The sequence below is a fragment of the Leptodactylus fuscus genome, chromosome 1, assembly GCF_031893055.1.
Source record: "Leptodactylus fuscus isolate aLepFus1 chromosome 1, aLepFus1.hap2, whole genome shotgun sequence".
Lineage (NCBI taxonomy): Eukaryota > Metazoa > Chordata > Amphibia > Anura > Leptodactylidae > Leptodactylus > Leptodactylus fuscus.
Genome location: NC_134265.1, coordinates 205,627,926 through 205,700,014, shown reverse-complemented (window position 1 = coordinate 205,700,014; position 72,089 = coordinate 205,627,926). Strand labels below are relative to the sequence as shown.

General features: G+C 42.8%; 1 protein-coding gene across 7 annotated transcripts; it reads left to right on the top strand.

Annotated features, from left to right (window-relative positions):
• Positions 1-24,997: 24,997 nt before the first annotated feature.
• DAZAP1 (DAZ associated protein 1) lies at positions 24,998-61,597 on the top strand. Of its 7 annotated transcripts, none has more exons than XM_075283596.1 (13): positions 24,998-25,133; positions 35,863-35,903; positions 40,676-40,842; positions 42,442-42,507; positions 43,145-43,258; positions 43,386-43,434; positions 46,973-47,055; positions 48,903-49,056; positions 50,919-50,948; positions 51,053-51,184; positions 51,277-51,453; positions 51,777-51,838; positions 60,603-60,736. In XM_075283596.1, exons 1-12 carry the CDS (start codon positions 25,105-25,107, stop codon positions 51,812-51,814), a joined length of 1,080 nt encoding a protein of 359 aa, XP_075139697.1. In that variant the 5' UTR covers positions 24,998-25,104; the 3' UTR covers positions 51,815-51,838; positions 60,603-60,736. The 7 variants fall into 7 exon arrangements, with proteins under 7 accessions (XP_075139697.1, XP_075139690.1, XP_075139682.1 ...); XM_075283589.1 differs by having other exon boundaries at positions 51,041-51,184; XM_075283581.1 differs by lacking the exon at positions 51,777-51,838 and having other exon boundaries at positions 60,603-61,597.
• The last annotated feature ends 10,492 nt before the right edge of the window (positions 61,598-72,089 follow it).

Sequence of the window (72,089 nt, the reverse complement as noted above, 5' to 3'; positions counted from 1 at the left end):
GATTAGCACTTGTACAGTCATGGCCAAAAGTTTTGAGAATGATACAAATATTAATTTTTACAAAGTCTACTGCTTCAGTTGTTCTAATGACAATTTGCATATACTCCAGAATGTTATAAAGAGTGATCAGCTTAACAGTAATTACTTGCAAAGTCAATATTTGCCTAAAAAATGAACTTTATCCCCCAAAACACATTTCAACATCATTGCAGCCCTGCCTTAAAAGGACCAGCTAACATAGTTTCAGTGACTGCTCCATTAACACAGGTGTGGGTGTTGATGAGGACAGGGCTGGAGAGCAATCTGTTCAATCTGTCATGATTAAGTAAGAATGACACCACTGGACACTTTAAAAGGAGGCTGGTGCTTGGCATCATTGTTTCTCTTCTGTTAACCATGGTTATCTCTAAAGAAACACGTGCAGTCATCATTGCACTGCACAAAAATGGCCTAACAGGGAAGAGTATCGCAGCTAGAGAGATTGCACCTCAGTCAACAATCTATTGCATCATCAAGAACTTCAAGAAGAGAGGTTCAATTGTTGGCAAAAAGGCTTCAGGGCGCCCAAGAAAGACCAGCAAGCGCCAGGACCGTCTCAGTGTTTCAGCTGCGGGATTGGGCTACCAGCAGTGCAGAGCTTGCTCAGGAATGGCAGCAGGCAGGTGTGAGTGCATCTGCACGCACTGTGAGGAGGAGACTCTTGGAGCAAGGCCTGGTCTCAAGGAGGGCAGCGAATAAGCCACTTCTCTCCAGAAAAAACATCAGGGATAGACTGATATTCTGCAAAAGGTACAGGGAGTGGACGGCTGAGGACTGGGGTAAAGTCATTTTCTCTGATGAATCCCCTTTTCGATTGTTTGGGACATCTGGAAAACAGCTTATTCGGAGAAGACAAGGTGAGCGCTACCACCAGTCTTGTCTCATGACAACTGTAAAGCATCCTGAAACCATTCATGTGTGGGGTTGCTTCTCAGCCAAGGGAATCAGCTCTCTCACAGTCTTGCCTAAAAACACAGCCATGAATAAAGAATGGTACCAGAATATCCTCCAAGATCAACTTCTCCCAACCATCCAAGAGCAGTTTGGCGATCAACAATGCCTTTTCCAGCATGATGGAGCACCTTGCCATAAAGCAAAGGTGATAACTAAATGGCTCAGGGAACAAAACAAACAGATTTTGGGTCAATGGCCTGGAAACTCCCCAGATCTTAATCCCGTTGAGAACTTGTGGTCAATCATCAAGAGACGGGTGGACAAACAAAAACCTACAAATTCTGACAAAATGCAAGCATTGATTGTGCAAGAATGGACTGCTATCAGTCAGGATTTGGTCCAGAAGTTGATTGAGAGCATGCCAGGGAGAATTGCAGAGGTCCTGAAGAAGAAGGGTCAACACTGCAAATACTGACTTGCTGCATTAACTCATTCTGTCAATATAAGCTTTTGTTACTCATAATATGATTGCAATTATATTTCTGTATGTGATAAAAACATCAGACAAACACACATAAAAACCAGAGGGCAGCAGATCATGTGAAAATATAAGATTTGTGTCATTCTCAAAACTTTTGGCCAAGACTGTATGTAAACAAAGGCCTTTGTAGGTGCCTCTCTCGCTTATCACTATTCATGACATGACTCTGCACAAGCTTTTGGTATTGTATGTTTTGTTTTAAACAATTACCTTTGCCTCTATTGCTGTTTCTATTTAAAAACAATAAAATTGGTGGGCCAGTCCGAAATAGACTGAGGCTGTCTCTTCTCCCCACTTCTTTGTATTCTAGTTATGGAACATCTATAGGCATTGATCTGGGCCAACCTGGACATCTAAACCATCTCAGTCTGAGGAATATAGTAAAATTACCCAGTATTTGATAACAATCTCTTAGTGTACTTGATAGACAAATATGCTTCACTGACTTTGCTGATATACTAGATTATCCTTTTGGACTGTGGTTCATCTTTTAAATCAAAGTTACAAAAATGTCACCCTCCCCATACAGTCCCCAGCTTCAAAGATGATTTCACCTTTCTTTGTCCATCAAGCAGCGTCTCTCACCAGGGCATTACCATTATCATCTGGTTTAAAGGGGTTGTCCCATCACAAGGATCCTATCTATACCGCTGGTTAATGTGGATGTAAGACTTTTCCTAAATACATTGCTTCAGCAAAACTGCTTTGTTTGTCCACTATCTTACTTTATTCAATTCATTGTGGCCACAGCCCTGACTTAGCTGCTCCTGAGTCAAATGATGTATCTGCTGCTCTCAGGGGGGAGGGGCTAAGTGCAGGGAGCGAGCCTGTGTATCGAGCTAATCCTGTGTCTACACCATGTGACCTAGGTCCTGCACTCAGATAGAGGAGCTGCTTTCATTTCTTCTGTTCTCCCAGTTATCAGGCTAGCTAATTCAGTTGTGTTCATTATGGCAGAGACAGGCAGTCTCTGTATGTAACACAGAATGGAGTTGCTGCTGCCTGTACTTCATAGTCCAATGTGGGTGGGCGGAGCTACATGCGAATTTGGGGGCGGAGCTAAACGGCAGGTTGCCTGTGAAACCCCGCCCACCAAATGATGCAAGAAACCAGGAGGAAAGAAGATTTTACAAGAGTGAAGACTGCTGAGTATGTGAGGTGGGAATACCCCTTTAATGCAACTTTTTAATGATAACTTCCTCCCTCTTGTTTCCTACTTTGAGACTGACCTATCGATCTGGAAACACAAAGAGTTCTCCTGGTTTGGCAAGATAAATTTTATTATTTTGAAAATGACCTTGCTTCCCCAAACTATTATACTCTCTCCAGACCATTCCCATTAGGATGTCATTCTCCAAGGATCCATCCTTACCTGAACTAAAGATGCAGGTGGATTTGGTCTCCCAGACTGTCGGCTATATTATTATGCTGCAACACATACCCATCATAGACATTTTTCACAACCAAGACTCAAAATCCTGGGCTCGCCTAGCCCAGGTGATCTGTCCTCAGGCCTTGTCCACTCTCTCCTGGACATGGCCAACAAACTGTATAGAACTTCCTCGATGTTGTTTACATCTTTAAAACTTCAACAATTCTTTTCAGGACACTTGACCACGCTTGAGACTCTCATGCTTTTTGAGTAACTGTGCTTGGCCCCCTCATCTACACCTCATGCACGATCATGTATCTATAAGCCACTAGTAGCTGTGTGTTCCACACAAACACCAACATTCTGTAGAGCTTGGGAGATGGATCTGGGGAAAACTTTTGCCGCCGTTCAATGGTCTAAATGTTTTTAATCCGCCAACAGTCACTGCTACCAAATTTGAGGAGACACATTACAAAATTCAAAGTAGGTGGTACCGAGTTCCGATGCAGCTACATCAATGGTTTCCATTAGTGCAAGATAATTGCTGATGGTGTTGATCTAGCCGTCACACATATGGTGGGATTGCTTCTCTATTGTGGGTAATACATGATGTTACATGCATATCAATACCCAATACTCCAGAGGTGGTCCTATTATTTATTTGATATGCCCCATCCCTGTATAAAAACTCTTGGCTCCAACACCTCCTGCAGGCTGCCAAAATTTGAGGAAATTATGGTCTGCTGACTCCCTCCCACTCTGTAGATGGGAGGTTTGAGGAGGTGGTACGTACATAGGGGATGAAGGAAATATCTGACAGTCCGGGTTGGTGATCCATTTATCCCCCACATGCATATCAATTCTGGCCTGATAGCATCTTTCAGGCTTAGTCCTGCTTAAAGGGGGTGTTCCATCTTAAAGATCCTAGCTATACTGGTAGCTTACTGTATGTAAAGAGAAGCCTTTTTCTCAGGGGTGAACCATGGCTTTCTGCCACCTGAAGCAGACATCATAAAGCCGCCCCCCCCCCCCCCGGATGAGGGGGCGGGGCCGAGCGGAGGGGGCAGGGCCGAGCGTCTTTAGCAGGCAGAGAGCAGGTACGGAGAGGACCTGCTCTCTGCCTGAGCGTGAGGGGCGGCCACTGGAGCAGCGCTGCTCCAGTGGCCTCCCCAATCCACCGCTTATTGACAGTGATCCTAAGCCAGTCCAGGACATCTTGTCCTGGACTGGCTTAGGTCAGCAAAAATGCCGCCCTCCCCGCGGCCCTGGCATAGCACCGCCTAAAACGGTTGCTTCAGGTCGCCTCATGGGAGGTGCGGCGCTGCTTTTTCTAAATATATTGCTTTAAAAATTCTAGTTATATTTACCTTGTATTTGACCTTATTCCTCCCATTGTTTACACAGCATTGCTATAACCACGGACCAGAGAGATAGGACAAGTGACGTCACTCACTCAGTGCTGGCAGGACAATCGTTCAGCTAATTGCACTTTGCTGATAAAGCCTGGTCTGTTATCTCTCAGATAACAGGAGTCATTCTGTACAAGAATCTGCAGATTATCTGACCTGCAAAAGTGTTGCTTGTCCCATTCAGCAAGAGGGAGGGAGAGAAATACAGGAAGTGAGAACCAGACACTGCATACAGCCTGGCTGAAAGACTGAGATGGGAGAACCCTTTTAATGTATTCATTGCACATGTTTAGGACCCCCTTGACACTGTCCATCTTGGTTAATGGTCCTCCCCTTCATGAATATCTTTCTCCTCCCCCCAGTTGTCTGCCCTTTACGCCTTTCTCCCTAAGCTGTTTATTCTCTTGTACTTTCCCTCTCCTTTCTTTCTTCCCAATTTCAGTTGTCTGATGTTGCAGCATCCCAATGGACACTGCTTATATGTCTCTTATTCTATTTTATTGTTTTATGTGCCACTGGAGGCATATATTGTTTTTGTATTGTATTTTATGTAATTTTGTATGTTTTGAAGCTCCCCATATGTTCAACCTCATGGTATTTACCCATTGTTTGGCCACACCTCTGTTTTAGAGGGTCTTGTATAGCTCTGGCTAATCACAGGCCAATGAGCAGGGTTCGGAGCCTCCAAGAGAACCTTTAAAGTAGTTAGTCTAAAGTATGATGGCATTGTGACAAGAACTCTAACATGTTCTCAACAGTCCCTGAGGGAGAGGTGAATACGAGAGTCCACTTCATCTGAAGACTTCCCATGAGACAAGGAAGATTCAACTGTGTACTTCACCAGAGTGAAAGAAGATGGAGGCAGAACATCGCAAGGGAAGGGGGATGGGTTACAAAGAAGAAAGAAGAGGAGGGCGTCAACGAAGGATGACGTGGAATAGTGCACACACCGCACACCGTAAGTAACATTTGCATATTAGTTTTTACGGTCAAACTTTATAACAGGGTGGTCTTTTATTAAACCATTAGCGGGGCCTGAATAGCCTTTTTAAAGGCTATTCAGGGATATGTTTATCTCTTATTGGTAAAATCAGGTGATAGAGCCCCTTTAATGATCACACAGATCTTGGTATATAATGCTCATTTTCTTCAATATCTTACCACAAAAAGTAAAATACTGAGGATGAAGAAAAACAAGTAAATGGATCACTGTCAGATATCTGTATTCTCTATAAAAAGTCCAAATTGGGAAATTGGGACTATTCTAAAATATATATATATATATATATATATATATATATATATATGTATATATATATATATATATACACATACACACCAAGAATATATGACACCTCTCTTCTTGAAGTGTTCCTTTATTAGAACACAAAGTGTTTTCCTGTCACATAAGGTAAATTCTACAGTGAGATTTAACCCTTCTTTATATTCTGGCACACTGTATTGTCCCTGGGACACTTATGAGAATGTCCACAAGGTTTGGCTTTTGAGCCCACACCTAGTTTGAATCCCTTATACAATCACTTCAGACACTCCAGGGCCCAGACACACACAACAGTCAGTGATTCTTGTTTCCTTGAGTCACACAGTATCACTATGGTTAGTACAGTTATGGGGGCTGACAACACTCGCTGTCATTGCTGGACGCCCAACAACCGCTAGCTGGGAAAGGCAGGCCCAGGACAGATGTCACCCAGCCAGGCTGGCCATGATGAGGGAATCGTGTGGAAACTGCCCACTTCCACACTAACGCTCACATTAGTAACAACGTATAGTAATTCTTATTCTCTAAAGAAGTGTATGAATGCTGAAGCTGTGGTGAAACTCACAAAATTCATCCTCACCCACAATTACTTCTCTTTTGGTGACTGCATCACACTACAGCAGACTACAGCAGACTGGCACCGCAATGGGGAGCAAAATGGCGCCACAGTACGCTAATCTCTTCATGGCCAAGCTTGAGAGTGACTTCCTATCCACCTGCACCACCAGGCCTCTGACCTACTATCACTTCATTGACGATATCCTAATCATTTGGACTGGGTCTGAACAACAGCTGAAAACCTTCCATGAACAATTCAACCAGTTCCATCCCACCATCAACCTGACGCTCAATCACTCCTTCTCGGAAATAAACTTCCTAGACACAGTCATCAAGATACAGGACAACAAAATTGAGACATCACCGTATCGGAAGCCGATTGACCGCCCTACCTACCTAAGATGGGATAGCTTTTATCCGAAACACATAAAGAATTCCATTGTCTACAGCCAAGCTATCAGATATCATCGCATATGTTCAGACCCGGTGGACAGAGACAAGCACATTGGGGGCCTCAAAAACACATTCTTGAGGCAGGGTTACCATCCAAGAACAGTTGAAAACCAAATTAACAGGGCCACGAGAATACCAAGATCGGAGTTATTAAAATACAATACCAAACAGGAGAACAATCGGGTGCCCCTGGTTGTCACATATAACCCACACCTGGAGATGCTTAGAGGAATTACACGCAAGTTACATCCACTACTGCAAAAAAACAACCATCTAAAATCCATATTTCCAGATCCCCCTCTCCTGTGCTACAGACAGCCACCAAACCTCAGGAATATGATTATTAGCAGCTCACTGTCACCTCCAACCAACAAAGGAACATTTCCATGTGGAAATAAGAGGTGCAAAACCTGCACTCACATACTGACTACGGACAAAATAAAGATCCCGAACTCTGATCGACACTACAAGATCCCAGGTAACTTCACCTGCAGCACACCTAATGTAGTGTATTTGATATTGTGTACTAAGTGTCCTGAGGGCCTGTATGTAGGTGAGACAGGACAGTCACTTAGGATGAGGATGAACTCACACAGACATACGATTAGAGAACAGAGAATGGACCTCCCTGTGCCAAAACACTTCTGCAATGAAAATCATAATATGACCCAGGATATGAAGATCCTGGTACTAAGAGGAAACTTCAAGAGCAGAAAAGATCGCCTCATATGGGAGTTTAAACTTATGGTGAACCTTAACACTCTCCAAAGGGAGTTAAATCAGGCCCAGGGTTTTATGGCCTTTTACAACCACTAGACAACACGTCACTGATCAAAGAAGCTACAAACCCAGAGAACTTTCCTGTGAACTGATATGTTTTTTTACTGTTTATTTACATTATGTTCTGTTCTCCATCTATTTTGCATCTAACACCCCACCCCTCTGTGTATATACAGTATATGCCTACCTTCAGAAATTGTGTTATACCATCCTGATGAAGAGACCTCTATAGTCTCGAAAGCTCGATATGTCATCAAAAAACTTTTTAAGTTAGCCATTAAAAAAGGTATCAACTACTGAGGACTTCTCTCAAAAAATTTCTTTCACTCTAAAGAAGTGTAATATACAAACAATAACATGATTATCTGATGAATTCTAAAAATGAGGTACATCGTGTAAATAAACTACCTTAATTTCTCTAAGATAATTTCTACCTTGTCCAGAATTTAGAAGATCATTAAAAAAAAAAAAAAAAAAAAACAGAACCAAACCATGAATAACTCGTCCTGGTGTCTCTAGATAAAGTGACACTACATATGGTGTTAAAAAAAAAAGCAACCATAAAGTAGAACTTCACACAAGCAAGATGAGGAAGGACAAACAGACGACATGTAATGACAGATCATAGAAATCTTATTCAACAATGCTATCTTTTACATGCTAGCATGGAGCTAAAATTATTTCCTGTAGCCCTTAGTCTAGGGACTCAAGACCCCAGGGATACCGCCCCAGTGTTAACTCTATGGACCCTACAAATAAAATTTTAGTCCCATAAATTACATACAAACTAAAGCATATGTTTTTACCTTGATTCAGATGACCCAGACGTCCAGAATTTCCCAATGACCTGGTCTCCAGTGCACCTTCAGTCCAGTCTAGGATCATTCAGGAGATATTGAATTCCGGCTCAAAGGACTAACAATGTGGGAAAAATTCTAAATCCTTATCAAATCCTGATATCACTGGTCGTCTGTCAACAAATAAAACTAATCTTATTTTGTTTCAAATAGGAACACACACACATAGCATACAAGCTACAGTGTGTCTTCCCACAAACTTCCAACAGACAGATTTTTATACCTTGCTGGTCTCATGATTTTATGGGTTAGTTTTTTTACACTATATGGAAACATATGCTGACATCATATAACATATAACAAAGGAGACAGACAAAATCTTAAAGATGAATAGAGTAAATTATTCATTAGTTATCTTATCTTTTATAAACAATAACTATGTGTTCAGTATATATAAATCATGCAGCTAAGGCCTCGTTCACATCTGCACTGGTAATACCAAACTTATAGGCAAGTGGTGTGCACGGAAAGCATATGGACCCCATAGACTATAATGGGGTCCATGTGCTTTCCGCGCGGTGTCCGCACGAAACATGCGGACAGAAAAGTAGATTGTGATTTACTTTTATGTCCACATGATTCGTGCGGACAGCACATGGACCCAGTTATAGTCTATGGGGTCCATATGCCTTCACTGCACACCACTTGCCAGTGCGTTCAGTAGCCTGTTCGGGGAGTCCCCATGCAGACTCCCCGAACGGATTACCAAGCGCAGATGTGAACTAAGGGTAAGTCTACAGACATGAGGAGAGTTTTCCATCCTCTGATTAATTACTGTCTCTAATATCAATCACTACAACTACTTACCGTATATACTCAAGTATAAGCCGAATTTTTCAGCCCAGTTTTTGTGCTGAAAAAGCCCCCCTCGGCTTATACTCGAGTCAGCAAAAAAAAAAAAAAAAAATTAAGAAAAAATAAAAGTTCTAAATCACTCCTTTCCCTAGAATACATATAAAGTAGAAAATGACTGTGAAACACATACACATTAGGTATCCCTGTGTCTGAAAGTGCCCGGTCTACTGAATATAGGGGATCTGCAGTGCACCTGTTACGTCAGGAGGGGTTAATAGGAGCACTGCAGATACCCTATATTCAGCCAGACTGAATTCCAAGTGGGGGAAGAAAAATCAGTCCTCAAGCTCAGGGAAGGGGCAGACAGACAACCAAAACACCCCCTCCCCTTCCCCAGCATCTACTGCACCCAAAAACTCCGACCATTTTAATTTTTGAAATTTTCCAGTAGCTGCTGCATTTCCCCCCCTCGGCTTATACTCGAGTCAATAAGTTTTCCCAGTTTTTTGTGGTAAATTTAGAGGCCTCGGCTTATATTTGGGTCGGCTTATACTCGAGTGTATACGGTATATTGATATAATGTAAAACAAATCATTCCCAAAATGTAGCCATATAGGGGCTTGATTTTTGGGATGAGATGCACTTTTTAATTGAACCATTTTCAGGTGCCTATTACTTATTGACTAAATTTTATTAACTCTTTCTGTGGGGGATTAAAAAAAAAAAAAACATCAATCCTGCTTTTTAAAATTTTGTTCCATTCACCATACAGCATAAGTAATCTGTTACCTTTATTCTATGTGTCGGTATAGTTACTGTTATACCTAATTTATTTATTTTTCCCTTTTTTTTTTTTAACAACATTCACAATAATGTTTCAGTTTTATTGTAGTGTTTGTTATGCTTGAGGAAATACCAAATATACAGTATATATTTTTACATGAATTCATTTTATTTCGGAAAAAGACATTTTTGGCCTTTATTTATAAATAAAAATGAATAAATAAATATAAATTCCAATACAAATGTATTGCTGTGTATATAGAGTTTCAGCCTATGCAGAAGCAGGATCGCACTGGCAGAGGTAGGAGGCAATCTCTAGGTCACTGATTAAAACCCAAGGCCATTGTTACCACAAAACACCGCCTTCCCGAACATGGTGAAAGGGGGGGGGAGGTGTGATACTTACAACAGCACCCTAGATGCCGCAGTCCACTGACCACAGCATCTAAGGGGTCAACACCTGCAATCAGGTGATATGCAAAGCCAATCAGAATTATACTTTAGTATCCATTGAAGGAATGAGACAAGGTAGTTTAAACCGATACTTTCCTTAAATTTCCTACGATTGCATTTGTATCAAACTCTGTGTTCTCTAATTTCACTTCTAGCACCTTTTCCTGTTTTCTGAGGATTCTCTGGTTTACAGATTTTGGCTTTTTCTCCTGGTTATCCCCTCTTGCTGATTTTAACTTTATATATGACCCTCTGGATTGTACTTTTGGGTGGGCCTTTAGTATTCTGCTGTTGTTTTAGCTATTCCCAAATACTCATGTTTTACTCTCTCTTTCTGCCCATAATAGGGTTTCTGTTTGGTCCTTATCTACAAATGCACCTGTTTTCTGATACCTTGTTCTGGGTTTGCAACAAAGTGTACTTATATATGGCACAGGACCAACCCAATCCCTATCCTTTTAGCAGTGAAACTAAACTGAAATGCCCATATAAATCACTATCTATTTTTCTCCTGCTGAGGACAACTCTCCAAACCCTGGTCCTTATTCTTTGATTAACTTTTCCTCTTCTTGCACATATAGAAGTCCCACTAACCTCATCAATATTCACCCTGTTCCCTATCCTTTTCTTTCTCTTGTCCCTATGAACTGTTCTCTCTGAAACATCCAGTATTTAACAAACTAGAGTATATTATTCCATAATAAATCGCTCAACTTGCTCGCCTTTACTGAATACTGGATCCAACAGTTTGATATAGCCTCCCCATCTCATGGTAGCCTACACTCCTCACATACTTCTAGACCTGAAAACAGGGAGGGTGGAGGGGTATTCATCACTGCAATGCACTTTTCAGGTCATTCTTCCAGTACCCTCACTTACCTTTCCCTCATTTGAGGTCCACGCCATCAGACTTTTTTGCCTGATTCCCTTATGCATAGCCATGATCTACCATCCACCTGGCTCACCTTACCAAATTCTAGATCACTTTACTTCTTGCCTTCCCCTCTTTCTATCCTGTGAAATTCCTACCCTCATCAAGAGTGACTATCATCCCCACTGACACCCCTGTCACCGTTTCTCTCAATAATCACTTGCTTTGATCTTTCACAACTTTCCTTTTCCCTCACACATGAAGATGACAACACTATTGATTTGGTCTTCCTCCGACTCCTTGCAGTTTCTAGATTTACTAACTACTCTCTGCCCCTCTCTGATCATAATCTTCTATCTCTCACAATCAATACTTTCTCTCCTTCACAGGACAAACCTACCCTTCATATATTTAGGAACTTACGTGCTATTAAAAGGGATCCTATCATACAAACTTTTTTTTTTTTTTTTTTTTTTTTATTAGTAACACGTCAGAATAGCTTTAAGAAAATCAACGATAAAAGTGATCCAGCAAGAGCCGTGGTGGTTAGTTGAAAATATGGAGAAAATTCCTTCTTTATTAATTTACATCTTCATAATAAAAAGCGCAATTGGCACAAACATTGCAAGCAGATAGCGTCAGTCTGACGCTATCTGCTTGCAATGTTTGTGCCAATTGCGCTTTTTATTATGAAGATGTAAATTAATAAAGAAGGAATTTTCTCCATATTTTCAACTAACCACCACGGCTCTTGCTTGATCACTTTTATCGTTGATATTCGTGCATATTGCTCCAAGTCGAGGGAGTCCATTCTTCCGGGCATAGCCATATCGAATACACTTTGGTGTGAAGGAATTCAACTGAGATTCAACTTTCGTTTGGGCTGAGTATCAAACTTTTTTCTTGTCTATTTTTTCATCTATTGCATAGCTTTAAAGAAAGGCTATTCTTCTCCTATCTTTTGTTGTCTTCTCCGCGCCGCCGTTCCGTGGCTCTTGTCAGTATACAAATGAGTTCTCTAGCAGCACTGGGGCGTCCCCAATGCTGCAAGAGAACTCTCTCCAGCGCCGCTTCGTTCTTCGTCAGCAGCATCCTCTTTATCCTCTTCTTCCAGCGGTGGATTGTAACTTCTAGGCCTCGGGCCGAGCCGACTACGCATGCCCACAGGCCACGAGAAAATGCCTGCTTGCACAATATTGTAAGCGACCAAGAAGAGAACGCTACTGACAAAAATGGAGGCGGCGCTGGAGTTCTCTCGCAGCATTGGGGACGCCCCCAGTGCTGCAAGAGAACTCATTTGCATACCAACAAGAACTGGAATTCCTACCGAACAGCGGCACGGAGAAGACAACTAAAGGTAGGGGAAGAACAGCCTTTAAGGCTATTCTGACATGTTACTCATAAAAAAAAGGGGTTTGTATGATAGGATCCCTGTAACACTCAGCCCCTCCCAGACACTCTATAGTCCTCTCTGTCCCTCATCTCCTCAATCTCCTGTCCCAATATGAAGCTCTTAAAAGTGCACTGGTTGAGGTAGTTCCCACCTCCACTCAAAAATTTTCAAAGCAGGAGGCAGAAACTCTGGCACACCCCATGAGATGCATTTTCTTCAGTGGTGCTCTGAATGTCTGCATAAACCTGCAGACTTCCTCCACTTCAAGTTTATGCTCAAAACCTATAGCTCAGCACTCAAACAAGCATATTTCACCACTCTCATCTTTTCTCTCTCCTGTAACCCTAAAAGACTTTTTGGAAACTTTTCACTCCTTATACTCACTCCCAAGGTGCAGTCACCATTCACAGACCTTAATACAGAAGACTTGGCCCTTATTTCCATGACAAAATTGATAAGATCCATCAGGAAATAAATTGCCCAATCCCCAGGTGGTATTCACACCTTTTGAACGAGTTACAGAAGAGTCTCCCGCCTCCTTTCATATTCTCACCCTACAACCTACAGTAGTGACCCTTTCCCATCACACCTTCTCCAGTCTCAGTGGCCTGCCATCACTACTTACCTGACTAAAATATTTAACCTCTTTCTCTCTCTCTCCTGGCTGTGTTTCTTCCCCTTGCTGTTGGGGTTCCTCAGGGCTCGGTCCTAGGACGCTGCTCTTCTCTCTCTAAACAGCCCCCATCAGACAACCTATCACCGGATTTGGCTTCAAGTACCATCTTTATGCTGATGAAACCTAATTATATACGACATCTCGGACATCACCACTGAACTACAGTGGGGCAAAAAAAGTATTTAGTCAGTCACCAATAGTGCAAGTTCCACCACTTAAAAAGATGAGAGGCGTCTGTAATTTACATCATAGGTAGACCTCAACTATGAGAGACAAAATGAGAAAACAAATCCAGAAAATCACATTGTCTGATTTTGTAAGAATTTATTTGCAAATTATGGTGGGAAATAAGTATTTGGTCACCTACAAACAATCAAGATTTCTGGCTCTCACAGACCTGTAACTTCTTCTTTAAGAGTCTCCTCTTTCCTCCACTCATTACCTGTAGTAATGGCACCTGTTTAAACTTGTTATCAGTATAAAAAGACACCTGTGCACACCCTCAAACAGTCAGACTCCAAACTCCACTATGGTGAAGACCAAAGAGCTGTCAAAGGACACCAGAAACAAAATTGTAGCCCTGCACCAGGCTGGGAAGACTGAATCTGTAATAGGCAACCAGCTTGGATTGAAGAAATCAACTGTGGGAGCAATAATTAGAAAATGTAAGACATACAAGACCACTGATAATCTCCCTCGATCTGGGGCTCCACGCAAAATCTCACCCCGTGGGGTCAAAATGATCACAAGAACGGTGAGCAAAAATCCCAGAACCACGCGGGGGGACCTAGTGAATGAACTGCAGAGAGCTGGGACCAATGTAACAAAGCATACCATCAGTAACACACTAACGCCGCCAGGGACTCAGATCCTGCAGTGCCAGACGTGTCGCACTGCTTAAGCCAGTACATGTCCGGGCCCGTCTGAAGTTTGCTAGAGAGCATTTGGATGATCCAGAAGTGTATTGGGAGAATGTCCTATGGTCTGATGAAACCAAACTGGAACTGTTTGGTAGAAACACAACTTTTCGTGTTTGGAGGAAAAAGAATACTGAGTTGCATCCATAAAACACCATACCTACTGTAAAGCATGGGGGTGGAAACATCATGCTTTGGGGCTGTTTCTCTGCAAAGGGGCCAGGACGACTGATCCGGGTAACATGAAAGAATGAATGGGGCCATGTATCGTGAGATTTTGAGTGCAAACCTCCTTCCATCAGCAAGGGCATTGAAGATGAAACGTGGCTGGGTCTTTCAACATGACAATGATCCAAAGCACACCGCCAGGGCAACGAAGGAGTGGCTTTGTAAGAAGCATTTCAAGGTCCTGGAGTGGCCTAGCCAGTCTCCAGATCTCAACCCTATCGAAAACCTTTGGAGGGAGTTGAAAGTCCGTGTTGCCAAGCAACAGCCCCAAAACATCACTGCTCTACAGGAGATCTGCATGGAGGAATGGGCCAACATACCAACAACAGTGTGTGCCAACCTTGTGAAGACTTACAGAAAACGTTTGACCTCTGTCATTGCCAACAAAGGATATATAACAAAGTATTGAGATGAAATTTTGTTACTGACCAAATACTTATTTTCCACCATAATTTGCAAATAAATTCTTACAAAATCAGACAATGTGATTTTCTGGATTTGTTTTCTCATTTTGTCTCTCATAGTTGAGGTCTACCTATGATGTATATTACAGACGCCTCTCATCTTTTTAAGTGGTGGAACTTGCACTATTGGTGACTGACTAAATACTTTTTTGTCCCACTGTAATACAGAACACCAGTGACTGTCTCTCTGCTGTCTCAAATATCATGTCTTCACACTATCCGAAACTGAATCTCTCAATGACTGAACTACTGTAGTTTCTGCCATCTAATATATCTGTCCCTGATATCTTGATTGCAGTTTTAAGCCTCACTATAACTCCTAGGCAGCATGCTCGCTGCCTCCTGATTAGGTTAGACCTTTCCTTCACACACACACACCCCCCCCATAGCCAATCACTCACACGCTTATGTCATATCGACCTCAAAAACATCTTCACAATCCACCCTTCCTTACCACAGATACATTCAAGACACTTACTGTCACCCTGCTTCCACCAGCAGGAAGATAAGAGCCACATAGCATGCTCAGCGGGGCCAATCTGTAGCCACCAGGATGGCTGGAACCCCCTCAGCCTTAAGCTTCTTGAGAACCCCAGGGAAAGGAGGCAGAGGAGGGAACAGGTACAGAAGGCAGAAGCCTGACCAAGAAATCACAAGAGCATCAGTGGCAATGGCTTGAGGGTCCAGGGACCCAGTCACTTATCAGTGGGAGTTTGTGGTTTAGGCTGAAGACGAAATGGTCAATGTCAGGAATGCTCCAGAAGAAAGATCTTCTGATGAAGCGACCTCTCGCCAGGTTCAAGTTTTCTTGACCGAGGTAGTCTGCAGCCCAATTGTTCACGCCTGAAATTTGGATAGCCGAAAGAGATAGAACATGACACTCTGCCCAAAGAAGAGAGCAGGAGGCTCCTGGTGCCCCCCTGATGGTTCAAGTAAGCTACTGTGGTGGAGCTGTCAGTCTGGACAGGGCTAGGAAGATAGCCCTCAGTTCCAGAAGGTTGATCTGGAGGAAGGCTTGGCATTGGCACTGTAGCCTGCCCCCAACTGGATTCAGTGGAAATCACCTGCCAATGGAGGGGAAGAAAGGACTTCCCCTGGGGGATTCCTGGAGAAAAAAGCCACCAAAGAAGCTGTCGGCGAACCTGAAGAGGCAGAAGGATCAGACTTGTCCCAGCACACCAGAATCACCAATTGCAGCGGGCCCAAGTGGAACTGCATAAGAGAGACATCTTCAAAGTCAAGACCATTGTGTCCAGGAAACGCATGGGGGGGGGGGGGGGACATTCCTCACCACTCAGCATCATGGCTGGGCGGAAAGGAATGCCATGTCTGATAGTACAGAACTATGGACAGTACTGTCAGGATGGGCATTCCTCACAGCCCAACACCGTCAGGAATGCACTTCTGACGGTGAAGAGATATTGGTAGCGGCACCAATATCTCTTGCCCCAGGGCACATAACGGGAAAGCTGACGGTGCGCTGAATTCAGCACACTGACGGCTTTCTAGAGGTATCTAAAACCGCATGTGCCCGAGGACATGAAAGATCCTCTTTAAGGTATGGTGAACAGGTTTGAACAGTAACCCTGGAAACGCTCTGAAGCAGGGATGGGGACAATGATACCCTGACATTAAAGAATGGATTTGGCCTATAGAAAGGCAGCTGCTCCAGTGGCAGAAGGAAAATTGAACAGAAAAAAATCTTCAGTTTGGAAGGGAAGAGATCTTGATGGACTAGCTAGTTAACACTCACCTCTCGGACTGAGGCGTCATCAATGATGGTAAAACGGATCACCAGGAAAGCGAGAAGCAGCTCCCCCACCCGAGGAGCCCCAAGTGGTGGAAGACCTTTATGCAGGAGGAAGGCTTGGAAGATGAAGGCTTGGAGAACTTGGTGCATGGCTGCCAGACAAGTGTAACCTTGAAAGAGGACTTCTTGGAGTGAGAGTCCTGTGAAGAATGTCCTCCATAGTGAGAAGTGGAGCCACAAAAGGAAGAGAAATACTGAGAATGTCTGGAAGAGGGAGGCTGCCTCTTAGGATGTCTCTGGTGAAGGAGAAAACTTTTTCACCCTGTAGCTTTAGATATTAGCACTTCAAGGCCTTTTCCAAAAAGCTGGCCCTGTTTGTCCCGGGAAAAGGGAAGAGCCACAACGAAAGAGTCAAGGTGGATTTAGTATTCCACAAATGGATCCGGACAATATGGCGGATTGCCACTGTGTTGGTGGCTGCCTTGGTAATGGAGAGCTGCTTTCAAGGAAGCATCGCACAGGTACTTGAAAGCGTTCACAATTTGAGAGATGAGCAGCTGGTTATCCTGCAGAGGGGCTTCATTAGCGAGACACTTGTGGGATGTTTAGCTCAAGAAATGCAGAGAAGGAAGGTTACAGGGAGAAGCCAGCCGCTATGAAGGCCGCCTTGGTGAGAGAGTCGACCCCCTTATTCGAAGGATCGCTGAGGGAGGTGGAGTCTTAAGGTCCACCATGGGAGGCTCTGACCACCTGGGGACACACTGGTCTGGAAAAGGAAAAAGAACATGCAACTTCCTAGTAGAAGGCAGGGGAGGATCCGGGTGAAGCCATTGTTCCTTCAAGATATGGTCAAACACCCCATGGTTGAGGAAGACTAGAAGAGGGCAGCAACTGTGGCTGAAGGAGATGTTCTCTTGAGAAGCAGGATCTGGGTCTTCTGAGATCTGAAAGGTATTTCTGACAGCACAGATAAGCTCCTGCATAGCAGTGGATATAAATGTGCCTAGCTGATGCTCTGTGTCGACTCAGAGTCATCCCCAAGGAGAAACAGACTGTGCAAGGGAAGATAGGGTTCCGCCTGTCAGAATGGAGAAGTGAGCTGTGACCCTATCCAGGGTACTGCCCAGAGAAAGGGGAGGAGGACAGTGACCTTTAGGATGATTTCCTAGTCCTTTTACGAGAACAGATCCTGAAGCTGGAATGGGAGAGATGATGGCAGCCAGGGAGGGGCCTAGAAGTCACCGACTGAGAAAGGATCTGGGAAGACAGCCGTTCCAAAGTTTACACAACAGACTGGTTAAGTCTAACAAAGTCGACTATGGCTCAGGTAAGGGAAGCCATCCAGTCTGAGGGAGGATCTGCTGAAGGAGGGTCCTGAGCTGGTTTCAGAGGAAAGCAGAGGGTACCGATGAGCTCAGGGAGGCCACATGGTAACTTTTTATTACAGTGGGCACACATATAAAACAATGCGAAGGGATGAATTGGCTTTTTACGGAAGGACATGGTGGAGGGCCCAAGGAGAATAGGGGTAACACAAGGGGTTAGCCTACCAGACCACCGGAGAAGAGAAGAAGAAAAAAAAAACAGGAAATGCAGAAATGAAACTTCTGAGGAGAACTAAGGTACTCCCTGGAGCTTTCCTCAGGCACGGGTTAGGTGAAAATAGGGAGACCTCCCAGGACAGCACTCTGACCAATAAAAAGGCTTAGTAAGTGTCTAGAGGCCCAGGAAGAGTGTGAGCCTAGATATGGCCAAGTCCCGAGCTGAAGTAATCGCAGCCGGACGGTGTTGTACCTCTGGAGCTGATGATGGAGGGTCATGAAAATACCCGGAGTAGAAGCGCCCATGGAAGAGGGGCTTATCCAGTAAAAAGATGCCTCCATTCCTGTAAGTCTAAGAGTGGCCACAAGAAGTGTTCTGAGGGCATTGGGGGATGGCCAGTGGACTGGAGAGTAGAGGGTGTTGGTTGACAGAAATTTTAGTACTCGCCTTATCTGCCATCTTCGGCGTTGCAAGGTCGGTGAGCCTTGCACTGGGGAGTAGGGTCACTGGTATTCCAGCTGCCGATGGGGTAAGTGGGGACTGGGTGATCGACGATACACTCTATGGAGAGTGGAGTGCCTGCAGGGGGTTACAACTAATGTGGCGTACATGATGAAGACCTGCTGTACCTGAAAGAGAGGAAAAAAAAATAAAAACAATGCAAGACAGAGAGACCGGAGTCTACATTACACTAGGTTAAAATTGGCTAGCACCATGTCTGTGGAGAGGGCATAGCCTGGAGCCAGAGCCCACATCTTTTACTTCGAGTGGCCAGTCCTATACCCATGGTGCTGTCCCCCACAATGAAATAAGCGAGAGATAATTCCAAAATCTCTTCAGCTTCAAACACCCAAAGCAGATTTTTTTTCCACCTGACAAAAAACTCTGTGTGAACTTTCGATAAAATCCTTGCACGACTGCTTTAATAAGTTAGAACAAGTTAAAGCAGTTTAAAGAGGTTTTCTGTCCTCAAATTGAATTGTCATACTGATGACATATCCACAGAACCTGTACAAATCATTTGTTCTAGCATCCTCCTGGTGCTGAATGCTGCTAGTGTTCCTATTCAAGTAACAAGAAAGGCACAGCAAGCAACTCGTTCACTACTTAGTGGTGGTTCAGAAGAACTGCAGTTCCACTCCTATTACTCATACAGTAACTTCTGGCACATGGCAAGATGCTAGAACAGATGTTCAGTGTAGGGTCTGTGCAGGAGGGGTATGGGGCCCAATACCAGCTGGGAAATGGCTGGGGTCCCAGACCACCAAGAGAGTGGTTGGGGAAATCCTGGTTTCCCGACCATTATACATTTTGTAAATGGAAAGGGTCCCGTGAAACCCACAGGAGGCGACTAAAAATAACAAATACTTATACTCACCTCTCCTGGGCTGCCGCTGATTCCCAGCATCCACTCCAGGGCTCTCCTGTAGAGCACACAGAAGTAAAGACGTTGTCGTGCCCCACGTGACCAGATGAGGCTCAATCACAGGCCCCAGCTGTGACATCTGTGGTGCATGACCTCAGTCACAGGCCAGAAGAGCCCCGAAGAAGATGCTGAAGAGAGCCATATGGAGTGAGGATACCAAAGTCAGGTGAGGCGAGTTTAAGTGTTATTTTTAATCACTTCCCCTGGGCTTCTACTTATACTCTGGAATCTGAGGAGATCCCTAACTATAATAATAGCACTGGCTCTAGAGGGGCTCTTGGAAGCTTTTCATACTGTGTGGGGGACACTGTGGGGAGCATATTATAGTGTGTAGGGGCCACTGTGGAGCATATAATACTGTGTGAAGGCCCCTGTGGAGCATACAACACTGTGTGGGGGCCACTGTTATGGTCTGGGGATCTCTGACCATGGACTGGCCCCTGACTGATAACTTCTCAGTCAAGTAAAATAGAAAACATAAAAAAAAAAGTGTAATGAGCAGTTTGGAATAGCTAGTGTGTGATACTCCTATACCCTGCCTTGTACACTAGAAGTAGCCGTGGGCCCGACTAACTTGCCTGAGTGGGCGCGGACACAGCCGGAGAAATAACTCACCTACCAGTGAAACAAACCTGACTAGTTTCACATTTATGAGGAGAGGGAAGATACAGAAAAGCCCCCCACAGGTGTCCCACTGGAAAAACAGTAAATATGAGGAACACAAAGTATAGTGCAGAAAATAAATGTGAAACACAGAAATACTGACACTATCCAAAGGGATAGGATAAACAGAACTTAGTATCACACACAAAAAACCCAACAAAAAAACCTCCAAACAGAAAATAAAAGTAGGGTTCCCTGCACAACTATGTTTGGATAAAGGAGCTCAATACTTAAAAGATCCAGTTAGTGTGAACAGGCAGCTATGTGTTACATTCGGGTCTATGCCCAGACCCAGAATCTGGACTGCCGACTGCACCACTAAGGGGGAAGACTTTCCCTGACGCTACGGCGGCTGGCTAGGCCCTGCCTGCGGGTGGTGGTCAGCTGTTCCCAAGCTAGCCTTGGCCCCGACAACTCCTGGCTCTCTAACACGAAGGCCTAGCCGACAGATAGGGCGAGAGCTACAAGAGAGTTAGGGACTGGGGATTCTAAGGTGGTCACCCCTACAGAAACCAAGGTGCAGCTGCAGACAAAACAAACAGGATGGGGTGTGCTGGACAACAGACACGCAGCACAACACAATACATAACAAGAGAATGAGGAGAGGGACAGTGGAGAGGTGAGGAAAGGGTTAACACAGGACTGGGGCAAAACAAACTGGAACCCAAACATCACAAATAACCAGATAGTGCCAGGCAAACAGAACTGAAGGACAGGGCAGAGTAGAAGTGTGGAGGGACAAACCAGACTCACACACAAGGCAACACTCACACCACTTCCTAGTCAGTTGTAATTCCACAAAACAATCCTTCTCCCAGAGCCACGAATTCTATGTAGGATACAACAAAAACCAGCAACTAGTGGAGCCAGCCCTCCTCCTAATAAAGGCCCCAGAATCGTCCCATAGGATAATGGTAACAACCAACACCTGAGGTTCGATCCAAAAAACCTCAAGTAAGTTCTGAAGGCCGATACTCAATGCCCAAACAGATGGCCCAATGGCAAAGAAACCACCAGAAGACCCCAGACCACTGGATCCAAACCCCACCAGAAAAACACACAATTTTATTACAAGTCTTCAGGTCATGACACTATGGTAGCTGAATGGGCCAGGACTCAGGTACAGATGGAATTGCAGGCTTCAGACAGTCAGACAGACCATATCTGGGACACAGGCACTGAAGATTAAGACTGGCATCAGACAGCATGCACAGCGGATCTAAATAGGAAGAAGCAGGATTTAGAACCGCCCACAACCTGTAACCCTTCAGCACTGCAGAGGACTTAACCCCTTCAGAGATCAAGACACACCAGGCACTGATCCACAAGGCGACTCATCACGTGATGCATGCTTGAGTGCTACTGCAGAAACAGCATGCCTAGTGTGAACATTCTCCCGCAGTGCATCAGATGATTCATGCGCCGAATGCTGTTCAGACACTCTACGCCTTAACCTAACAGGCTGAGACCACAGAGACCGTGTCATAACAGCCACTGTGTGATATATTATACTGTGTTGGATATTATACTATATTGCCCTATTATTACTAGCTGTAATAACATTGAGTGGTGATTATAAAACAGATACTGTGCGATGTAAATGGCGAAGGAGTCACAGCGCTTGCAAAATGACCACAGTATCTTCAAAGCATTAGTACTATGCAGATCAACTGTTTCCCACTCCCAGTATTGTTTACATCTCAGCCGCTGTGCTGCTCACTCACTGTATTCTTGACAACTACAGATGTAGGTACTAAAGCTTTACCTCTTTCAAGTATCTGAGATACAGCTGCAGCATCCGTAATCACTATTAAAGGGGATCTATCATTGGAAAAAGTCATTATTAGCTAAGCACATCCTTGCATAGCCTTTATAAAGGCTATTTCACATGTACCTTTTGTATGTAAATTGCCTCAGTAGTGTTTGAATAAGTCCTCTTTTTTCATATGTTAATTAACCTCCAGCAAGCACCCTGGAAGTCTCATCGAGCACCCTCACTGCTATTCTCTATGTGTATGTACATGTATCTCTCTGCTCATATACACATAGAGAATAGCAGACAGTGATCACAGACACTTCCGATGCACAGGGAAGGCTAAGTAGCATATGAATAAAAATGGACTTACGCTGGGTTCACACCTGCGTCTGGGGTCTCCGTTCTATGGTTTCCGTCTTCTGCATGGCAGAAGACGGAAACCATAGACCGGGTCCGGCCGTGCGCGGCGGTGAGCGTTTTGCGCTCTCCGCCGCAAAACCGGATTTTTTTATCCGGACACAGAGTACTGCATGTCCGACTCTGTGTCCGGATTATAAAACCCGGTTTCGTGGCGGAGAGCGCAAAACGCTCACTGCCGCGCACGGCCGGACAGCTTTCTCACCCATTCAAATGAATGGGTGAGAAAGTCTCCTGCAGGTTTCCGTCTCCTGCCTCTGTTTTAGGCAGGAAACGGAAACCTAAGTATGGAGACCGGGCCGCAGATGTGAACGAGCCCTTATTCAAAATCTGCTGAGGCAATTTAAATACAAAAGGTACGAGTGAAATAGCCTTTCTAAAGGCCATGCAAATATGTGCTTAGCTAAAAATGACTTTTTCCAATGATAGAGCCTATTTAAGAATTTGCTGTAGGGAGGGGATAAGAGGCCCTGGACAAAAAGTTTTCATTTCAGGCTGAAAAACCATGAAATCAGTGGCGTAACTACAGGGGTAGCAGCTGCCACAGGGCATTAGTAACTCCAGCCGTGACACCACGGGCTCCACAAGCACTATTATACTCGGGGGTCTTTTCGGACCCCCGAGTATAATGATTGGAGGCCCGGGAGAGGTAAGAGAACATAAAAAACAGTGTTACTTACCTCTCCACGCTCCGGGGATGCTTCGGCCTACTTGCATGACGTCAAATGACCGGGAGCTGCATCCATATGCGCTGTGACGCAGGCTCCCCGGTCACATGACGTCCTGGACGTCATTGAAGATGGCCAACAGCGGCGGAGAATGCAGCGGAGCTGGGAGATAGGTAAGCAACAGTGGGGTTTTTTATGTTTTTCTCCCCCCTGGGTCTCCGATTATTATACTCTGGGGTCTGAAAAGACCCCAGAATATAATAATTGTTCATGGGTGTCCACAGTGGGGCATAATACTGTGTGTAAGGGCCACTATGGGGAATAATACTGTGTGCAGGGGCCACTATGGGGCAATAATAATGTGTGCAGGGGCCACTATGGGGCAATAATAATGTGTGCAGGGGCCACTATGGGGCATAATAGTGTGTACAGGGGCCACTATGGAGCATAATACTGTGTGCAGGGGCCACTATGGAGCATAATACTGTGTGCAGGAGCCACTATGGAGCATAATACTTTGTGCAGGGGCCACTATGGAGCATAATACTGTGTGCAGGAGCCACTATGGAGCATAATACTGTGTGCAGGAGCCACTATGGAGCATAATACTATGTGCAGGGGCCACTACGGAGCATAATATTGTGTGCAGGGGCCACTATGGGGCAATAATAATGTGTGCAGGGGCCACTATGGGGCAATAATAATGTGTGCAGGGGCCACTATGGGGCATAATAGTGTGTACAGGGGCCACTATGGAGCATAATACTGTGTGCAGGGGCCACTATGGAGCATAATACTGTGTACAGGGGCCACTATGGAGCATAATACTGTGTGCAGGGGCCACTATGGAGCATAATACTGTGTGCAGGAGCCACTATGGAGCATAATATTATGTGCAAGTGCCAATATGGAGCATAATACTGTGTGCAGGGGGCCACTATGGAGCATAATACTGTGTGCAGGAGCCACTATGGAGCATAATACTGTGTGCAGGGGCCACTATGGAGCATAATACTGTGTGCAGGAGCCACTATGGAGCATAATACTATGTGCAGGGGCCACTACGGAGCATAATATTGTGTGCAGGGGCCAATATGGAGCATAATACTGTGTGCAGGAGCCACTAAGGGGAATAATATTGTGTGCAGGGGCCAATATGGAGCATAATACTGTGTGCAGGGGCCACTATGGGGCAATAATAATGTGTGCAGGGGCCACTATGGGGCAATAATAATGTGTGCAGGGGCCACTATGGGGCATAATAGTGTGTACAGGGGCCACTATGGAGCATAATACTGTGTGCAGGGGCCACTATGGAGCATAATACTGTGTACAGGGGCCACTATGGAGCATAATACTGTGTGCAGGAGCCACTATGGAGCATAATACTGTGTGCAGGGGCCACTATGGAGCATAATACTGTGTGCAGGGGCCAATATGGAGCATAATACTGTGTGCAGGGGCCACTATGGAGCATAATACTGTGTGCAGGGGCCACTATGGAGCATAATACTGTGTGCAGGAGCCACTATGGAGCATAATACTATGTGCAGGGGCCACTATGGAGCATAATATTGTGTGCGGGGGCCAATATGGAGCATAATACTGTGTGCAGGAGCCACTATGGGTCAGAATTGCAGGAAGGGGGGATAGGGGTCAGTTGGTCTTTAGCGTCGGGGGGGGTCCCCATGTGAAAAGTTCGAAACGGGGCCCTTCCAGATTCCTGGTTATGCCTCTGCATGAAATGTATGTGTTAATGCAAATTTCTGCCATGCGTGTAAAGGCAGCCTGACCAAGATAAAAATTTTAAGAGTAAACAGATGAACACTTTGGTGCGTAGCTGAAAATAAGTGTCACACGTCAGAACCCAAAAGTTGGCAACGCCTTGACTGCCCAAAAGACTACACTGAGAGTAGCCTGAGGTTTGACTCCAGCAAAATGGCGTCTATGTCTGTAATTATGACCTTGCCTCTAGTGCCGAAAATCCACCGAAAGTAAAGCCTACGTCAAGACGCTGACGCCGCCCCTTGCCTGGAAACCCCGTAGCCTCGCGCTGTGTTACCGTTGGTCTGAGGTGTTGAGAGAAGCGGCGGAGGCACCAGTTCTGCCGCAGAGAAATGAACAACCAGGGCGGGGATGAGATCGGGTGAGAGGCTGGAGCGGGTGACGGGTTATGTATGTGGGGTCATCATGAGACGGTTGTGGGGGTGAGGTGACCCTGAGAAAGTGAGGGAGTCTGAGGCCTGGGCATGTGTAGAGCAGCCTGGACGTGTGTAATACCGGTCCGCATGCTGGGCTCGGATACGGAGGGGCCTGCCGGGGAATACTATGGCGGGCTTTGTACCAGCAGCTGGGGCTTCTCCAGGGAAGTGACTTGTGGTCATGTGAGTTGTGTGTTCTGGTCAGGTGTCTCCACATGCTATATGTGCTGGAGTCCTCCATTACTCGTGGCGTGCAGAGGTAGTGAGCCTTGACTATGTCCCCGGCCTAGTTCTCGGCTGCAGCTAGTCCCCTCCTGAGGTGCTGTGCCCCAGGTTCCTCCAGATGGATTTAGTAGCCTTGCTGTGGGCAGAGAACCGGTCTGACTGGTTCACCCTTTGTGTTGTAATTGCTATTTGCAGCACCTGCTCATTATTCTGATGAGCTGTAGGATCTGCACATATGATGCTCATGCGGCCTCATGGGGGGCAGAGTGTTCAGTGCTGAGCACAGGGATGTCCCCGGGGGTGCACTCTATTTCCAGCACTAGTATTTGCCTAGGATCACTTGCACTCCCTAAGGTTGTGTTTTCATGTTCAGGTTTTTGGTGCAGTTTTAGAATCTAAACCAAGATTGAAAGTGCCATCTCTATGTTCTCACCTTTTATAATCCACACCTGAATGTGGAAACGCAGCCATATTGGCAGACGCATGAAGGCTAAACCCTGCCTGCATGTGAATGGAGTTGCACAAAAACTATGGAGCTTTACCTATACAATTGTCTGGTCACATGCGGGGCGTTTCATCTTGTTTTGTTACCTTGAAAAGCAGAGTTTTTGGCAGTGGGTGCATGTGCTTCATAATCTTGTACTGTTTGCCGCTTTTTCCCATTTACTATACATGTATTGGTGTCCTACTCACCTCAGTAAATGAGCTTTTTATATAAGGTCAGTATCTGTAACTGTTTAGGAGGTGCCTTTATATCTATGAGAAGGGAAGAAAAGAAAACTGCAGTCTTGTGGTCCTAGGACCTTCACCTCCATTGCCTGCAGAAAAACGATGTGGGTAATGCTTTGATAGGTAGTTGTAGTACATGTACGTGAGACTGCACAAAGTACATCCAAAAGTTGTACATGGTTTGTGTGACCAGACAAGCAAGAGCCACACTGAAAAATCTGGCAAGTTATGGTAAAACCACATACTGAAACATGTAAATGTACTCTTAATGGTGTGTTCTAGGAGTAGGCTATTAACTTAATCTTAGGCTAGGTCATCAATATAAGATTGGTGGTCTGACACCTGTGACCGTCATCCATTAGCTGCATGAAGTGGTGCTGGGGGGGGAGTTCAACTTCAGACTTCTACCCTCACGTTGCTGGTTTGCTGTTCAGTCTCTCAAATTAGTGGTATAATACCAAGCATAGCCGCTTCCGTTGTAAATGGACTGTATAAGGCATTTGAATTAAGCCTAAAAGAGACCATATACCTAAAGTCTACACACAGAAGTTGAGTATCTTTATACAAACATTGCTTTATTTTTCTGCCACTGATTTTGTGTCACATCATGTACTCATGGCCCAACGCTCAGGGCTCCAGATGGCAGCTAAAAACTTGATGCCATTTGCAACTAGCTTTGCTGCCTCTTAAAAAGCATGCAGATGTGGCACACTCAGCAGCATGTATTGAAGTTTGCTCTATCCACAGATGGTGAATAGATTGGTGAAGCAGGAAGACTTCAGCTTCCTGCTTCACCTTACAGGCAGCTGCATTGAGCCAGAGAAATGGTCTGTAGAGAGCTCCATGGAATAATACTGGACAGTTATGGCTTTTATTTATTTTTTTTAATGTCACGATTACTACGGTATATGAAGGCCACTGGAGGGTATATTATGTGGTGAGGGGAGAGTCTAGATAATGTTGGAGGCCACTTGGCACTGCATTATATATACTGTGGTGGGAGCACTGGGAAGTGCAATATATATCTATCATATATTGTGGTGGGCAATGGTGACCATTACATGGTGCTATAGTCACTATTCTTCAAGCCTTAGACCCCATGCACACTGAGTTTGCTTCTGATATAGGGCTTAGTTTGTAGCAGAATGCACTCGGATGATATGTTGACATTAGAGTGCGTTCTGTGATGCATTCACGTCTATGGGGAGTTCTGATCCATTCTGTTCTGTTGATACGAAATATCCACAAGAAAAGCAATCGTGAGTATGACACTTAGTATGAAAGGAATATATTACACATCCAGTCTAGGTCAATAAACTTGTCATAATTTTATTTATTACATAATACACATATATAAAAGATGGACATTGAAAGGAGAATCTACAAATACAAACTGACTGGGTAAAAGTGAAGTGCAGCAGATGGTATGTGGTCCCTTTAAGTATTTACATATAATGGAGTGCACATGGATTAAGCTAATGCCAGAAAGGACCTCCGCACTGGAGTCCTTTATACACCGTGTGTGGACATTAAATACACATAGCAATAGTATCAATAGCCGCTGAGGTATATATCATGAGTGGCCACTAAGTTATACACATTGCCACAACAGCTCAAAGAAAATGCTAGAAGTTTAAAGTTACCATGTGGTCCAATATATGTCTCCTATCCATTAAAGTAATAGCATTGATACACACACATTGGTGACTATAACAACATAGGTTCACATATATCCTATACCACTATATACAGGTTTAATAGCGCTGTGGCTTACCCATGTTGCCAATAGGAGGTATACAAGTCAGGACAGGCACTCACTCCCCAGTACCTGACGCGCGTTTCGGCTATGCAGCCTTCGTCTGGAGGTGTATCTATATATATCTATCATGTATGGGAAGCACAATATATATCTATCATGTATTGTGGTGGGCAATGGTGACCATTACATGGTGCTATAGTCACTATTCTTCAAGCCTTAGACCCCATACACACTGAGTTTGCTTCTGATATAGGGCTTAGTTTGTAGCAGAATGCACTTGGATGATATGTTGACATTAGAGTGCGTTCTGTGATGCATCCACGTCTATGGGGAGTTCTGGTCCATTCTGTTCTGTTGATACGAAATAGGCTAGGACCTGCTCTAAAAAAAAACATGTCATTTAAACTGAATCGATCGGAAGTCCCCATAGAAGTAAATGCACTCGGATGTCACTCCAAGTACATTCGGTTGTGTACATGGGTATTTGGCTGAATGCCATAAGACCCAGTCCCTTCTGGGCAACACGGCCTACATGTGGATTGTATTTCCTGGACTGAACTTGTCTGTGTGAATATGAGTATCAGAGCAGATATCACAGCTTTTCTTGTTAAGGGAGCATTCACACGGAGTAACGCCGGGCGTGTATTACAGCCGTACACGCCGGCGCTACGGAATGCTGCCGAACACTTCCCATTCACTTCAATGGGAGCACTCGTAACGGCGGCGTTACGAGCGCTCCCATTGAAGTGAATGGGAAGTGTTCGGCAGCCTGCCGGCGTGTACGGCTGTAATACACGCCCGGCGTTACTCCATGTGAATGCTCCCTAAAGAGGCTCTATCAGCAAAATTATGCTGCATGAGCCCCACATATGCATGAATAGCCTTTAAAAAGGCTATTCAGGCACCGCTAAAGTTATATTAAACTTTTTCAGTATCTTGCTTTTGAGGTGGGTTCTACCTCAAAATGAGCTTCAAATGCAGTTGTGTGAACTTAACCTTACTGCAATGTTAGGGTATTTTTATGTATGGCAGATTTGTGCAGGCATGTCTGCAACTGTCCCAGTTGGGAAACAACTGATTCAGTCACTAAAAAGTCTGCAAAAAATCGTCCATATGTGAATACATATCCCATATACAATCCTATTTATTTAAACAAGGCAATAAAAACTTTAATTAAAAAGAATTAAAATGAATTGAGCGTGAGAAACTCAAATGGGCTGCAGGTTGCAGTACTCAAAAGGATGGACTAAAGTGTAACTAAACTTTTGGACTTTAATAAATTTTGTAATACACTTAAATTATTTTTTTTTTTAGATTTTCTATGAAATCCAACATTTCTCACACTTCCTCTTGCTTCTGTATTGAGAGCTGTTTCTGCCTCTCACTGAATGTTATTGTGAACGGAAGTATGGACTGTACAAACTTGCTTCCCGCTCTGTGCCGTATTATTACGTCGCGCTGAGCATTCAGTTGGCATTCAGTGCCATAATAGTACTGAGCAGTAATGTTGTGGGCAAAGAAGTTGTGCCCGTGGTATTACTCCTGGTTGTGTTACACAGCTGAGAACGGTCATACATGACCATGGCATCCAAGGGCTACCGCAATAATAATGACCCCGTGGCGAGATCAGGAGGTGCCCTCATGCATTTTCTGCAGTTCAAGGTCTGGCCAGTGACCCCAGGCTGCTAGAAGTCAGGAGGAGAGAAATACAGGAAGTGAGAAGCAGACAGAATGTTGAGACACTGAGATGGGAAAACCCTTTTAATCCAAATTGGCAGTTTCCCAATTTTAAACATGCCGGGAAAGCAAAAATCTAATTTCTCGCAAAATTCTCAAAAAACGAGAGCTATGAAGTTAGCCAGAAATCAACACACTTCTCAAGCAGAGCTGAGGAAGGTTTAGCAAACTAGGCGTCAAGCGGCTCAAATGCTGGAGCAGGCAGATCATCAATGTCAACAAAACACTTGTTTTATGGTGTCCCAGCGAGCTGCTGAGATGCCGGAGCAATCACAGGCATGGCACAAGGAACAAGTTCAGAGGCAAGTGAACTTGAGAGCTGCCGAAACACCGGAGCAGGCGGATTATCGACTCCAACAACAAGCAGACGAAGTCGCAGGCAGAAGCTAGTAATGGTGTCATTACAAAATACATCTTATCCCACAAAAATACAAGCCCTCATATGGCTACATCACAGGAAAAAAAAATAGCTTGAATAATGTGAATACAAAAATCGCCAAATCATTAGAACAAATCTGGCTGTGGCAGGAATGGAATGTATAAGCTGTGTGGGCGTATACGGGGGTACACAACAGGCTTAGAGCTTACAAGGGGAAAAAAAAAAAACAAGTGATCCCCAGAATGAGCCCCTTCCCCCTCAATAATAGGAGCTACTGAGGAAATAGTAGGGAATTTAGTGTTCCCAATTTTCTCGACATAGCTTATATATTCACCATCTGCTGTGTATTCACATCTGGGATAATAATGCTCTCTACACCCTTTGATAAATTCTTTGAGAGGTGCAGTTTTTAAAACTGGGTCACTCCCTAGGGAATTCCACTCCATTCTGGCATCTTACAGGCTCTGCAAACATGACATGGTGTCCAGATACCAAACCTCTAAATCTGCACTCCAAAACCCGGGATAACGTACTTAATTCTTTATGTGGGTAAAACTGATATTTGGACACAAAAAGGGAAGGAGCACTATTTGGTTTTTGGAACACAGATTTAGACTGTTTGGTTTTTGGACACCATGACACTTTTGTAGAGCTCCTGTAATGCCAAAAAAGTTCACTCCCCTGACTTGTGACCCCATTTTGGAGACTACACCCCTTACTGAATTTATCCAGGGGTACAGTGAGCATTTTTTAACCCCCAAGTCTTGCTATAATTTATCCATAAATGAATACGCAGCTGATTGTGAAAATGCCAATTTTTCTAGGAATATGTCATTTCAGTGCGTAATACAGTATGTTGTTCCCCGTTTTGTATCAGAGACGAACGCTCCAAAAGCTGTTGTGCCCGGGATACCCACTTAACAGTTTTTGGAGTGTGTCTCTCTGCTGGGCGCAAAATATCAGACACTCACTGAAATGGTGTATCTATGGAAAAATTGCAATTTACTCTTATTATCAGCTGTGTGTTCATTTCTGGAAATTTAAATTAATTCAACACTCAAGGGTTAAAAATGCTCGATACTCCACTTGATAAATCCCTTCCAAAATGGTGTCACATGCCTGTAGATTCCACTTTACTGGCAATTCAGAGGCTCTGCAAAAGTGTCATGATGTCCAAAAACCAAACTAGCGCTTGTGCCGAGCTGTGCCCAAAAAGCAGTTTATACCCATATATGACATTAAGTATGTAATACTGGGTAAACCAGTGTCATACATGTGGGCATAAACTGCAATTTTCAGCATGCAGCATGGCGCAGATGAGAAGGAGCACAATGTATTTTTGTAGTACAGATTGTTGGTTTTTGGGCGCCATGTCATGTATGCAGAGCCTCTGACTTTCCAGTAAAGTGGAATCCACAGGCATGTGACCCCATTTTGAAAACCACACCCCTGAAGGGTTTTATCAATTGCCCCTACAAAATGGGGTCACTTCTTGCCAAGTTACTGGCATCTCCACGGCTCTGCAAAAACATAGTTTAGAAAGTTCCTCTCAATCTGTACCCCAAAAGCTAAAAAGAGCAGTGTTCCTTCCCTTCTGAGTACTGCTGTATGTGCCCAAGCAGCAGTTTACACCTACATGTACAACATTTTTGTACCCGGGGTAACCCAGTTTTACGAGTGCATCTCTCTGACGACAGTGGGCCTAATATATCGGGAACTGAAATGGCATATAGGATTCAAAAATTGCAATTCTCCTTCTGTACCATTTGCTGTTCAGGGCAATTTATAAAAGCTTGTGGGTCAAAATGCTCACTATACCCTAGATGAATTCCTTAAAGGGAGTCTATCCTAGATCGTTTTTTAACTAAGCATATCGTTACATAGTCTTTAGAAAGTCTATTCTAAGCATACCTGTCTTTCATTGATCCTCACAGCTGGTTTTGAATTAAACCAGTTTTCTTCATATGCAAATGAATCTTCAGGGAGCACTGAGGGCATTATCCCTGTGCTCCCAGCACCATCATCCTCTGCTACCTCCGTTTCTCCCCGCCCCCTTCTTGAAAGACGATCCCTCCCTCTACACCTCTTCACTGCTTCCAGAGCAACTAGTCACGTACAGCGCATGGGTGAGATTTTAATCCTGCTGTATGTGACTAGCACCATTCAATATCCTGTACGGGGAAGCTGGAAAAAATTTCAGAATGGCATTCGTAAAAAAAACACAACTAATTGACTATTTTCATTTTTTTCCCCCCACTACGATGTTCACCGTATAGGATAACTATCTTCATATTTAAATAGTTTGGGCATTTTTAAGAACAGGGATACCTGGTTCAAGGGAAAGGGACTGATTTGAACTTTTGTGGGGTTTTTCTTTTATCTTTGTGTTAGACCCCCTAGGGACCTTGAATCCTAGGTGGTCTGATCGTTCATAATACACACTGCAATACTAATGTATTTCAGTGAATTGTGACATCCACTCACTTCTATCACATGTTGCCTATGGCAGTGTGTATTAGAACTGTGGTGATAAGACTGGGAGACTTTAGTATGCTCTTGGCTGTCATGGCAACTGATTACCGCCCTCGAATGGCCTTCTCGAGGCCAGTGATCAGTAAAAGATGGCGGCACCCATCGCACCTTCACACTTTAGATGCCTCCCTTTGTTAGTGGCAGTTTCTGGCTATATTATTCATCTATGGAGAGGGCTCGACTCCTGAGCCTTCTCCATACATCTACATGCGGCTGATAACATACATGTGGGGGGTGTGCCTTAGCTTTGGTCTCTTGCCTGCACTCTGATACAAAACTGTGATTTATATGTAAATTAAGTCTTCAGAGACTTATTTGGAAGTGAACCTTTTGATTAGGTTTATAACCAATTTACTGTTGAAAGACTAGCTTTAATAATTCAGGCACATCTTGTGCCAGCTAGGGAAGTCATTAAAGGGGCTCTATCAGCAAAATCATGCTGATAGAGCCCCACATATGTGTGCATAGCCTTTAAAAAGGCTATTCAGGCACTGTAAAAGTTAAATTAAACTACCCCCCCATTTTAAAATAATAACTTAAAAAAGAATGTGCTCTACTTACGGAACGTGCACCCTGGGCGGGCATTCAGGGTGCGCCGTCTTCTTCTTCCCCGCCTCTTCTTCCTCTGACGTCTTCGGGTCCTGTCCTCCTCCGGCGCTTGCTCGCGGACACTGATAAAAAAATAGCCCAGGCACATGCATGAGTAGCTGTAGTAGAAGCCGCGTGCTACTGCGCATGCGCCCGGGCTATTTTTTTTTTTATCAGCGTCCGCGAGCAAGCGCCGGAGGAGGACGGGACCCGAAGACGTCAGAGGAAGAAGAGGCGGGGAAGAAGATGAAGACACACCCAGATGCCCGCCCAGGGTGCACGTTCCGTAAGTAGAGAACATTCTTTTTTAAGTTATTATTTTAAAACGGGGGGGGGGGGGGGGTAGTTTAATTTAACTTTTACGGTGCCTGAATAGCCTTTTTAAAGGCTATGCATGCATATGTGGGGCTCTATCAGCATGATTTTGCTGATAGAGCCCCTTTAAGACTGGCGTACAGAATATCAGCCCTAAAGAGGTTGTCCAGGCTAAACAGCATTTTCTAAATGGGCTGGGGGGAGGTGAAAAAAAAAAAATATATACATACACTACTCTCCTCTCCTCAATGCTCCAATGTCCTACCAGGGTGGTCTGGTCTTGCACCTCAGCTTCTTTCTTGCTGTTGAATGTCTCGCTGGCTGTGGCGTTCCCAGATCCCTTCTTGAGGCCACTGATTGGTCCCTGCTTTCACTTGCGGCGAGTATTTTCGCCGGAAGACAACAACAGAGCTGCAGGACTGGACTGTGCAGGGAGGCACCGGATCCCCAGGGACAGGTGAGTATGGTTTCTTTTACCTGCCTTGGCCTAATTAAAACATTTTTAACTTGGACCACACTTTTATTGTCATGGTGCACGTGACTATGGTGGCCTCTCTGAAGCAAAGTGGCCACACTAGCTGCCCGGTCTGTGCTGTTTCATACAGCAAGGACCGGGCAGCATTGCTTGCGATCAGAGGTGACTTTGATCAGAGGCATTTAACCATTCAGGAGCATTAGTCAAATGCTCGGTACCATGTCCCTCTTTCCCCACAGTCTTCAATTATTTCATAGTGAATTTGCTATAGACTGCAATACAATACACAGATCACATGTTTAAGCCCTCTGCCTGACTCCACCCTCCTGACAATACAGAGACTAAATAGTATATGTTACCAAAACTAACAGCATTGATTGCTCAGGAACGGTGGGGACGAGAGGAAAAAAAATTATCTGTGTCAGGATCATTGGTGCAGCAGCTATTAAATGATGTAAAGAACTGGATTTGTTAACGGGTGGTGAAAGGTCCTCTTTAAGAAAGGGACAGACCTCTATTACCCTTTATAATGATTTTGGCCATCATGGAGAAGAAAAAGAAAAATCCTATTGCATAAATAAGCCATACCCCCAACACTGCAGGCAATGTGTGGCCGAAAGAAAATGACATGACTAACCAGCTTTTCAGCACGTATCTGTCACATATTCATGTTATTCTTTGGCATCTTGAATGCAGAAAAAGTATGTGACTCTAAGACTTTAACCATGTTCCCTGCTAGCAAATGATAACTCTTAAAGAGGACCTTTCATCAGAGTGGGCAGTTCTATATACTGCTGGAAAGCTGACAGTGCACTGAATTCAGCACGCTATCGGCTTTCCCGATCTGTGCCCCGGGTAAAGCGCTATCGGTCCCAGTACGGTAGCACTTCTGACAGTCAGTCAGGTATGTCCTTCTTCACAGCAGTGCCTATCGCGCTGTACAGTGTGAGAGGGGAGGAACGCCCCCTCCCTCTGCTCACAGTGCTCGTCCATAGACGAGTATTATCAGGAGGGGAGGGGGCGTTCCTCCCCGCTCACACGGTACAGGGCTACAGTACCGGGACCGATAGCGCTTTACCCAGGGCACAGATCGGGAAAGCCGACAGTGCAATGAATTCAGCGCACTGTCTGCTTTCCAGCAGTATATAGAACTGCCTGAGCCCAATCTGATGAAAGGTCCTCTTTAACTCCTATTTATAAGTGTAGAAATAAGAAGGTGCTGTCCAACCTGCAATGCAACTTTATGAACCTTAATGTTCTTTCTTTATGCTTCGTCCAAGAGCACCGTCTTTAGCTCCAGTCATCTTCATCCATGTGTTCCAATGAGAAATGATTTCTTTGCCTTGCATGAGTGAAGGGCTAGTGGGAGTTGAAATGGTCTGCATACTCACAGCTTCCTCCAATGTCCTGTCTTATGACATTGGCACTATAATAGCTTTATTATAAAGATGAATGTCTTCACTGCCTTACGCTTCAAATCTGATTTCGCTAGATCAAATCCAATCTGTGAGAACACTTCATTTGTGTCTCCCCATTCTGCAGTCATATGTTACTCTTCCATCCAGCCTTGACTTGGGTAAACATGGATCAAGCAAACATTTTTAGTCTCTGGCGATGGGGGAAGAATAAAGAGTGACTTGAACTAAAAGCTACTCCTGATTTTGCTACATTGACTATTGACATGGCTATCTACGAACTGTCTCCAGCTGCAGATGTACAAGTAAAGACTAATATGGCATGTTGGGTGCCTTGCACACCACTTCTATTATTCTCCTCTTGACATGACAGGCATGCTTGGAAAGTTGTGCATATACTTATAGACTTCATAACTTTGTGAGAAGGTGCCATTAGCTTTCTCAAGTCTATGGCAAGCTTTTGAGCATAGATTTTTGTATTTATGCTTTTGATGTTACTAATCTGTGTGTTCTTTTACAGGAAACTCTTTGTTGGTGGCCTTGATTGGAGTACGACGCAGGGTAAGTTGGTGCCATATGGCTAAGGTTTACAAATCACATTCACTCTGAGCTTTTTTCCCCTTACCATTTTAGTAATGACTGAATATTAGAAAAAGAGGCAAATTAACTCTTGAATTGAACTAACCCAAAGTGTGATGTCTAGGGCAGCATTTCCAAACATTTTCAGATTCTGCATCTTGGGTAACCCCTACCAAATAATTTAATTTCCAAACGTCAAAAATGTCATGCGATCAACTTCCCAGAGTGTCATGGCCTCCTAGCAGATATCCAAGGCATACCTGGGTGGCTCAGCCACCCTGTTGAGTCACTGATCTAGGTCTTTGAAAGCCCTTGGTTTGTTAGTCATGTGACACGGCAGAAATATAATTTAAGGTGGTGGGGCTGTTCGCATGATTTAGACGCATTGATATGTTATTCACTGAGCTGTGTATGTGTTTTCTTGAACTGTATACAAAAGAAAAGGTCCTGTTTCAGTAGTATAAATGTTAATGCATAATAGAATGCTCTCAGATGTCACTCAGAGTGTAATCCACTGCAAACTCTGCCCCACATCAGAAGCACACTCGGTCATGTGCATGGGGCGCCTAAGCTTTTAATAGTCTCTTATAATTTACTGCTGTTTAACCCCTTCCCACTCGGCACTGTGCTATTACTTGGTGTTCGTCATATGGTTAAGGCTTAATTCTGTAATTGTACAGCTCTCCTGCTGTAGGCGAGACTTCAAGTCATCACTGTATTACACAGCTGGGACTAGCCACTGAAGTCAGAAAATATTACAGTTTAACCCCTCAGATGCCTTGATCAGTGTTGCAGTACATTGCACTGGGTGTCAAGAGATCCCATGTTCCAGTCCCCATGTGGGACTGGAATAAAATAAACAGTTTAAGAAGTATAAACAGCTTTAAAAAAACGTTTCTAATGTAAAAAAAAAAAAAAAAAAAAAAACTATGTAAACAATTGTTAGGTATCCCCATGTGTGTAAGTCAGCACTATAACAACTATTCAAAAAAAAAAAAAAAAGCATTATTTATCTCGTGTTCTGAACACCGTGAGAAAAAAAATACTGCAGTGTGTAAATTAAAGAAAAATGGTGAAAAAGCTGTACATTACTAAGATTGGTAGCAATAAAACTACATATTGCCCTGTCAACAAAATAGTTAATAAAAAAAAAAGTTAGACATCAGAATACTTAGGCTGAGTTCATACGGAGGTTTTTTGGACAGGAATTTGGGCAGAAATCCAAATAGAGTTCTATTGGGAGGCTTCTTTTGGAGGCTGATTTTTTAAGTGGATTCCTGACCAAAAAACTCAGTGTGAACTCAGCCTTAGGGTATGTTCACACAGTGGAAAATGAAGAGGAATTCTCCTCACTTTTGCGGCAGTCCAGCCGTGACTGGATGTAGTGCATCATCACTCCATCGTGGCACCCCGCTCCTGATTAGTCCCGGAGGAATGCAGCAAGATCGAGAAGGACATTTTTTCTTAATTTTTTTTTTTCTGCGTCCTGCTGTGATCTCTGTCTCCCATTTAAAACAATGGGAGGTGGATTCCGGAGGAATCTGCTCCGGATTCGGGGCAAATTCCTCTGTGTGAATACACTCTTAGACCCCCAAGCATATTGTTTATTTTTGAAAAATTGTTTTCGTGGGACTTGTCACAAAGAATGAACCCCGACATAGCTAGATGATGATTTTTTTTTTTTTTTATATAATGTATGGATATTGAAAGGCAAAGATGGATGATTATGAAAAAGTCGCTGATCATTAACATAGAAACTACCCTTTGTAGTGGCCACCTGTGCAGTCTTAGTCCTTTAATGACAATGTACAGCCATAATACATTGTGTCATGATGACCCGATGCTTTGTAAATTTTCCCCATAGATCTTTCACAGTGAGTTCACTGTCACTCTTGTTCCTGCATATAAACAAGACAATTAAGCTCAGTATCAGAAAAAGTGCAGCATAGACACATTTAATGGGTTATTCCCATCTGATAAAGTTAAGACATATCGCTAGGATAACTTTATTAATAGACATTCCCTTTAACCCCTCAGCAATACTGAAATACCTAATGCTGAGCCCTCTCCATACCCGGCAGGCATCAGCTTTATTATAAATCAGGCACCCACCATTAACAGCCCAAATTAATGCCTACAACGATTGTGGTTCTTTTTTTTTTGTAACTCAAACTTTATTGAAATTTTTTTTTTTTTTTTTTTTTTTTTTTTTATACAATAAGAAAAGAAAAAACAATTACAAGGTACAGGGCGAACACCCGCCCTGCGAACAGAAAAAGCACACAGTGCAACACAAAATACAATCATAGAAGAATAAAAAAAAAAAAAAAAAAAAATTAAAAAAAAATTAAAGACAAAGAAAACAACATAGAAAAAAGGGAAAAAGGAAAAAGGGGGGGGGAAGGAGGAGGGAGGGGGTTAGTGGGACAGATGAGTGGGGGAGAGGACTAAATGTGGGGGGTGAAAGGGTAGGTAGGAGTGAGTGTGAGCAGTCAGGAAACCAGTGAGAGCGCTCGTCAGGTCATCCATACCACAGCCAGTTGGGAAGGGCTCGGGAGCAACCACTGGTCAAATACCTGAGACGAACAACAAGAGCATCAATCAGAGGAGGGGTCAGAGCCCAGAAGCGTCCGGTACTCTGCAGACTGTTGAAACCTGAACCAGTAGAACCAGGTTTTGATGTACGCCTCAGTCGTGCCATGCAGGAAAGACGTGAGATTTTCCATGCGCATTATCTCGTTGACCTTCGAAATCCAGAGGGAGAGAGGAGGAGGATCCACTCGTTTCCAAAAAAAAGGGGGATACAAGCCCAGGCAGCAAGGATCAGGAATCTAAGTAGGGAACGCTTAAAGACCTTTACAGAAGACTCACAATGATTAAGGAGGAACAGGGCAGGGCCCAAATGGTGAGAAGTTTCAGTAAGCTGGAGGGTTAGCCGCTTGACCCCCTCCCAGAAGGACGAAAGGGCAGGACAGGACCAAAAAATGTGTAGCAGTGTGCCTTCCTCATCGCCACAGCGCCAACATAATGGGGAGACCTGAGGAAACATAGCATGGAGTCTCGTAGGAACCCTATACCATCGGGACAAGATTTTGTAGCTGGCCTCCTGGTGGCGAGAGCTGATGGAAGCAGTATGAGAAAGGCGAAAAATGCGCCTACGCTGCTCCTGAGAGAGGGAAAGGGACAAATCAGATTCCCATTTCAGCAAGAACGGCGGAACAAAATCCTCTGGAGGTTCAACCAGGATTCGGTAAGTGAGCGAGAGGGAGTGGCGAAGGGGGCCAGCACCAACACAAATCTTCTCCAAGGGGGTAGGTTCGACGCGGAACACTGCAGGAGCAGGGAGAGAATGTAAAAAGTGACGAAGTTGCATCCCCCGCCAAGCATCCAAAGGGGGCAGCTCAGGAGGGGCCTGGGAATTCAGAAGTGTAGTCCATCCCCCTGCGTCCTGGGAGTGACAGGCACGGAGAATCCCATGACGGCGACGATTGTGGTTCTTAACCTTTTCAATATCTCGGTCATTTACAATTAAGGTTCCCAATTGTCAGCAGTGGCTCTTATGCTTGTCATTGTTGAGATTCTATTACAGCTTGCAATATAAATGAATGGATTATATAATATACTGAAATACAGTTGTTGTAGTATATTTTATGGGCTATCAGACCCGTTAGGGTTCAGATACCCCAGGGCGCCTAAAAAATAAAAAAAATTAAAGTATAAAAAAAGTCAATTGCCAACTTTTCCTAGATTACGCATTACAAAAAAACCCAAAACATAAAGCATCCCCCGTGTCTGAAAATGCCTGAACTATTATTTATGTACCATGCAGTAAACAATGAAGTGGGAATAAATAATCAAAACACACACATTTCCATTTTCTTTAGTGCTTACACTCCCACAAAAAATTTCATAGCGATCAAAATGTCATACAATCCCCAAAATGTCAATAAAAACTTTCCTTGCTAGAAAAGAGCCTTAAGGGTGTGTTCACACAGAGTTTTTTTGCATGTGGATTTTGTTGCAGAATCTGCCTCAAAATGCGCCTACAAAAATGACTCCTATTCATTTCAATGCTCGCTTGCTTTTTTTTCCCGCTAGTGATTCATTCGGGCCTAATCAGGAGTGGGATACGGATGCACTGCATTGGCATCCCATTGCGACTAGCTGCGCGGAAAAGGTTTCCGACGTGTAAACGGGTACTTGCATAGCACTGTACATTGAAATATAAAGTTATAGGTGTCACGATACGTCAACAGAAATTTTCACCTTTTTTCAAGGTTTTGAGTTTTTCTAAAAGTGTTTTGTAAACTTAACAAAAATTAGACAACTTTGTTATTGCCACAATGGTTTTGAGCCACAGAATATAAATGTCATTTTTGCCACATGGTGAACGCTGCAGAAACAGTCTATAAGAAAATTATGTAAATTCTTTTCCTATTCCACTTCATTCTGTATTTTTTTTCCAGCTTCCCAATATGTTATACAGAAAATTAATTGGTACCAATATAAAATACAATTTGTCCTGCAAAAAAATAGTCTTCACATGACTCCATGCATAAAAGAATTAAAAAAAAAAAAAAAAAAGTTGAGGCGTTTAGAATAGAGAGGAAACACAAAATTAGAGAATTCAGTGTGGTTTATAAGGGTTAAGGAAAATATTCCTTTAACAGTCAATTTGTCCAGTTTTTGCTTGTATTTACTACTGTATTAATGCCGTGTTAAGCTCACAATTTATATACTTGCCATTTATACAGAAACCCTGCGCAGTTACTTCTCCCAATATGGAGAAGTTGTCGACTGTGTGATAATGAAAGACAAAACAACCAATCAGTCAAGAGGTTTTGGATTTGTAAAATTCAAAGATCCAAACTGTGTTGGCACAGTCCTGGCCAGTAGACCTCACACATTGGATGGCAGGAATGTAAGTATACCCTTTGTGTCCTAACTGCTTTCAATCCTGCACTTAATAAAATAGGTGTTACTATTCGAGGTCTTCCCTGAGACCTATCGTTAAAAGGGATATGAAAAAGTAGCTGTGGTCTATTCTAAAGACTGTCACAGTCTTTCTTACAGGGACAAAACAGTGGTTTGAGCTTTAGAGTCAAGTCCATTGTTGGAAAATGTAAAGGACCTTTTACATGGGTCAGTTTTCACTTCTGGGAACATTTGTACAAACTTTGGTTCTAATGAAGAAATATGTTTGTTGGTAGCACAAGAGGTGATCAGCCAACAAACAGCTATGTTTGATGCTATGTTCATATCTGTGCCCCTGTGTGGTGTTCTGACCAGTCAGAGGACCAAACCAACAGACACTCAGACCAATCGTGCCTAGCGGACTCCATTGATTGTAGTGGTATCTAGTAGTGCAGCACTACTTCGTCTGGTGATTTTTGGCAGTCACTGTAACGGACTCCTGACACAGATGTGAGCCCAGTCTGAGGATAGGCTAACCCTATCTATTGTTCTGGTTGTTACGAGGACCGGAAGAACAGACATGCAGACCGCTGTATCAGTGATTACACATGGAGCTCAGTGGAACTCATTGACTATATCGGGGTCCATTGGGTGGGTGTCATTTTCAAACTGAAACCAGCAAAGGGAAAAGTCCTCTGTGCTATAATCTTCCACCTGCCGATTTCAGGCGGACATTGAGACTCCGTCACAGATGTAAACCAAGCCTAGGCTGCATATCTCCCCATGTACACAGGGCATGAGCTGCCAACAGTAATGTAAGTGACTTCTCTAGGACCTTTTCACACATCTTAGTCCTGTCCGTGTAAAATATTCCATGTGTGGGCTGTATTTCCCAGACTGAGCATGGTCGCGTGCATAGGTGTCATTGCACCATAGTTAGTTATAATGCAGTGAGTTCCTGAATGGCCTGATCGCTACAGTAATAAACTGATAGTCCATTTCAGAGGTCACTGCAGCTTAACGGACTGTGATGCAGTGACTCCTATGCACAAGCCAGTTCATTCCACACACACAGACCATTTTCCAAGGGTGGGACTTGTTCGTGTGAAAGGTCCCTAAAGGTTGTAAGTTATGAATAATTGAACAACTGACTTATTTCAGTGATCGCTGCTTGTATCTGGCTGTCATTGTTGTGGAAGTATGTAAAGGGTGATAATTGAATGGAAACAATGCAGATATTAGAAACTAGGTTATTTTTTACGAAATTTTTCATTCCATCCCTCAAATAAAATAATTAAGTTGACTATGTAGCTTAACCTCCTTGGGTGGCCACACCTTGGTAAACTCTATATGGTTGAAGAAAAGTCAAAATCAACTTCATTTTAACAAATACACAATTGAAAAAACTGAGGGGTCTTTTTGTGTTTTTGAATAGGCTGAGCATACAGTATACTGTAAATGCCTCGCTAACACAATGCCAATAAGTGATACACAGGTTGAAAAAAATTATTTTCTTAGGAGATTTCTCGTGTATCATTATATTGTTACTGCTTTTGACTTGGGAAGTTGCTCATTGTGTTCATTTATTGGACTATCATGTTTTTAGATTGATCCAAAGCCATGCACACCCCGAGGAATGCAACCTGAGAGAACCAGGCCAAGAGAAGGATGGGTAAGCTGATATGATCTTTTGCAGTGTTTTCAAACTTCTTCAGACATGAAAATATTTTTCCTCGGCAACCCTGCCCTACAATTTTGTTTTAGCACAGTTTTTGAAAAATAGCTGGAACATAAATTCACTTGTAAATTTAGAAAACCTCACCAAAAAGCACATCAAAACTGCATGCATTTTTCTCTTGCATCACAACTTCACCCTCTAAGATACACCATCCTATACTTTACACCCAGCACATACCAAATTTCACCTTTTACCATTATCAAGCTCCGTTATTGGCTCCACATAGTATTGTGCTCCCCAGTGGCCCAGCACACAGTACATGCTCCCTAGTAGTCCTCAGACTTAGAATAATGCTTTCCAGTGCCTGCCAGACAAAGCAAGTAGTAGTGTTTTTTCAGTGCATCCCAGGCAAGCAGCAATGTTATCATTTTCCCCACTGATGCCGATATAGTTAAAAGAGGATGTGCGGCCATTTTCCCACAAGGAAGCACTGATCTATTGGATGGGGAATAATTTGAAAGGAAATCCACATGAAAGTGAATTACAGGATTATGCTAATGGTTCTATATGCATACTACAAACATGATGCTGGATTGGATGTTGACATAGATTGTCTTATCTGTATGTACAGCAGCAAAAAAGCCCTAGAACTGAAAGCAATAAATCCAACAAGATATTTGTTGGTGGAATTCCACATAACTGCGGAGAAGCTGAGCTGAGGGATTACTTCAAGCGTTTTGGAGTGGTAAGTCCAACAATTCTTCAGTATGTCTTTATGTACAATGTGTATGATCTGTCCAAGGAGATAGACTTTGCTGCTTAAATAAATGGACTCCATATTGTAGTGTTAAAGTGTTGCGTCTGGTTTGCAGGTGACAGAAGTTGTAATGATTTATGATGCAGAAAAGCAGAGGCCGAGAGGTAAATAAAAGCTGATCCATTATATCTTTCAATCTTTCATACATCTTCTCATTTAGATGGCAAACAGTTTTCCAAGTGACCGAGCTTCACACATTACCTGTCTTCACTTCTTAAGGGTTTACTGCTTGCTCCATACTGCATTGAAGATGTTTTAGTATTGTGTGCAAACTGACAGCCTTTGTAAATTGAGCTACAATATTTTCAGATAGTTCCCCACCTCAAAAAAAAAAAAATGAAATAAAATAAAAAAAATCAGCAGCCTACTTTATTGTGCTGCATGTTGAGTCATTTGCAAGCTGTGACGTTTGTGTCTGACATCTGACATGTTTCACTTTACATGAACTGTATTTTTTTTCAAACTACCATCCTTACTTTTCCTTTGTACACATGTATGGTCCTCCTTTAAAAAATAAAATAAAAATGCCAGTGCACCAATCAGAATCCTGGGTGTTCTGTATTGTGTGCCAGATGCATTATGTCCTGTTGTCCAATTCAGTGTTCCTCTCCAAAGCCCAGGTCACGTGCTGGTGCTGGCCACAGAACATCCATTGCCTGCTTCATACATACTGTCAAAATTGTTTGCCATCTGAATGTCATTCTATTCATCTCACCATTAAGGCATATATATTTATGTATATATATGTAGTGTTCCTTTCCATTTTAAGCTAAGGTATTTTTTTTTTCCATATCTATCCATTTTAAGTTACAGTAAAGTATTGTTAAGTTGTTTTGTTGTTTGACTGTGATTAATGTTATCTCTCTAGCTTTCTTTTCTCTAGGTGTTTAAGCTCTATCACTCAGGTACAGGCCAATTTAGTTTGATAAGCTGTGGGTGCTATATATTTGTGTGTAAACGAAGTGTCAGTATTTTATTTTATTTTTTTTTTAGATGTTTAGTAAGCTCTGTGTGCAGTCTAGTAAACTTTAGTTGTTTGATCCTGTAACTTTTAGACAGAACCTCATCTTGCATACTTTCACAGTGGGCAAGCTAGCAGTCATGTGAATTATCCTTAGACTTAATAAGCTTAATACATATTGTAGTTTAGTGTTAATGGTCCCATGCACTTGCAAAAGTAGCAGTAGCAGCGTGTGTTTTTAAATCCTTGAAATCCCTTTGTCACCTACAAGTAAGAGTGCCATCAAGACTATCTTTTACTTTCATGTAGGTTAGAGTTCCTGAAGATGCTAAAAGACATCTGTTACCAGAATCCAGCATATCGAGCAGACTCTCCAAAAAGGTTTGGCTTCTATGAATCAAACAGTTTTTCCCTTGTGAATCGGTCCCTCCATTGTGGGAGATCACAGTTTTTGGCAATATTCAAAAGAGCTCTTTGGTGCAATGAGGAGTATTGTCTCTTACCTCTTTGGATCAACGGCAACACTGTCATGGCTTCAAAGAGTTCATTTATGTATTGACAAAACGAGTGATAAATCAGCAGTGGAGGCACTGTTTCACAAAGGGAAAACACAGGTTAGTCACCTGAATGTATCTATTGGCGGGGCTGGGTTCTGGTGACACTCAGTTTAAAGAGTGTCCCACAGACCTACAGAATAGGGTAAAAGTGTGTGATCTCTGGGGATATCACAGGTCATGAGACTGGGGTTGCATGTCTCCTCTTTTCAGTGCAGCTGTGATTTGTCCAGTGTTACTTCATTCAAATCTCTGGGACTGTCGAGACTGCCTTATAAAGTTAAGTGGGATGTTAGTGGAAATGGGTGGTATATGGGACATTATTTGAGACAATGTAGATTAGTGGAAATGGGTGGTATATGGGACATTATTTGAGACAATGTAGATTAGTGGAAATGGGTGGTATATGGGACATTATTTGAGACAATGTAGATTAGACACACTATAGGTGTGAAAAACTTGCTGTGATGCTGAACAAAAGTCAGCAGTGAACACTGAGGCTCTGGGTTATCAATGAGCTTTAGCTTCAGCCTGAGATTAGGGATCACAGACTAGTGACTACCTATCAGTTTAAATGAACTGCTAGATTGTGGGCTGTGTTTGTGTGTTAATGGGATTTGCTCCACGTTGTAAATATCTACAGACAATAGGGAAGTCTTGTTTATTCAATATCAAGCTGCAGCTATCACACTCAAATCCTTATTCACCAGTGTACAGCTTCAAATAGTATTGTGGGGTTAATACAAACGACACATTGTAATCAGTGTTAACACTCTATAGACTGTCCTCTGGTTTGCTGGATGAGAGGTATATAGTATATAGTGTGCAGCAAGTGTAATCTCAGTCACAGGGAGACGTGTGAAGCATTTGTTAGAAACACACCCTGTGAGTTTGGGAGAAATTTAATTCACTCTTATTCAATCTGTAGAGTGGATAGACACACTTACACATATGCCCTTTGCAAGAATTATAGGGGTCGAATACTGTGTTGGGGTATTTTAATTTTTTAAAAAATATTATAAATAAAGGTTACGTTTTATCCTATTTAGTGGGGGTGCCCCCTTTTTGGAATTATTGTAAAATTGGCAACCCTTGGTCCAGTGTGTTCTGGTATATGGGACTCCCAGAAATCAAACACTCATTCCTTATCCTGTAAGTAGCAGGAGAAGTGTTCATATGATCGTACTATTATGGCAGAAATACATTTTACTTTTAAGGGAAACTGGATGTATGCTGGCCATATATGTTAGAATGGGTATGGGCCTAACTTATCAAAATCACTGGGTTTGGCCGACTGACCTGTTTTTTTCTATTCTTGATGAGAGATGCCAGTGCCAGATTGATAGCAAACGTGGAATGAACTACTGATGGTGGCAAATTTTTTATTTTTATTTTTTTTCCTCCATCTACTGATGCTTCGTTCACACTTCACTTTCAGGAGTTTGGGAAATGTAAACCTTTAATTCCTTAATATTATAAAGTGTTTCTTGCTCTTACTGCTGATGGCAGGAATTGTCCTGTTGGATCTCAACTTGGCCTGTATCTTTGTGTATTCATATAGCTTTCTCTCCAGTTTAGACTCTAGGCTTTTCCAACAGTGTTGGAAAAGCTTTGGTAGTCCTTAGCTGTTATAGATTTTGTATCTCTGTTTAACGCTTTAGAAAAATATCTGGCTGCTGTCAGCACTAGCTGCAAAGCAAAATGCCACCAAGACGGAAGCAGCAGGATTGCAAGCAACTTCACAGCACGACTCCTTTTCAGTACAGTTTGATGCTTTCAATGTTGTGTAGAAAGTTGGTCGCATAAACTGTACCTGAAAAAACAAATTGCACACCATCAAAAGCCTTTTTTTTTTTTTTTTTTACTCCTATTTTAACACTTGTCCAGTCTTGACCTTATTTCCTTGATAATTTATTCATTAGTTTTTCCTGTGCTTAGAATATGTACAGTATTTGCTCCTGTGTTTCTCCCACTTGTCTGCATGCCAGATGGCTGCGTTGGTACTGCTGCCGTTGATAAAGCCTGATCCTGCTGCTGAGGTCTTGGTTTTTGCTCCTAATACTGTTCATCATCCTGTTTTGTGTCACAACACCCTGCTACCTTGATTCACTCTTCGTCGTTGGCTAGGTTTTGGATTTATAACTTTCGAGGACGAACAATCAGTGGACCAGGCTGTCAACATGCATTTTCACGACATCATGGGCAAAAAAGTGTGTAGTTGTAGTTTTATTTTACCTTAAGACTAAGCCAAGTCTTGGGTAGCAGTCAATGTCCTTGGTGACTAACAGATTTTGTATTGGGGGAAGGTGGCAATAGAGTTTGGTTGTGAAGAGTGGGTGGGAATATATCTTATAAGAACAAAGTGTAAAGGGATGTTTTGTTAAATTCAGTTGCTGGTTGTCGTAATCCTCTTGCCCCTAAGTTACACTCTGCCCTCAAGGACATCTCTGCTGCCTAAGGTTTGGTTTCATGCCACTTCTTCTGATGTCATGGGTGTGTAAAATTTATTACGGGGTGGGAATTGAATAAATGGATTTATTTCTTTAATAATGTCTGTTCAGAAATTGAAAGACGTCATGAAGGACTGGCTGCTGTTACTGTTTCATTACTGGGTCACTTACTGTGAATCTTTGGTACCAAAACCATGTTCTCAGTAGTTTAACCATTCTGCCGTAAAGTGATCTGTTCATACTGTGTTGTCATGTCTTGGAGGATTTCTAGTTCCATTGCTAACATCAAGGGTGCCAGTAATTATTTATCATGTAGTTGTTAGCTAGAATATTCAGTGTAAGAAAGATGACTGCATATATGGGTGAGTTGACCATTTCTGTAGTGGCAGATGCTTTAGCCCTGGACACCACATCAGGCTGGAAGTTTATTAAATAGCAGGAAATACATTTTATGGAGGGGCACCATCGTCAAAATTGAGCATGGCTTTATAGAAGAAACACCTTGTGCAATTGTACTATCACCAATAAATCTGGCTTTAAAAATAATTCTGTAGTGTTCAGACTGTCTTGTCACTGCAGTCGTGGTGGAAAGTAGTCAATCACTGACTAGATCAAGAAATGAGAAGGAAACTTTCCAGCCTTGTTCCTTCTTTTGGTCTTTATGTAGTCTATCCTAAGCAGTCTGAACACCGGAGGCCATTAAACAGTTTAGGGCTGATTTTATCTCCAGCGATTTTGTTCCCTTGTATATAGTTGTCTAGTACAAGGGAGCGTATACAAGATGAAATGTAGTACACCCTACACTTCTGATTACTTTTTATGATGGTGTCTCTCATACATTGAAATAGTCCATACTTGTAGCATGTCTGTAGTAAGCTTTAGTTGCGTGTGAATTGTAGTTAAAATAAATAAATATAATAAAACACAGGAAGACGTCCTACACATTTAATCTAACTTGAAAAGGTTTCCAAGAAATACACAGCTCCAGTAAGCACACAAGGCTAGTGTGATGTAACTTAACAACACAGTATGAAGAATTATGCTTCTTATTGACCAAATTGTCCATTTTGTATTACTTGCATGTTTTGTTTACTTTTTTGTTAGATATAGTGTAAGATTCTCTTACCACATCCATTCCCTCTGACATTATTTGCGAGTTAATTAAATTGAGATTCTTAAAGCGTTAGCCTGGGGAAGGTAAGTCTTTATCTTCCATTAGCTATTTTTGAAGCAGCCAATCAGCAGCCTCCCTAGCCGCGTCCCAGCCCCATGAGATTGTCTGAAGTGAGGGGACCCAGACTACTGTTCTCACGAATTGCACCACTCTGGTGAATGGCCCGAGAGTCCGGAGGAGAGCGTTGCTTTCTTGCTTTTTTAGAGCTGTATTAAGAAACCCCTAGATTTCCACTCAGAGTAAGAAATATATACATTAATGCTTTATACTGTATGTGTCAAGTTTTTCCGACACCCATATAGAGTCCTTTATATAATTTAAAGTTAAGTATTAGATTGCTAAGCTTACTTATAAGTCTAATTTTGGGTGTAGTGGGTGGGGCGTGGGCATTAACCACTGAGCTATTTTCTGACCAGTTTCTGTCTTTGTTTAGGTGGAAGTGAAACGTGCTGAGCCTCGCGATAGTAAAAGCCAAACTCCTGGACCTGCTGGTTCTAATCAATGGGGAAGTAGAGGAATGCAGAGTGCAGCCAATGGATGGACAGGACAGGCTCCTGCCACATGGCCACAAAGCTACAGCCCACAAGGTGAGACTATATACTGTTATGTTGCAATGATGTACACAGAAAGGATTGGCCAAACAAAGTGTGAAAAGCTACTCAAGCCATGGAGGACATTTGTTGTGCGCCAGAATTCTGGTGTAATTTTTCTAGACTATTAGACCTTGTCTGATAAGGGGGTGTGCTAAAGCGGCATGGTTTACTATGCAACATTGTGCCACAACATTTTGACACATTTTTTTAGCTTATACTAAGATTGCAAATAAGTGGTGTAAAGTTAGTGGTGAGATATTTATTAGTTTGTTGATATCCATTCGTTATCCCAAATGCATAAGAAAGAGAACTGCTAAAGGGGTTATACAACAAGGCATTTTTTTTTTATTTTTTTTTTTATAAAGGGATTCTACCACTAAAACGCAGTTTTTTTTCTGCTTTAGACGTCGGAATATCCTTTAGAAAGGCTATTCATCTCTTACCTTTAGACGTGGTCTCCGCCGTGCCGTTCCTTAGAAATACAGTTTTTTACCGGTATGCTAGTGAGTTCTCCGCAGTAATGAGGGCGAGCCCCAGCGCTCAAACGGCGATGGGGGTGTCCCCATTGCTGCCCGAGACCCTCCCTTCAGCGATGCCTTCTTCTTCACCTGCATCCTCCCCTTCTCTATCGTCTTCCTTCTTCGTCAGCTCTGACACCTGCGCAGTCGGTTCTGCCAGCGAGACACTGGTACAGCCAACTGCGTATGCCGGCCGGCGGCCATATTTTCAAGGCCGCAAGGCAAGACTGCGCAGGCGTCAGAGCTGACGTAGAAGGAAGACAACATAGAAGGGGAGGATGCAGGTGAAGAAGAAGACGTCGCTGGAGGGAGGGTCTCAGGCAGCAATGGGGACGCCCCCATCGCCGTTTGAGTGCTGGGCCTGCCCTCATTGCTGCGGAGAACTCATTAGCATACCGATAAAAACAAAACGGTATTTCTAAGGAACGGCGCGGCGGAGACCACATCTAAAGGTAAGAGACGAATAGCCTTTCTAAAGGCTATTTCAACATATTATAAGCAGAAAAATTAGCGTTTTAGTGGTAGAATCCCTTTAAATATATAAATTCCCCCCCCCCCCTCCTTCCCCCTTCTATGCATGACAACCACCATACAAACTAGACAAGTGGTTCCCAAGGGATATGTCCCAACTGTCCCCGGGGGCATGTGCCACAGTTAGACTATAATTGTAGTTTGTGTATGACAAAATGTAATGTTCAGCTGAACCTCAGAAAAATGTGGAACTGATTTTGGAAGAAATTCCCTATATGTGTGGAATTTTAAAAATATAGGGGCCACTCGGTGACATTATACTGTGTGGGGGCTGCTATGGCATCGTGGAGGTTCTTATTTTACATGTGGGGTGCTCAAATGCAAGAACCATTATACTATATGGCAACTTATTTTATTAACATTTAAGTGATTGCTACTTTGGAGTATGCAGTTGAGACATCTTACATCAGCCAATGTGATAAACTTAGTTCATCTTAAGACTGGTGCACTTTGTAAAGCGAAACACTATCCAGATACCAGCATGTGCTGATAGACCAGTGGTTTGATGTGCCTCTGGCTCAGGCCAATTCTCCAGTGTAGTATAGTGCGCTAAGTATTTACTAGGTGTGTTTTGGTTGTTTGTTTAAATGCATAAACCATCCTGAAACAATTTCTTGTCCGGGTGATTTGAGTGACGTGACAGCATATGGAAAGCCATTTTGAGCTGATCAGTGTCAAAGTACCCTATAAACCATAATCTGTAATATCCCTTTTTTTTTTCTTTATTTCTGCAACTGCTTTCATTGAGATTATGTATCAATGATTATTTCTTGACCTAATTTATATTTCTAAACTATTTCCCCTTAGGTATGTGGATGCCAGCTGGGCAGACAATTGGTAAGTAACTGGCCATATGTCTTTGTAGCTACTCTATCACTCAGGGGCAGTTCACTTCAATCTCTCCTACCTTTTGGTTCTTCCTAATGCAGTCTTCTCCACAGGCGGGTATGGGCCTCCTGCAGGCCGGGGTGCTGCTCCTCCACCTCCGCCTTTCCCCTTCCTTGTGTCAGCACCACAAGGAGGATTTCCTGCACAAGGCTTTCCACCAGGATATGCAACACCACCTCCATTTGGTAAGCTATAGTTTTATTTAGACGTATTTAACAAAATCTTTAATAGAATTAATCCCCAGATATCCCTATATATTTTTGATGTGTTATTGCAGGCTATGGCTATGGCCCACCCCCTCCCCCTCCTGATCAGTTCGTCCCATCAGGAGTTCCACCACCACCTGGTACTCCCGGAGCAGCGCCACTGGCGTTCCCTCCTCCACCAGGGCAGTCAGCTCAGGATCTCACTAAACCCCCTGGTGGTCAGCAAGACTTTGCTTTTAGCCAGTTTGGTAAGTGGTGTCCAAGTTTTGTCCCTCCTATATGTCATTTGAGGGTGGCTGGGTGGGTTTGAGTCTCTTGCAATATGTCCCAATGACCCATCAACTGGAGCATTCAATGCCTCTACAAACTATTAGTAATTTCCTTTCATCTTCGTATGAACCCTGCACTCCCATGCCCCATCCAGTCTTATTACTTCAAAATGGACCTCTCCATGTCTGACCCTGCCATGCACAAAAGGCCAATTGCTTGGCTGGGTGGGAAGTCAGGTTGGGGTAGTAGTGCATGCCTTAACCCTCCCACTTAAAAAGCCTGAAGAAATCACTCTTTCCAGGAAATGCCTGCTTTGTGAAATTGTCCGAGTGGATTTGAGCTCACTGTGAAGGACATAAAAAGGTAAGAAATGGTAGGTAGAGTTAGATCCTCCATATCAGTTTTGGAGGCCTGTTGGATGCACATGCATGGAAAATAGCCTACCCGTTAACAGATCAGATTATAGCCTTCCACTTGTCTTGTCCTTTTGATATATTTGGAAATCTGTAGTGTGTGGGGGATTTTTTAACCCAGCACTTCTTGAATAAATGTAAAACATGAAAAAAACGCAAATCCAGCACCAAAAATATATTAAGATCACAAACATAAATAAATGTAAAACATAGCTGTAAATTCAAGAATCTGCGCCACTTTTTTGGTTGCAAAAAAAAAAAAGAAGTTGTGAACTTGTGGTTTGTGATTTACCACTAGCAACTAAAATATTCACAAGTGGTGTTTTTACGTTGTCCATATGCAACTCCAGATACAGTGTCAATTATGCACCCTCTCCCTAGTAGTCTTAGTTTACAGCGTTGCTTTTTGGCATTTCTAAATTTAAGTTCAAGGTTACTTGTAATAGCTGGGAAGCAAACAAGTTATAGATTTATGTATTTAGTGTGTTCTGCTCAGATGTCGTGTTAACTTTAGTTTGGCTACTGTGAACTACTTGGGACTGACCACTCTGGCCTTTTTATAATACAAATTATTCTGACACATTACAGTCTCATTCCAGCTCTGTACAACTTCCTTCTTCCACCACTAAGTGGAGCTTCAGAGGATGGCTGCATCAAATCTCTATAATGTGCTAAAAAAAAAAAAAAAAAAAAAAGACTTATGTGGCCCTTTGAATTCAGTTCATAAACCTCTATATCCTGAAGGAAGCTTGAAACTGCATATACACTACGTATATTCCAATAGCCTTTAGACAGGTTATTTTAGGCATACCTTTTTTCTTATTTCTTTGCAGCTGTTTTTGAATTACCGTAAATTGTAATTCTTGCTATGCAAATCAAGCTCGGGGGGCATTACCTCTCTGTGCTCCAAGCACTGCATTGTCATCACCTGAAGAATGCCTCCTGCTTGTTTCTTCTACTCCCCTCTCCTTTGAAAAAAGGTCCCTCCTACTAATCCTCTTCACTGCATAACAGCAAGTGACGTTGTCAAGATCAAAATATTGCGCATGCGCTGTATGTTCATTCAAGAAGAAAAGGAGAGATGGCCACCGGCCATCATCATCTTTTCAAAGGATGAGGCGTAGAAGGAAGGAGCCGCAGGCATTCTTCAGGTGAGGATGATGCAGTGCCCGGAGCACAGGGGTAAGCCTAGAATAGCTTTTATAAAGGCTATTGGAATATATGCCTATTTAAAAATGCATTTATGAACATTAAAACACGGTCAGAATCAGCGCGTATAAAGCAGATCCCATTAATTTCAATAGGAGCCGGCATACGAGCGCTCCCCATTGAAATGAATGGGCTGCTTTTTTTTTCTCTACAAGCGCTCCCATTGAAGTGAATGGGAAGCGCTCGCATGTACGGCTCGGAATGAGCCGAGCGCTGAGCCCCTTCACACGGCGAGGCCGTACACGCGAGCGCTTCCCATTCACTTCAATGGGAGCCCTCGTAGAGAAAAAATCAGCCCATTCATTTCAATGGGGAGCGCTCGTATGCCGGCTACCATAGAAATGAATGGAACTGCTTTATATGCGCTGATTCTGACCGTGTTTTAACGTTCAGAATCAGTCAGCGTATCCGTAGTGTGAATGCACCCTTATGTGAGATTCTATACATTGATACTGCACCTGATCATAGACTGACTCTAGTATAAGCCAAGGGGGCCTTAGCGTTATAGCTTCTGGACGCCCACTGCTGCCTCCAAGCCGTCCTCCTCCTGCTTGTTCAACGCCTCCATCATCGGCGGTTTCTATTGAAATAACGCACGTGTGCAGTAGCGCACCCTCCAGTGCTGTTTCACCTCTGATTTGAATAAAAAGTGATCTAGGAAATTAACACTTCCCCAAAATTGTCCAACTAAAAAGTACACTTGACCCTGAAAAAAAAAAAAAATGCCCCGTACAGCTGCAGGATCACCTGTCAATGGGTCCTTGAAGCTGTAACAAAATGACAACTTCCATATATTAAATATTTTACCACTTTTTGCTTCAAATTTTTTCCCTATTTTCCTCTCCCTAAAACATTGGTGTGTCGTATAGTCTGAAAAATGTGTTTTGTTTTTTTAATTCCATACACACAATTAAAAAGAAAATGATGACAAAGCATGGATTGCCACCCAGGACGTCCACATTTGAAAGGCACTGGTTTCCCTCAGAGGCACTGCCCTGAGGGAAAGCCTCCTACGACTGAGTCCCCACGTTGCGGAAACGCAACCTATTTTTGTTGTGGTTTTTCGAGCCAAAGCAGAGATGGATTGAGCAGAAGGTAAAAAAAAATATGGGTACTTCTCTATATATTTCCCATTCCTTTGTTCAAGCTGAAGTCAAGAATGGCTACCAAATGCAGCAAAACCTCCAACAATAAAGTGTTTCCGCAGTGTGGGTCCTCGGCCTCAAAAAGCATTTACATTGCACTGCACTTTAATTGCAGATTTCATGTCTGGATTCTTGCCAAAAAGCTGCACTCCATCTGGCACATATGAGCATAGTATTGTCAGATATTACATTTTTATAGTTGTAAGCCCAAATTCCAATCTGTCGATCTTTCAGCAATTTAGTAAGAAAGATGTTTTCTTTTTGGAAAGTTCCTCAGTTGGGACAGTAGCACAGTTGAGGAGGAGTTCACAATTGTGCCCTGTGTCATTCTGCCAGGTTTCCATCCTAAGCCCCAGAGAAACTGGACAGGGGACGGCTTCCCCAGCGGTCAGTTTTATAACCCATTCATTTGAATGGATTTTAAAAGCAAGCTGCTGGTTTCCATATGCAGCCTCTCCACTGGAAAATCGTTTTTTTGGGCCGGACACAGTCTGACATGCAGGACTTTGTGTCAGGCCAAAAATAAATAAATTTTCCCCGTGGAAAGGCTGCATACAGACACCGGCAGTTTACTTTTAAAATTCATTCAAGTGATTGGGTTTTAAAACTGACCACCGGGAAGCTGTCCAGTTTCTCTGGGGCTTAGGGCGTAAACCTCGTGGAATGACACAGTGCTCACGGGCGCAAGTGTGAACGCCCTCTGAGTTGTTTGACTAATGACATTGAAAACATTGCAAAGGACTATGCTGAAATAACAGGTGTCCATAACAAATTGTTTCCAGTTAGCTACAACAGCTTTGGTTTTGCGGAATGCATATTGTTGTAAATACTGCTCAGTGTGTATGTGTGTGATAGAGATTAGATAGACAGAGAGAAAAATATATCTTATTCCATATTAAATTGCACAGAACAAAAATCACTGCATACAACATGCAGATGCCAGTAGCATTTCTCCCCCAGAAGAATACCTCTAATAGGGTTACCATGCAAACGTACACTGTAAGTCTACACTCAGAGCTGCAGGGATTTTATGCACATATGAGACCTTTATGAGAACTGAAACATAAGTAACAACATCAAAGGATGATTCACTTCGATTCAAAAGGTAGTATTTTTAGGTATTTGACAAGCCAATACTACTGGAAAATAAAACTTCCCTTTATTTTATTTTTAATTTTATTCCTGTTTGTCAAAGATGATGTTCTTTATCTGGCTATTTTTTGAATGTTTTATAGATAATAGTTCTATAGATATAAAAATCTATTACAAATTGTCAGATATATCCTCAGCAAAGTGTTGATTTCTTTAAAACTTTTACCTCATCCATCAACTCCAGTTCTTAGCATCTGTCAATAGACACCGCTGTTCATTAGCTATTCTACTTAGGCTCCGTCCATCAAGTGTGTGATTCAGAGCTCCAATCAGTGGTGGGCGGTATCAGAGCTCAGAATAGCTCTTGCCTGACTCCGCCCATCTGATGACCGCCTAAATAGGCACCAAAACTAACAGCACTTATTGCTTAGGAATGGTGGGGGCTAGAGAAGAAAAAAACAACTGTGGTGGAATCAGTGGAGCATGACCTATGAAACAGTTCAAAGAGCTGGACTTGACAAAGGTGGTGTAAGTTTCTCTTTAAACACAATGGCCCAGATTCATTATGCCTTACATATGTGTTTTTTTGTTTTTGTTTTTTTGAAAATTGTGGAAGAAATGAGACGACTCTTAACACTGCAAGGTTGCACATTGCCGTTTTTACAGCCTCCTGCCAGATGTATTTATGTATATATTTATTAAAATAGGACACGTGACAGATGGACTAGAATTGCAAGATGCTATTGTTTGAATAGAGCTGGGTATTAAATGTTTTTTGCCCTTGAGGTTTGCAATACAAAATATGCACGTATATGCACGCATTCCTATTAAATGACTTTATATTGTACTTGCCTCATACAGAAAAAGGTTACCCACTTTCCTCTGCTGGATTGATGGAAAGAGCTACTTGACAAACTGATAAAGTATTGCTTTAAGGGGTGTCTATCAATTAAAAACTGATTAATACAGTTAATATCATACATTAAACATATTTGACCCCAATCCAGCTCCATAAAATTGGGCAGGTGCAGATCACTGTGTGTACTAGTAGTCACGCCCTTGAAGCAGATTTATCTCGTGTCTTGGACCTGCCCCCCCCCCCCCCCCAATCGCCCAATTGTGGACTAGGGCAACTGAATTTTGTCCAGACTGATCTCCATCCCAGTGCCCAGAGAGGCCCACAGGCCTTCCCTATGAGAGTTGGGGTTTTTTGTTTGGTTTTTTTTCTCTTTGCAAAAGTCTGTTTCTTGTACTTAGGTGCATTGCTCTTAGATGGTACTAACATATTACTCAATACATTGCGGATGTGGAAACTTCAGGTCAATCAAATTATTCCCTATGAAGATTTGGTTTATAAACACAAAGGTTGCCCTGCTAAGATGGAGGAAGAAGTATGGGGATTGTTTCTTGGCTCTACACACTATCTATTACTTTAATTTTGCACTACTCTACATAACTAACTTCGCACTACACTTGAACCACAACTGTCCCTTGCTTAATCAGGGCTATATGCTCCTCTTACAATGTAATGACTGTGTATTTACATCTGGCAACCCATTTTGGTTGGTTAGGGCAACACCCTAAGGGTGCATGCACACTACGTAACGCCGGCGTGTATGAGAGCCGTACACGCCGGCGTTACAGCAGGGCTGCCGGACACTTCCCATTCATTTCTATGGGAGCCGGCATGCGAGCGCTCCCCATAGAAATGAATGGACTGCTTTTTCCATTCATTTCTATGGCGGCTCCCATAGAAATGAATGGGAAGTGTCCGGCAGCCCTGCTGTAACGCCGGCGTGTACGGCTCTCATACACGCCGGCGTTACGTAGTGTGCATGCACCCTAAGAGTGGTGTGTGCCCTGATACCACTAGCTGACCAAGTATAGTACTACCCTGCAGGTTGTCTCAAGTTGTGACCTATAATTCTCAAGACACATATATTAATTGCTATGTACTTTGTTCTCATTGGTAAGATAATTTATATGTTGTTGCAAGAAGATGTTACACCCTTTTAAGTGGTTGTGCCATTATGGACACTTATTGTATTACAGTCCCTGAAGAACCATAGCATTGAATGGCACACCCGTCACACTAGCAACCCATTCACAAGGGAGGCTTTAGAAGGAATTTTCGGGTCGCCAGCGATCAGACTCTGTCCTGTGGATAAGGGGATAAGTGTCCATAACTGTACAACCCTTTTGAATTGACTTGTACTATCTGACCACGCTGCCTATGTAAATGTTCATTTTGGTCTTTTTGCTTACTGATATTCAATAAAAAAGCTTATTACACTTGCCAAGTGAAATGTTTAAAGCTACTAAAAGTTCATGTTCATTTTTAAAGGACTTGTGTGGGGATAGTAAAGTTTTCAAAGTACACTCTCTACACTAGATAATCATTCTTGCTCATATAGAGTAAGGGAAATTCTCATTCCCCCTGCTTTCCCAGCTGTCACATGACCAAATCTTCTCTTCTTTGTATTTTCTGCTGCTTCGGTTCTCTGTTATATCATCGGCTCTACACTACTACGGTTGCTTTTACAGACTACAGGGACTTCGGGCACCTTGCTGCCCCCTGCAAGTATAATAATTGGGAACCCTGATCTACATCAGTAAGAATGTTTATCAAGTGCAATGAAAACTTTATTCTTTCCATATAATCCCTTTAAACAGTTGTGTAACTAGGCCTAAAACAAATATATATTGCTATAGATGATGATTTTAGTAAACTGAAACTCCAGATTTCCTTCACACACACACGTTTAGCCCCTTCCGCCTCTGCGCTGTAGTATTACGTTGCACTGAGTGTTAACATTCAGCACTGTAATGCCATGTTATAAAGCCTAGGCTCAGAACCAGCCGCAGGAGTTGGAAGATACTCAGACTCCAGCAGATTAATTCCCTGGATGCTGTGATAAATAGTGATCATGGCATCCTGGGGGTTAAGGGGCAAGATCCTGTGCTAAAGCCAGTTATTGGTTTAATCGGTCACGTGTGTGTCAGTACGACAATCCACAGCTTTCATAATGTAAATACAGACACGTTGGGTCACTGCAAATAGCTGTTTGTTTTTATACTATATTCCAAATTTGTATTATAGGTCTGCCCTAAAGACCCCATTGATTTTAAAATGTCAATGTAATAAAAGGGGGTTGTCTAAGTTCACGGCTTACAGGTTATGCGCGGATCTCAGCGCTGCAGCAATATGTAGCGTAATGCTCACCCTTGTGGCAAAAGCCTGAATTTTATCTGGTGATTTGTACATATTCGGCGTGTACAAAACTATGAACAGATTGTTAGACCTTTGAAGGTATACTAAATCTTACATGTATTAGGAATATGCAAGACTTTATGCAATTAACAGAAAGCAGACTTTATGGCTAAAATGTTAGCTGGAATAGATTAATATTAAGTGTAAACGTTGGGAAAGTTTGTGCCAAAAATCTGTTGTACGTGCTTTACCTAATTTTCTATGTTTTAGTCACTGTGTGACAGTTTGTGTGCTCTGTACAGCGTGGGGGTGTGGCTTTAGATGTTAAACGGTGAGCAATAAATTGTCAATATTTCAAAGTTTTTTGCCAAAATTGTCACACTAAGACAACTAATAAGTGGTGTAAAGTTAGACTAATCAGTGTAGTGTAAAAGTACACCGGGGTTTCAAATGGCTACAGACACTTTGGAAAATCTGATGCAGTTTAGCAGACTGACACTTCAGACTAAGATAGAGAGATCAGTGGTACCGCACACTCATAAGAAATTTGAGGTGCTAGCAAAGAAGGGGTCCTCCGACCCATGTAATCATAGGAAGATAAATCTTGCTGCACACAAAAGTAGTATTGAAGGAATATAGTGATTTAATTTACAATAGAACATACGCCATTGACGCAATGCAAAATAATAGTTTTGAAAGGCAAACTAGATCAATCAGTATTGACGTTTTGATCGTTAGACCTTCATTGGAATAGATCTAGTGCATAACATGGCAGGTTGAAGTGTCAGGGCGTGCCCACAAATGGTACATTACTAGCTGTATTCACATAACCAGGACTCTTTCATCTGCGGTGAAAAAAGACGATTCAACTAGCTTTCAACAGTTGTGCATCTGTTCCATGTGTGTCCCGTTTTTGAGTGTGCACCGACAAATCTAGAACATCCGTTTCTGATTATTTTTTTCTGTCAATCAGAATAACATATACATTCATTCTTATTTAAAATTACTGTGTGAGAACTCTTATCGATGCCGCACTTGGTTGTAAAAACGATCGCTTTGATGTGATATGTATGTATAGTAGTATATATAGGCATTTATTTATTTATTTTAAACATATATCTGTTCTGTGTCCCGCACAAAGCTTTTCTGAAAGGTGGGGTATGTCTTAGTGGGAGTAGGCTGGGCTGCAAGTTACAGTTCAGATCTTGATAAGCTAGTCTTGATAAATATCACCCATTATGGCTGCAGCCCCACATTGCGGAAACGCAGCAGCTTTTGTTGCAGATTTTGTTGCGGTATTTTGAGCCAAAGCCAAAAATGGTTACAGAGGGAACAGAATATATAGGAAGTTCTTACACTTCTCCCTTCTGCTCAATCCACTCCTGAGTTTGGCTCAAAAAAACGCAACAAAATCTGCATTTCTGCACCGTGGGGCTTCAGCCGTAGTCAGGTTTCTATTTGTTCCGTTTCAGGATTGTGGTTTTATGATTAGTTGTCCTTAAGGGTGGGGCCCCACAGGTCACAAATGCTGCGATTTGCCCACGGTGGAAACCATTGTGATGTTTTACAGTAACTGCAAAGTGGATAGGTTTCTTGTGAATCCCATGCCCTTTTTGTAGTAAACAAAAACAAAACTGCAGCATGGACACGCCACCATTTCCAAAACCAGCATGGTTTTGGAAATCACAGCATGTCAATTATATCTATATCTACGGTTTCCCCATAGATATAATTGAAACAGTCCGTGGAGGAAAACTCTGCAAACGTTAAAGCGCTACAGGAAGAACCGCGATGCGTGGGGCCTTAGCCTCAAGGAAACCTTATATGTGTTGGCTGTTCTGGTCCTTATTTTTTTTTTGTAAATAATTGAATATTTATTTGGAAGCTTTAATAACTTACAAAAAATGTATTTCACAAAAATATTTTCCGAATATGTGTAGATGCTTCACTCTCTCATAATTCTAAATCCATTGAAGAGCCTGTATTGAAAAATGCAAAAATTCCAGTCATGCTAAATGTATACTGATTGTATGTAACTTAATTTTATTTTATTGTAGGATATGGACAGGACATGAGCGGGTTTGGACAGAGTTTCTCGGACCTCAGCCAACAGCCCCCATCTTATACGACAGGACCCACTGCACCAGCATCGGCAGGCCCGGCCGCTGGGGGAAGTGGCGTGGGACGAGGGCAGAATCACAATGTGCAATTCCACCCTTACAGACGTTAACATCAGGGAGACGTATGCACAGAGGAGACTAGAGGATACATCCACCTCTGAACTTGTGACAATCACCTGGTGAAGACACATCCTGCTAGAGACTTTGGGAGGTTGTACGTTTTGAAGGAGAAGCTGTGGGTGTTTGGACTAAAGTTTTTACATCGTTTTTTTGACCCATCAGCACAAATAAAGCCAATGAGTCACTGGTTCCAAACAGGGTTTTGAAAACATCTGCAGCTTTAACAGAACTCTTCAGGTTTATTGGTTCATTTTGTTTTCCTTTTTTTTTGGGGGGGAAATATTTTTTCTGAGCCTTTGTTTTACCATTAAAATTGTAAACTTTTATGTTTAAAGATATAAAGTATATACATTTAAAGATTGTGAATTTTTTAAAAGAAAATTTTCTACTATGTATGCAGGTTTATTTTTTAATTTAATTGCAGGGTTTCCGGTGACACTGGAGTTCAGACAAATTTTAACTCCTTGCTTCTGAATATATTTTCCTTAAGTTTATTTTATTTTGGGGGTTGTGGGTTGTTGAGTGCAATAAGTCAGCATCTCCGAGTTACCCTATAAGTTCCTACTGAGTGTAGTTCTTAATTTTGTTACTTGACATGAGGCAGAGTGCAGGGAACAGCCACCTGCTCCAAAGTCACCAATGTAAAGACTTGATATATGCCCCGTGCCTGTCGCTTCCTTTTTGGTGATATTTCGGGGTAATGGAGCCATCTCTCAATGTAAATTCCTCAGGCTGAAGGTTTGCAGTGCATTTTGCACTAACTGGTGAATACCTCCTGGTTTGAATAAACAAAAAATCCTTTTGGATTATAATTTGTGGTGTTTTTTTGTTTGTGTGTGGTTTTACAGCCTTGGCAATAGGCATTCACTACTTGTATTTGGTTTATTCCACAAGATGGATCAGTATAATATGATGTGCCTATTAACTGCAATCTCTCCTAGTAGATATACTCTTTATTTTCACCACTAGGGAAGGTTAAATTGATTTCAAATATTTTTGTCCCTAGGTTTTTCTTGCCTGAATCTTGCTTTCACTTGGTTGTGCTAAGCATTTCACTGCTTGCAACTGTCCTTGATTTATTTACTTAGTGTTGGACTGATAAAGTGGATTCATTACCTTCACAATTTTATGATGATTGAGTATACATTATAGAACATCGAGAAGCCAGTACTTGTTTCAGACTTCATAACCAGCACACAGGTTTGCGTTATGTGGATTCCAGTGGGATCTAGGCAGAGCCTTCTCACACCCACCCACCATGCATTGGTCAGTCTTTCAGGTGGTTTGTTGTGCTACAGAGAACATAAAGTGGCCAGTTATGACCATGTAGTAATGCATAACTGATCCCTTCCATTGTCCACTTTGGGACTACAGGCGGGGTACAGGGAAAGCCTTGCCACAATTGCATTTATATACCATAGCCTTTCTAACCAAACATTTTAAATATTGAAGGGAAAAAAAATTATGCATTTCTTTTACACATTTTAAAATAAAGGTTCAAATTTATTCTTCTTGGTCTTTATCACCACTAAGGACTATACATTTTATCCAATCCAATAACGGTACATACCTGTGCTGAACCTAGCAGGCAATGGTTGGGATTACCTGAATCAAATGGTGTTTTCTGCTTGTAACTTGGTGTATCTGTTGCAGAGATAACGCCAAAAGGCATCATTCAGGAACACTGGAGATGAGGGAAGTGCAGCCAAACGCCAGGCAAACAGAACGTATAAAACCTGTATAAATCACTCTGTGCACAGAAATCTGTAAATTCTCTGCAGCTAAAAACATACCTAATAGAGAGAGAGATCTCCTGCCAAAAAGAAAAATTTCATGGTTTCATTGACCATAAACGTTAAAAAGGGATTCAATCATTAAATTAGATTTTTTTTTTCTCCCTAACTTGTAGGAATAACCTTAAGAAAGGCTATTCTTATCCTGCCTTTAGAAGTCTTCTCCGTGCTGCCATTCTGTAGATATCCCAATGAGTTTTCTCTCAGCATCCCCAGTGCTGCGAGAAAACTCTCCTGTGACGACCTCTTCTTCCTCTGGAACGCACTCAGCGATGTATTCTTCCGATGGCTTCTTCTGACTTTACACACGAGCGTACTGTGTAAGCGGTCACAAGAAAATGTCCACAGGCACGCGCAGCTGGCTCTGCCCGATGGCAGAGCCAATTTCGCGTGCCATTTAAAGCCAGAAGAAGACGTCACGGAGAGTGCGTTCCAGAGGAAGGAGGCGGCAATAGCTGGACCGTTTTCTTGCAGCACTGGGGGCGGTCTCTCAGTGCTCTCAATAGCATACCAAACAAAACCGGGATATTTATGGAACAGGGGTGCAGAGAAGACTTCTAAAGGTTGGAGAAGAGTAACAATTCCTACGTGTTGGGGAGAAAAAAAAAATTCATTTTAATGATTGAATCCCATTGAATAAACAAGCAGCTAGTCTGCCATTTGCAGACACTCTCCGTACATTAATTTCTGTAGAGTTCTTGCTGTGATACGCTGCAGACTCCTCTCTGAGCAGGGTAGAGGAAATGATCAAAGAGCAGCTCTGTGTGTTAACATGCAGAGCTTTCTGAGAGGAGCCAGGCTGTGAAATGCTCCACCCACTCTTGTTCAATATTGAGCCCTCTGGATTCTAAAGAGACTTTCCCTAATAAAAGGGGATGAGCAGCAAATTAGTAAGGAGGGAGATACCTAGTGGCAGGGAGGGGGGTAGGCAGAAGGCAATAACATTTGTAGCATAAAAGTGTAATACGATTTGATCCAGAATCACACGCTTTATGAAATAAGATAATTCTATTGGAAAGCTTAGTGACCATTTAAGTAAACTTGGTGTCTGTGTTGCCTGCCATAATACAGAATGAAGGCCACAATAAATACAGTGTGCAGAATTATTAGGCAAATGAGTTGATCACATCCTTTTTATACAGCCAGCTATCAATTATGTAATTCGGGTGATTTGCATCTCTGTAATGAGGAGGGGTGTGGTCTAATGACAAGGTGTGCTTAATTAGGCAACTTCCTTTCTTTTGACAAAATGGATCAGAAGAGAGATTTGATGCAGCAGTCTTGAAATTACAAAACTTTTGGAGCGTGATCACCGAACAACCAAGCGTTTCATGGCAAATAGCCAACAGGGTCACAGGAAGCGTGCTGATAAAAAAAAAAAAAGCGCAAAATAACTGCCCATGAATTGAGGAAAATCAAGCGTGAAGATGCCATTTGCCACCAGTTTTGCCATATTTCAGAGCTGCAACGTTACTGGAGTATCAAAAAGCACAAGATGTGCAATACTGAGGTACATGGCCAAGGTAAGGAAGGATGAACAAGAAACATAAGATAAAATGTCAAGACTGGGCCAAGAAATATCTTAAGCCTGATTTTTCTAAGGTTTTATGGACTGATGAAAAGAGAGTGACTATGTATTGGCCCGAGGCTGGATCAGTGAAGGGCAGAAAGCTCCACTCAGACGCCAGCAAGGTGGAGGTGGGGTACCGGTATGGGCTGGTATCATCAAAGATGAACGTGTGGCACCTTTTCGGGTTGAGGATGGAGTGAAGCTCAACTCCCAAACCTACTGCCAGTTTCTGAAAGACAACGTCAAACAGTGGTACAGGAAGAAGTCGGTATCATTCAAGCAAAACATGATTTTCATGCAGGACAATATTCCTTCACATGCATCCAAATACTCCATAGCATGGCTGGTCAGTAAAGGTCTAATAGAAGAAAAAATAATGACATGGCCCCCTTGTTCACCTGATCTGAACACCATTAGAGAACCTGTGGTCCCTCATAAAATGTGAGATCTACAGCGAGGGAAAACAGTCTCTCGAAGCAGTGTCTGGGGGGGGTGGGGCTGTTGTGCCTGCTGCACGCAATGGTGATCGTAAACAGATCAAGCAACTGACAGAATCTATGGATGGAAGGCTGACGAGTGTCATCGTAAAGAAAGGTGGCTATATTGGTCACTGATTTTTTTTGTTTTTGAATGTCAGAAATTTTTATTTCTTAATTTTGCCTTGTTATATAGGTTTACCTGGTGAAAATGAACAAGTGAGAATGGGGATAGATTTGGTTTTTATTAAGTTGCCTAATAATTCTGCACAGTAATAGTTACCTGCACAAACAGATATCCTCCTAAGATAGCCAAATCTAAAAAAAAAACAAAAAAAAAACCACTCCAGTTTCCAAAAATATTAAGCTTTGATATTTGGGTCTTTTAGGTTGATTGAGAACATAGTTGTTGAACAATAATAAAAAGAATCCTCACAAATACAACTTGCCTAATAATTCTGCACACAGTGTAAATAGTTTGAACACAGCCAAATACACCAAAGAATCCAACTGGGAAAAAATTGAGGTGGAATTTGAGAACAACTGTGCCTCTTTCTTACAGGCTGTTTTTAGCGGACATCCACACGGAGTAACACAGCATTGATTCTGACACGATAACTCGCGTAAGAATCAGCGCTGCAAAACAGAATCCCATTGACTACAATGGCTTCCGTTTAACACACATAAAACATTGAAATCAATGGGAGGCTTTTGTTTGCAGTGATTTCTGAGTGTCTCTGGTTGCTGCTGCATCCTCTGTGCTTGTTTATTTGCTGTAGCTTCCTGCTGTGCAGACTTCCTGTGTAGCTGCTGCACTAACTCCCTCTCAGCCCCCCTTCCTCTTCTCTCACTCTATTACAAAACCTTCTGTCTCCATAAGCCTAGCCCCTCCCACCCTCAGTCTCGCTAAGCTAGCCTTGAAAATTTAACCCCTTAGCGACCCTTGACGTAACTGTACGTCATGGGTCGCATGGGGATGTATGGAGCGAGCTCACACGCTGAGCTCGCTCCATACACGGCAGATGCCGGCTGTATCATACAGCCAGGACCTGCCAATAACAGCAGCGGTCGGTGCCCGAGCCGATCGCTGCTGTTAACCCTTTACACACTGCGGTCAAACGCGACCGCAGCGTGTAAACAGCGCAGGCGGCATGGGCGCCGCCATGTTTTCCCGATCGCCGCCCTCCTGAACGTCACATGAGGGCGGTGATCGGTTGCTATGACAGCCGGAAGCCTATTGAAGGCTTCCAGGCTTGTCTCTGCACTAGATCTATTAGACGATGCCAGAGGCATCGTCTAATAGAAGTGCTGGGATTCTGCTATTCACTGCAGTACTGTAGTATTGCAGTGAATAGTATGGGCGATCAGACCCCCTAGGTTTCAAGGTACCTAAGGGGTCTGATCATAAATGTAACAGAAGAAAAAAAAAAGTTTTTAAAAGTATTAAAAAAATAAAAAAAATATAAAAGTTCAAATCACCCCCCTTTCCCTAGATTAGCTATAAAAGTAATTAAAGAACATTAAACATAAACATATTAGGTATCCCCACGCTCCAAAATGCCCGAACTATTAGAATATTAAAACATTTATTCCGTACTGCGAACAACGTAGCGGCAAAAAAAATAAAAACCGCCAAAAAGCGTTTTTTTCAACACTTTGCCTCTTATAAAAAATTGAATAAAAAGTGATCAAACCATCAGATCTTTCCCCAAATGGTATCAATAGAAACGTCATCTTATCCCGCATAAAAAGACACCACAACCAGCTCCATACATGGAAATATGAAAAAGTTACAGGTGTTAGAACATGATGACACAAAATTTTTTTTCTATTTTGCAAAGTTTATCATTTTTTTTTAAAAGTATCAAAACATTTCAAATACTATATAAATTTGGTATCACCGCGTTCGTACTGACACGTAGAACACAGGTAACATGTCATTTGTACCAAACAGTGAACGCTGTAAAAATTAAACCCATAAGAAAATGGCGCAAATGCATTTTTTCTCCAATTGCACCTCATTCTGGATTTTTTTCCAGCTTCCCAGTACATTGCACAGCATATTGAATGGTGCCATTACAAAGTACAATTTGTCCCGCAAACAATAAGCCATCATGTGACTCTGTGAACTGAAAAATGAAAAAGTTATGGCTCTTGAAATGTGAGGAGGGAAAAACGAAAATGCGAAACCAAAAAATGGCCTGGTCCTTAAGGGGTTAAAAAATTAGAAGTTAGGTGGGGGAGGGAGTTTAGTTCCAGGCTCAATTGTCAGTTTATCTTGGTCAACCCCTTTAATGAATGCTCTTAGGATGAAATCTGAAATGTGTAGCATAAAAACGGCAGATAAGTTTGGTATAGTGATTTGGAAGACTCTTATTAGTATCTGGTATACTTCATCCCAGTAGGACTGCAAAATGGGACATGACCAGAAGATGTGGAGCAGGGTATTCTTAGCAGACCCGCATCTCCATTGCGAGCAATGAAGGATTTATGGGTGAATTCTAGGATTCTACTGCTTTGGGAGATAGAAAAGTCCAAGGTCCTCTTCCCATTTATGCAAGAAACGTAGTTTATAGTCATGCGCGAGTGAGAGTAGGAGCACATAGAATACCGACAAAACATGTTGTTGGCGGTATATACCGCAACAAAGCCAACAGTGCGCTGAATTCGGAGGAGCGGAATAACAGCATCACTCCTGCCGCTGCTGGCTTCATGCAGGGCAGGAGCATAGCGATGTTGCAGGCACTCCAACAGCTGTAATAGAGAGGCGGATGCCGGGTCTGTATTCGCATTGTGAAGGCTAGACTGGTCTCACCATCTATGAGCGTGCACGCAGGGCCAGCGGCATCTCGCCGCTGGATTTGCATATGTAACCCCGCCCACCAATGACGCAACAAAGCAGGAAGACAAGATTTTACAGCAACGAAGACTGGTGAGTATGCGACGTGGGAATATCCCTTTAAGGCTTGCTTATTTTCTGCCAGTTTTTGCAAAATAAACATATAGGACAAAACCTGTTTGAACCCGATTTTTGCGACTGTCTGGGTCTGCTGCTGCTACTGAGCCTACTCCCCCACAATCTGCTTATATAGAATCAGTGGATTCCACCAACATGCTCCATTTTTGCATAACCATGGCATACAAGAATATTGTACTGACAATTGTTACTTGTACCCATTGAAACCACATGGGGTAGTGCATCTTTCCTAGAGTTATTATCTGCTGCACACTTATACAAAGTGTGACCTGGTTTAATCTCAGGATTCACAAGTTCATGAAGATGGTTGGGGTCAATCTAGCAGGTGTAAGGGAATTGCTAGTTGTGCAATTCCCAAGTGCTGCTGCTGGAAGAAAGGAAAGACAGAGACAGTAAGCTCTAAATTCGACCCAGCAACTGTCCCTGCCTACTTTCCTGAACTGTCCTAGGCGACAGACAACAACTGGGTGGCAAAACCCTTCCTAGAAATAAGTGTCAGTAGGCCCGAAGCCTGTCTGGGACCCGGAGAAGTAAGTAACAGTGGTTTTTATGTTTATGTAACTGTCTATTAACCTCTTCAAGACCAAGCCTAAAAGTACCTAGATGACCAGGCCTCATTTTTCAAATCTGACATGTGTCACTTAATGCGGTAATAACTTTGAGATGCTTTAACTTGTACAAGTGATTTAGAGATTTTAATATTTATTCCCTTCTGTTTGGGCACAGAAGGGAAGGAGCGCTATTATGTTTTTTGGATCGCAGATTCAGATGTTTGGTATCTGGTTGCCCATGTTATGTCTGCAGAGCCTCTAAAGTACCAGTAAAGTGGAATCCCTTAGAGAATTACACCATTTTGAAAACTGCACCCCTCAAAGAACTTATTAGTGGGTGTATCGGACAATAGTATCCTAAACGTGATTGCACAGCGGATGGTGAATAGTAGATATGTAAGCTGTGCGGACTACATTGGGAACACCAAATTCCCTACTGTATCCCCAGTAGCTACTATGTTTGAGGGGGGTCACTCTGGGGGGCAGTTCTGGTTTATTTTCCGTCATAAGCTCTAAATCTGGTTTGTACCCAAATATTCGCTCGCACAGCTTATACATTCCCTTCTTGCCGCAGCCAGTTGTGTTCTTATGATCTGGGGGGGGGGGGGGTTGTCTTCACATTGTACAAGCTATAATTTTTTTTTTTTTTTCTGGTGATGTGGCCGCATGAGGGCTTGATGTTTGTGGTATGAGATGTATTTTGTTATAACATTTTTGGGTGTTTTTAACATATTGACTAACTTTTATTAAGTTTTTCTTGGTGGATTAAAAAAAAATCCCTATCAATTCTGGTATTTTGTTTTGCCTTTAAAAAAAATTGCTGCAAGGCGTATAGTATAAGTAACAGTGACCTTTATTCTGCGGGTCGGTGCGATTACGGCGATACCTCATTTATATTGTTTTTTATGTGTTACAAGTTTTGCAGAACAAAAAAATCCATTTGGGGACATAAATCAATTACTTTTGCATCACCGACTTCTGAGAGGCGTAACATTTTTATTTTTCGGTTGACAGAATTGGTTGATGACTTATTTTTTGTGGGACAACCTGTGCTTTGTATTGGTACTGTTTTGGGGTACATGTAACTTTTTGATCGCTTTTTATAGCATATTTTATAAGGGGAGATGGCGGAAAAAACATTACTTTTGCCGGTTTTTACGTTTTTTTTTTCTGGTATTCACCGTGTAGGTTAAATATTGTTTCAGTTTTATTGTACAGGTTGTGATGGACGCGTTGATACCAAATATGTATTGTTTTTATTTATTTATATATATCATTAATTTTATATAAGAAAAGGGAATTTGGGGGGTTTTATAACGATATAAAAAAAAAATTTTTTACACACTTTATTTTTTAACTTTTTATTTACATTTTTTATTTGTCCTATAAGGACACTACAACCAGCAATCAGAGGGGATCGCTGGCTCTATGCTATAGACTTGGTAGATACAGACGCATCGGCTGGCTTCCTCAATACCCGGCAGTATCAACCAGGTACTGGGGGCTCTTAGCAGTCTGGGGTCACTGATCAGACCCCAGGCTTCAGAAGATACTTATGGACACCCCCCGATCTCGCCGCGGGGGGTGCCCAGGGGGCACATTTAACTTAGCTAAGGGGTTAAAACTTCCGCTCGGAGACCAGCTGCAAGCGGAGTATATCAAGCACAGTGTTCGCTATCAGATATAGCTAACATCTGCTCCCGATGCCGCCCGCAGGATCATCTAACCTGCGGGCGGCATCTCATGTCAAGGAAAGTTTGTTACTTCAACAAACTTTCACTGACATGGCTGCTACATGATCAGGACCTGAATCTATCAGGTCCTGATCATGTCTCCGTGGACCCCAGCAGCTATTAGCTCTGGGTCCATGGAGCTCCCGACCCTTGGGGAGACCCGATCCCCATTTTAAAAGGGGCCCAAACCGCGCCGACGTTAATCTACAGGGGCTGATCGGGAAGAGGTTAAGAAAAAAAAACCACAGCGGGAACGGCTGTCGCCAGGCCCCTAATGTCCTGGGCCCTGTGGCAGCAGCTACCACGTTCAGAATCAGCATGTACAAAGCAGATCCCATTCATTTCAATGGGAGCCGGCATACGTGCGCTCCCCATTGAAATGAATGGGCTGCTTTTTTCCCTATTGGTTTCAATGTGATACGTGCGTGTTTTACATTCAGAATCAGTCAGTGTTTACTCAGTGTGAATGCACCCATAATCTGAAATGTCAGGGACAGGAGAATAATAAAATAACTGTCTCCTCTTACTACATGTGATATCTCTTCCACTTTAGCCAGTGATATCTCAATCTATGAGGGCATGACATGATTATCTTTAAAACAAAACCGATATTGCATTTCTAGCCCCCAGGGTTCTGGAGGTATAGCTGTTCAAAGTTAGTGTCAATGAACATGCTTTACTTTGGGTGAACTGTAGGGATTAAAGGGGTTCTTCCAACATAAAACTTGCTTTTCAAACTTGAACAACAATGCATATAAACAATCTGCACTGTAACTGCACCACAATAGCTAGGGCCGGCGTCAGCATCCAGCAAACCGAAGGGGCCGCTATGGGACATTATACTGAGTGCAAGGGCTGCTATAGGACATTATACTATGTGGAGGGGCCAGTATGGGATGTTATAGAGTCAGTGTTCGGGAGCCACTATGGGACATTATACTTTGTGGAGAGGCTACTATGAGATATGGATACTATGTGGATGGTCCACTATGGGACGTTACACAGTGTTCAGGGGCTGCTATGAGACATTATACAAAGTGGAGGGGCCACTATGGTCCATTAAACTTGTGGAAGGGCCACTATGAGACATTATATTGTGTGAAGGGGCTGCTATGAGGCATTAAACTGTGTGCAGGGGCCGCTATGGGATATTATACTGTGTGGAGGCCACTATGGGCCATTATAGTGTGTGTATTTATTTACATCTGTGGGGGTCCACTCAGTTTCTGCATTAATACAAATTAAAGCGTTCATTGTACTATTAATAGTATCAGACCCTGTTCACACAGTGGAATGTGGTGCTAATTTTGCATCAGATTTCGCACCAAAATCAGCGGCAGATTCTTCCCTCATTCTGTCTCCCATTGAACATAATTGGAGCAAGATGCTAGAAAAAAAAGTGCCTTACTCAATCTTGCCGCGGATTCTTCAGCTGATTTGGAGGCCGCGGCTTGAGACTCCCCATTTATTAGGGCCATTCATTTGGGCCAAATTAGCAGTGGGAGCCACAATAATATACTGATGCTCTGCATCCACCACCGTGAGCCAGGGGGCAGAAGATAAAGAGGAATCTGGAGCAGATGTCCTCATAAAATTGCTCTTTAGTTTGTAACATCTGAACAGCGTCTGTATTTGTATGGAATGGAGTGTAGTACACTCCTCTCCAGTAGGTCCACCTCAGAAAAATGAGTTGCTCCAAAAGGGCCCTACCAATAGCACCATTATATTTTAGCTTACAATGGCAAGAGTGGCCCTTACTATGGAACATGTTTACTAATGGAAGATTGTGAAGATAATCTGTTTTCCCTTAGCCCAAACAGCAGCACACATTGGAGTATTCCTGCCCCATTAAACTAACCTGCCCCTATAAAAGGATGAGAGACCTCCTCCCCCAGAGGTTCAAAGGGAGGATTACATAACCCATGAAGAACAGAAGCCAAATCCCATTGTGGGATTGGGGATTGAACCGGAGGGCAGAGCCTAGAGGCCCCTTTAAGGAACTGCATGATCAGGAGATTTGAAGACAGCCGCGTCCCCAGGAAGGCGGAAAGTGCAAATACATGAACCCTTAGGGTTGACAGGGAAAGGCCTCTATCCAGACCACTCTGCAAAAATTCCAGCACTGACTCAATGGCAGACCTTTCCAATATTCCAATATTGACAGATAGCTCCAATCCTTTGGTAGCTCCTATTGGTGGAATCAA

Bases quoted from the DNA above. Each gene is read 5' to 3' on its own strand.
- DAZAP1 (XM_075283573.1), top strand. From the start codon at position 25,105: ATGAACAACCAGGGCGGGGATGAGATCGG. The intron at 43,259-43,385 runs GTAAGTCCAACA...TCTGGTTTGCAG, and splicing joins ACTTCAAGCGTTTTGGAGTG to GTGACAGAAGTTGTAATGAT. The intron at 51,185-51,276 runs GTAAGCTATAGT...GTGTTATTGCAG, and splicing joins TGCAACACCACCTCCATTTG to GCTATGGCTATGGCCCACCC.